A 72,089-nucleotide genomic window follows, 5' to 3' on the forward strand; every position below is an offset into this window, starting at 1 on the left:
TGGGGAGGCTCTGGTTACCATAATACCTAAACCAGGGAAAGACCCTAAAGCATTCGCCTCATACCGGCCTATGACACTTTTAAACCTAGACGCAAAGTTATACTCTAAAATACTGGCCAGCCACCTAGAGAATTTTTTGCCATCTCTAATAGACGCAGACCAATCGGAATTTATCAAGGGTGCACAAACCCATGACAACCTGCGGTGGCCCTACTCTCGCTAGAAGGCCTTTGACTGCGTTGACTGGTCTATGTTGAGTCGTACGTTGAGACTTTTCGGGTTCAACAAAACATTTATAGCTACGGAGCGGGCCAACTACCACTCTCCAAGGTCCAAAGTCCTCGTCAACTGGGTGGCCTCAGACTCACGGGGAACAAGGCAGAGCTGTTCACTATTGGACTTGGCCCTCTCTGCAGGGTCATCCCTGAACTGTTTGCCTTCCTCCAATATTCTCTCTGACCTGTTTTTGTTGGTTTAATGACTCTGGGCACTTTACACTGCAGACCAGTGCTGAAGTGCATATGCTCTCCCTACTGTAAATTGCTATATGTGATTGGTTTCCATGTTTGGCTTATTTGGTTTACTATCAGTCCCCAGTAAAGTGCACCAGGAGTGCCAGGGCTTGTAAATACAAATGCTGCTGGTGGGCCTGCAGCACTGGCTGCGCCACCCACAGAAGCAGCCTTTTAAAATGTGTCTAAGGTCTGCCATTGCAGAACCTGTGGGCAGTCTGGTACTGTCATGCTGGCTGGGCAAGTGCACACACTTGCCAGCCTCTAAACCGTCCCTTTACTTCATGTGAGTCACCCCTATGGAATGCCCTAGGGCAGGGTGCATTGTAAGCATAAGGTAGGACAAGCCCTTATGTGTGTGGCATGTCCTAATAGTGAATTACAGCCATTTTCGTTTTTCACTATTGTAAGGCTACCTGTTCTCATAGGCCTGAATAGGCTGCTGGAATTATTATACTCTATAATCCCAGTAGGCTCAGGGAACATGGTGGAAGGTCAAGTTTAGTATGCCTGAACTCAGAATAATAAAATTCTTCTTTTAGTAAAGTGTATTTTAATATCCTGTGTTTGCAAATGCTACTTTTAGAAAGTTAGCCTTTGCTTGCCTAACCATTTCAGCCCGCCTCTGCCAGGATGTGTATCTGCTGTCTGGGTTGTGTGAGTGACAGGACTGGGGATGACAGGTGGTGAATGGAGAGATTACATCAAGGTGGGTGGTGGGAGTGCCCCTTGACTCTGAATAGGGCTGTGCTCTGCCACCACAATGCTGGCTCCACCTCCTGGGGAGCGACTGATGACTCTGCCCGACACCTAGCCCAGGAAGAAGGAAGACTGTCAAAAAAGTGCTCCTGGCTGTACTTGTCATCTCAATGCTGGCTCCACCTCCTGCGGAGCGTCTGCTGTCCCTGCCCTACACACTGAAAGGAGAAGGCAGAGTCTGCACAACAAAGTGCTCCAGTGCTGAAAAGGACTATGCAAAGGCCCCCCTGGCCTGAAAAGACAAAAGAAACTGACTATAAATGTAGGAGCCCTGCTCCTAACAAATCAGATCCAGTTTTACCACAACGAACCTCTGCCCAACTAGAAGTACCAAGGAAGAAGCTGAAGGACTGACCTGCAGTGGGGCCTTGCTGAGAAAGGAGAGGAGAAGACCAAAGAGGACTTTGCTGACTTGTGCTCTAAACTATCTCCAAGGGCTTGATTGAGCTTTCCCCCTGAGCTGAACCCCAGGACCAGTGGGTTCATTGTGCTTTTGCTCGTCTTGGCCCAGCTGTGTGCTCCTTCCCGCCGGAGCTGCAATGTGTGCCCACTCGCCCCTCCTAGGGCCGTGGCACTCGGGAGCTTTGGCCGCCCTGCCGCCCTCTGAAAGCCCTGCTCGTGTAGAGCCGCTCTGTCCCCCTTGGGCCGGGCCGCCTGCTCCTCTGCCACCCACCTGTAACTGGAGCGCATCGTGTGCTCACCCTCCCCTCCCGCCGGAATCCAGGACTCAAAGCGCAGCGTCTGCCTCAGACGGCTGCCGGTACTTGCAACGTACCCAGCCACCCCGCTGCTGGCCTCCGAAGCCCTGTAACAGGCCGCGCCGCACTCTGGAACGAGCCCAGTATGGACCGTACTGGAGGTCCTGTGCCGCGCCTACCTGGTGGAAAGCATCCATCCCCTATGACCCGGAAGTACGCTTCGCCGTCGGCACATACTGAGAGGTGTACGTCTTGCCCCCTCTACCCCGCCGTGTGGACTGAAGCACATCTCCAACAACAAAGTAACTCAAGGTACTGTGACCAACACGGACTCGGGGTCCGCAACGTTCTGTTTTCCCCGCTAGTACCATAGCCTCACTATTTACTTAAACCTGGTACGTCTCAACCATCCTGCACTGTGCACCTCATACGCGGGGTGCGTAGCCGTTGGAGGCCTCCGTGTCCGCTGTTTGAAGAACACCTCGCACTGAGGGGTACGACGCGCACTCCCGTCTAGGCCTCTAGCGGTGTACGATTCACATATTACACGCAGCACTTGAGACAGACATGTCCGCACGGGGTGTGAGAGTCAGAAGGACGGCTCCCAGACCCCCGTTAGTGAGGTACTAGAGCGCTACGTAGCGCCCCACAGTAGATAGACTGCCAAAACAGAACAGAACCATGAGGTGACCGTTTAACAAAGCAACCTAAAGTATTTTGAAACTGAGAAGAACACTTGCCATTATTTTTGTACTTCGTGGCCCCAATCTCGAAACGTTATAAAAGGTCTTGTGATAATTTGCCTGCATATATATAATTTTTACATAAAGTCTACATATTTTTATAGAAATACCGCCTGGTGTCCATTTGTGGGGGGGATCATTGGATTTGCTGTGTGTAATCATAAATGCTTAACTGACAGCGCTCCTGATATTGGCCTTGACTGCTCACGCCACGCAACCTAGAGGGTGAGCATGGGTTATTTTTGAGGGGTAATTCCCGAGCCCTGACTTAGAGGAGAGGGTCCCTGCTTGTCACAAGTACATACCTGTGCCAACCAGAGACCCCCAATTCTAACATTGGTCGCAGCGGAAGGGATTTTCGAATTTGCATTTGTGATTTTTATACAGTAAATTATTGATCACCACATAGTGAAAGCAGACCTATAACGCAGCCACAGATTTATTGATTTTTATTTTTGCTGGAAATCTCCATGTGCTTTTGAAAAGTCATGCCTGTGTCAGAAAGAATGGAAAAGGCAGCATTCAATTCAGGTATTGACTGTGATTGGGAGAAACTAGAAAACTACACCAACAAACAGCTCAGAAGCTTCTACAATCATTTTAAAATTTCCATGACCGGACTCTCCAGTAGGGAGCTGTTCCAAAAGGCGCTGAGGGCCTGGGTCGAGGCAAGGAATGCCCCTGGAAATGAGAGTGAATTTGAGGATGCAGAGCAGCAGCTGGAGGGACCACTGGGTCCAGAAGGGAGGGGTGCAACCTCCCCATTGGGTAGCAGTGTTTCTGCCACATGTCTGTCACCAGAGGAGTTGGCAGACAGGAAGGAGACCAGGATACATGAAATGGAGATGGCAAAAATAAATGGGCAAATGGAGCTAGAAGCTAGGAAGTTGGCCCTGGAAGAAAAGACTTAAGAATGAGGAAACTTGATTTGGAGCTCGAGGAGCTTGAAGCCAGGAAGGCTTCAGCCCAGCAACAAGAAAAATGTATAGCTCAGAGATTGAGCATTGCTGAGTTGGAGGTAGAGTCCAGCTCAGATGGTGGCAGCAACATTCAGGTATCTAGTGCTGATAAAGTAGTACACACACTCAGAGATGTGGCACCTGACTTGGAGAGGGTTAACATACACCAGGAGGTTCAAGGGCATGAGGTAGCTCCAGTAGTGCGCAGCGTCCCTGAAGGGAACAGGGTGACTGGCGCAGGGGTTCACTGTCCTAGTGGTGGGAGGGATTCCCCCATAGTTGAAGTCCTGGAATGTGAGTATGGACACCACCCAGAAGAGTGTGGGTTATGGGACAGAGACAGACAGATACTGTCTTGCCAATCTCAGGAGAGTGGTGTGGAGTATGAGAGTGAGGCACTGGATGGTGAGGTGAAGGACAGTTTGGTTGACCCTTGTAGGGGGCTGTGTGATCCAATTCTGGGAGAGCATATTTTAAGTCCCTGTTTTCCAGAGCTATGCCAACACCTGTTTGAGAGTGAGTTCTCTGACCCCAGGGAGCTCACATTGGAGGCTGGCCCTTTGGTGGATTCCAGAGGGCCTGAAGCAGCATCGGGGAGTGATTCTAACAAGAGTGGCTCAGGTAACTTCCAGTCCTGTGTGATGGAAGAGGTTCAGTGTAACCCAGCTAGGTCTCAGTGTAGTGGGAGGGGTAGAGGGGCTCGCGTCCTGCCTCAGAGGAGGAGGAGTGAGAGTGGGTTCTGTCCCAAGGTACCCGAAACCCAGTCTCAGGGCCTGGATGGTTTCTTAAGGGAACATCAGGTCGGGGGCCTAGGCTGTACTTGTAGGCCATTTGAGGAGGATCTCCCAGTGGCTAGAGAATATGGAGACTCTGTAAGCAGAGCTCCAGTAGTTCTGGTATCTGGCAGTACCGCCCCAGTGGGGAGGGTGCAGTAGGCCAGATGGAGGGGTGAGAGGGGGAAGGAGTCCCCAGTGGAAGAACCAGTGGGTCAGAGGCCAGCCAGAAGGGCTGCATCCCAAGGAAATGACCATGGTGACACCACTTCTGTCCTGGGGATCCTCGCTCACTGTCAGATGGACCGGGGATGGGAGATCTGCGCCAGGCAGACTGTCACACAACACAGGAGTTATGTGTTATCCTCAGGGGGGGCATGCATGCTCCCAAGGAAGTCCTAGTGCGCCAGGCAAGTGTTCAACTGCAGGGTTGGGTCCCTGAGTTGGGAAGCCAGGTACAGGGATTGCCTGACCAGGAGGGAGGGACATCTGTAATCAGTGTCCCTACCAGTCTGTCTTTTTGGTATACCGCTCCAGTTGGAGGTGTGCAGTGCTCTGAAAGAGGGTGTGGAGGGAGGGAGTCCTCGCCTCTGACCCTGGTGCAGCTTGAGGGTTTAGACCCTAGGTTAAAGGGCCAGGTACAGGGTGTCCCCCCTGACCTGGTACCTCAGTTGCAGGATAGCACCCCTGAACTGGTGAGCAAATTGTGCAGGTGTGGCGGTTCAGAAGGAGGGACTCGGACAACAGAGCTAGGTAGGTGTGGTTTTATTTTTATAAAGGTTTTTTTCTTTCTTTGAGTCTGTCTTTCACGGGCCAAAGTAGCAGGGTCCAAGGTATCCGCTAGGGCTCGGAATCTGCGAGGGCTGGTCCGCCTTCTTTCTTCCTCGGTGTTTTCCAGACTTCTATCTCGGGCCGGGTCCCAGCGCCACATGCGGGAGACAAAGAAAGGCTTTTAGAGCTCTGCTTTGCGAGTGACTATACCCCTTGGGATCCCTCAGGAAGTGCGGACACCGGTGTCCCCTTTGGTGCTCTAACACTAAACTGTGCACGGTTGGTGAAGGAAAGAAGGTGAGGGGCGCAGGACAGGGGGGGGTTTAGGAGCGAGGGGGTAGGAAAAAGGTGGACGCTTTCTACAGTATTCACACAGCGTTGCCACGCCGGCCCAGCCAACCCGATACCCGGTCACGCACCTGTGTGAGCCACACTCCTCCGTGGGTGTGGATGGGTGGTGCTTGGGAACGTTGGCCTCCAGGCACAGCTACTCCCGGTCTCTGCTCCTCGCTCGGTTCTTCTCTCTCCTCAGCGGCCTCCCTACGAACTCCTCGCTCCCTCCAGGTGTCAAGACACGTCTTCCTGTTTTCTTCCGGCCTTTTGTTTCCACCTACTGACGAGACGTCATTCGGGGCCGTGTAGTCCTCCTCCAATCGGCTCGCTTGGCAGGATAGCGCGTCATACGTGAGAGCGCAGTCGACGTCTGCCTCGGCGTTCTTAAAGGCGCAGTCCTCCGTGGGCGTTTGTGACTGACTCCACCACGCTTCGGACTCCGTTTCCCAGGTGTCCTGAAGCGACTAAATAGAAGGGTTACTATCGGCAAAGGTCCACCAGTCTTTCTTACCCTCGGTCCCCGCCACCCCGCTACACTCCTCCCCCCTTAGATTCTCCCGTTCGGGGAGAGGCCTGAGTCTAGAAAGAAAATCAGCATTGCCATGGTCTCTGCCTTTTCTATGTTGTATGGTGAATGAGTAGGGCTGCAAGAAAAGGAACCACCTCAGGACCCTCTGGTTGTGGGACTTCTGCTTGTACATCCACTGAAGTGGGGCATGATCGGTATAAAGTGTGAAATGTTTCCCCTCGAGGTAGTATTTAAGTTTCTCAACAGCCTAGCGAATCGCTAAACATTCCCGTTCAATGGTGGGGTATTTCATTTCTCTGGGATGGAGTTTCCTGCTGACATAGAGCAGTGGGTGCTCAAGTCCATCTTTCCCTATTTGAGATAGGACCGCCCCAATCCCCTTATCGGAGGCATCTGTAGCCACAAAAAACGGTTTGTCAAAATCTGGGGCTATTAGGATGGGGCTGGTGGTAAGGGCTGTTTTTAGTTTTTGGAGCACGACTTTGGCTTCCTCAGGGGGAGACTGTGCTTTGAGTTCACCCCCTTCTGAAGGAGATTGGTCAAGGGGGTTGCTACTTCAGCGAAATTAGCAAGGAACCTACGATTATAACCGATCAGGCCCAGAAATGCCCGGAGTTCTTTCTTGGTGGCGGGAAATGGTGTCTCTCGTATGGCTCTCACTTTCTCCTCTTGTGGTGCTATAGCCGCCTCGCCCAACATATACCCTAGGTATTTGACCTTCGTGTAGGCTGCTCTGGACTTTTTGGAGTTTATGTGCAGGCCGGCCTCTCTCAGGGCTAGTAGAATGGTTTTCAGATGCTTCAAATGGTTCTGCCAGGTGTCGGTGAAAATCACTATGTCATCCAGATACACCGAACAGAACCCTCGAAAAGGGAGAAGGACTTTGTGCATTAACCTCTGGAATGTAGCAGGGGCCCCGTGCAAACCAAACGGTAACACGTTGAACTCAAAGAGCCCTTCGTCAGTAGAAAAAGCAGTTTTGTGTCTGTCCTCCTCTCGTAAAGGCACCTGCCAATAGCCCTTGGTCAGGTCTAACGTTGTTATGAATCGTGATTCCCCGATGCGCTCAATCAACTCATCTACCCTTGGTATGGGGTAGGCATTGAAGGTGGAAATCGCGTTGAGAGCTCTAAAGTCCATACAGAACCTTGTGGATCCATCTGGATTAGGCACCATTACGATCGGGGAGGACCAGCTGCTCCGTGACGGCCTGATCACCCCCAGATTCAACATGTCCTGTACCTCTTTCCTTACTGACTCCCTTCGTGCTGCGGGTATCCGGTAAGGCCTTAGCTTTACCATCTCCCTGGCTCTGTGTCTATTCTATGTTCTATCAAGGACGTGCACCCTGGTTGATCCGAGAACATATCAGCGAAAAGTTGTAAAGTGTCCTTCAACTCCTGTTTCATGCTAGCAGTGATCTCCTCATTGATAGGTAGGTTCTCTAGGGTTGTGGTCTTCGCATGTATGGGCAGACTAAACTGGGCGTTTCGATGTTTGGAACCTATCCACTTCTTTAGCATGTTTATGTGGAAACATTGTTTTCTGGCACGGGATATCTGAAGTCTATATGTTGTGGAACCCAGTACCTCGGTCACCTGATAGGGACCCTTCCATTCTCGCTGGAACTTGTGAGCGGTAGTTGGTAGTAATACCAATGCCCAGTCACCTACATCTAGGGTTCTCCATTTCTTTCCTCGTTCGTAGCCTTTTTTCTGTCGTATCTGGTTTCGTACAAGGTTGGAATAGGCAAGGTCTCTTAACTTGCCTAACATGCTACGCAGTGCCTGTGTATATTCCAGAAGCGACCTTGTTTCTCCCTCTTCTTCTCTTTCCCATGCATCTCGAGTGATTTCAAGCAGAGATCTGGGTTGTCTACCATATAGCAGCTCGAATGCAGAGTATCCGGTGCAACTCTGCACTTGGGCTCGCAAGACGTACAAAGCTAAGGGAAGTAAACGGTCCCAATCTTGGTTTTCGAGGGACAACATTTTCCTCAATGTGGTTTTGAGGGAACGGTTGTAACGTTCCACCAAACCGTCGGTCTGCGGGTGGTACGCAGAGGTCCTAATCTGCTGGATGTTCAATGACTTGGTGACCTCTTTCATCAATTTGGACACAAAGGGAGTCCCTTGGTCGGTTATGACCTCTTTAGGGAATCCTACTCTGGAGAACAATTCCAGGAACTTCTCAGCTACATTCTTGGTGGTGGGTGATTTTAATGCGAAGGCTTCGGGGAAGCGCGTCGCATAATCCACTATGACCAGTGCATAGGTATTTCCTTTGGAAGAACGTGGGAGGGGGCCTATGAGGTCCATGCCGACCCTTTCAAATGGTTGGCCTATTATCGGCATTGGCTGTAGGGGAACCGCTGGGGGTCTCTGTATGTCTTTCCTCTGACACACCTCACAGGACCTACAAAAAGAGGCTGCTTCCTTATACAGACCAGGCCAGAAAAACCACTTCAATATATGTTGTAACGTTTTTTCTGCCCCGGTATGGCCAGCCGTTAAGTGTGTGTGGGCATAGTAGAGGACCTGTTCTCGGAACTCTTTTGGCACCACCAGTTGTTTAGGGTCCCCTTCCTTACCCTCCCTGTACAGTAGATCCTTCTCTATGATGAACCTGGGATATGGCGTAAGAGGATTACCCTGACCTGCGTGTGCTGCCTCCCAAGCATTAAACAGGGTGGCATTGTTAGCCTGGGCGAACCTGAAGTTGCGATCAAGAGCCCATGGTTCAGAGGTCAGGAGAGTATCAGAGGCTGGTTTCTGGGCCTGTTTTGAAAACATAGCTACAAAGTCTGGGTTGTCAACCCCGAGAATCAGGTCTTCAGGTAGCGTCTCTATAGCCCCTACCCTCACTTTGCAGGGATCCCTACCCACTGGTTGTATCACCATCTCGGCCACAGCATAGGGTTTCACGTCCCCATGGACACATCGTATGAACACCTGGGAACCTGTCAGATATTGTTGGGGTAACACGAGGGACTTCTGAATGACTGATTGACGGCACCCGGAATCCAATAACGCCCTAACCCACCTCTGGTTAACCATGACTCTTATGTAAAATGAGGGTCCCATTTCCGCTGTATACATGACGGCTCTGGGAGCATAGCCCACTTCCATTGGTTCTTCAGTGGGTTTTCTTTTCGGGCACATCCGTGCTATGTGGCCCCACTCTCCACAGTCGAAACACTGTGGTCCCCTCATGACTGGGGGCTCTATTCGAGGTGGTTTTTGTTTAAGGGGTTCCTGACCGGGTTTCCCTCTTTTCTCTCCTTTGTTTGGTATCGAGGTTTTCATTTTCTCAGCTTGCCAGGGATGTGTCTTTGGTTGTGCCCTATTGTATGTAGAGGCCATTTCAATCGCCTGAGCCGGTGTTAGACCTGCATGTTGTTTTAACCACCTCTGAGTACCGTATGGTAGCGCCTCCATAAACTGTTCTAGATATATACAATCCATTATCTCTTCCTTGGTCTTTCCCTCAGGCTGTATCCACTTATCCGCAGCATGTTTCAGGCGGAAATACAAAGTCTTAGGGTTTTCACCTGGCATACCCTTTTCCTTCCGGAAGCGGACTCGGTAGGCCTCTGAGTCCAATCCTAGATGATCAAGGATTATGTTCTTTATTTGTGCATATGGTGTGGTTCCATTGAAGTTGGCTACTTGATACGCCGCCTGTGCTTCTCCTGACAACAGAGGCGCTAAGAAGAAAGGCCATTTGTCTTCCGGCCATCCACAAGCCCTTGCTGCCCTCTCGAAGTTTGTCATGAAGGCATCTGGGTCCTCTCCGGGACTATACTTCTGTAGTGATACTCCAGATGGATGTGGAAGCGGTGGTCTCCTCTCTATCAGGGGGACGCTACCAGGGTCCTTCAGAGCTCTTTGGAGTCCCTCCATCTGGGCAGTCATTGCTGCCTTGAACGATTCTCTGTCGGCTTGTGCCGACATCATCTGGCGTTCGACTGCCCATTCCAGCTTTTCTTGTCCTTTTATTATGTGATTTATCAGTTGATCCATCTCTGCAGACGGGATGGACGGCTCTGATCCCACTTCTGACACCAGTTGTGGAGGGACTCGGTAGGTGTGGTTTTATTTTTATAAAGGTTTTTTTCTTTCTTTGAGCCTGTCTTTCACGGGCCAAAGTAGCAGGGTCCAAGGTATCCGCTAGGGCTCGGAATCTGCGAGGGCTGGTCCGCCTTCGTTCTTCCTCGGTGTCTTCCAGACTTCTATCTCGGGCCGGGTCCCAGCACCACATGCGGGAGACAAAGAAAGGCTTTTAGAGCTCTGCTTTGCGAGTGACTATACCCCTTGGGATCCCTCGGGAAGTGCGGACACCGGTGTCGCCTTTGGTGCTCTAACACTAAACTGTGCACGGTTGGTGAAGGAAAGAAGGTGAGGTGCGCAGGACGGGGGGGAGGGTTTAGGAGCGAGGGGGTAGGAAAACGATGGACGCTTTCTACAGTATTCACACAGCGTTGCCACGCCATCCCTGCCAACCCGACACCCGGTCACGCACCTGTGTGAGCCACACTCCTCCGTGGGTGTGGCTGGGCGGTGCTTGGGAACGTTGGCCTCCAGGCACAGCTACTCCCGGTCTCCGCTCCTCGCTTGGTTCTTCTCTCTCCTCGGCGGCCTCCCTACGAACTCCTCGCTCCCTCCAGGTGTCAAGACACGTCTTCCTGTTTTCTTCCGGCCTTTTGTTTCCACCTACTGACGAGACGTCATTCGGGGCCGTGTAATCCTCCTCCAATCGGCTCGCTTGGCAGGATAGCGCGTCATACGTGAGAGCGCAGTCGACGTCTGCCTCGGCGTTCTTAAAGGCGCAGTCCTCCGTGGGCGTTTGTGACTGACTCCACCACGCTTCGGACTCCGTTTCCCAAGTGTCCTGAAGCGACGAAATAGAAGGGTTACTATCGGCAAAGGTCCACCAGTCTTTCTTAGCCTCGGTCCCTGCCACCCTGCTACAGCAGGTCACCTGCCACAGGTGCCCTGACAATTCTGGAAGGGGGTACCACTCCAGGTGGGAGGGTACAGAGCCCCAAGGAAGAGGACCGGGTGTGGGAGAGCCCATCCTAGTCTCTGGTCCAGCCGCCACGTACAGGCCTGGGGCTGGTGGGTCGGTGCCAGGATGTCATACCTGACCTGACAGGAGGGAGAGGGGACAAAGGGTGCCAAGCACCTGGGGCTACTGCCCCCTGTTCTCTGAGGCGACGGAGATTTGAGAGTCCTGAGAGGCATGAGGCCTGGGTCTCATCCCTGACTACTGGCAGTGGCCACTGTAACTTGCTGTCTGTCTATTGGGACACACCTGTGAGCAAGTTAAGGTTAGATGCTGCACAGGTGGTGTCCACAGGTGAAGAGAAGGGTTCCCCATGGATTGGCTTGGTGGACCCTGAGAGTATGAACAGAGGATTTGAGATAGGTTCAGATTGGCGTAGAACTGGAATATGTCCCTGCTGTTGCGGGCCAGGTCCATGTTCTATCACCCTAAGCAGGGAAGCCCATCACGTCAGTGATTGGTCTACCCTGTGTTTTGGCTGGAAGGGGGTTGTGTTGGACTTGGCCCTCTCTGCAGGGCCATCCCTGAACTTTTTGCCTCCCTCCAATATTCTCTCTGACCTCTTTTTGTTGGTTTAATGACTCTGGGCACTTTACACTGCTGACCAGTGCTGAAGTGCATATGCTCTCCCTACTGTAAATTGCTATATGTGATTGGTTTCCATGTTTGGCTTATTTGGTTTACTATCAGTCCCTAGTAAAGTGCACCGGGAGTGCCAGGGCTTGTAAATACAAATGCTGCTGGTGGGCCTGCAGCGCTGGTTGCGCCACCCACAGAAGCAGCCTTTTAAAATGTGTCTAAGGTCTGCCATTGCAGACCTTAGACTGCAATGGCAGACCTGTGTGAGTCACCCCTATGGTATGCCCTAGGGCAGGGTGCATTGTAAGCATAAGGTAGGACAAGCCCTGATGTGTGTGGCATGTCCTAATAGTGAATTACAGCCATTTTCGTTTTTCACTATTGTAAGGCTACCTGTTCTCATAGGCCAGAATGGGCTGCTGGAATTATTACACTCTATAATCCCAGCAGGCTCAGGGAACATGGTGGAAGGTCAAGTTTACTATGCCTGAACTCAGACTAATAAAATACTTCTTTTAGTAAAGTGTATTTTAATATCCTGTTTTTGCAAATGCTACTTTTAGAAAGTTAGCGTTTGCTTGCCTAACCATATCAGCCCGCCTCTGCCAGGGTGTGTATCTGCTGTCTGGGTTGTGTGAGTGACAGGGCTGGGGATGACAGGTGGTGAATGGAGGGATTACACCAAGGTGGGTGGTGGGAGTGCCCCTTGACTCTGAATAGGGCTGTGCTCTGCCACCACAATGCTGGCTCCACCTCCTGGGGAGCGACTGATGACTCTGCCCGACACCTAGCCCAGGAAGAGGAAAGACTGTCAACAAAGTGCTCCTGGCTGTACTTGTCATCTCAATGCTGGCTCCACCTCCTGCGGAGCGTCTGCTGTCCCTGCCCTACACACTGAAAGGAGAAGGCAGAGTCTGCACAAGAAAGTGCTCCAGTCCTTAAAAGGACTATGCAAAGGCCCCCCTGGCCTGAAAAGACAAAATAAACTGACTATAAATGTAGGAGCCCTGCTCCTAACAAATCAGATCCAGTTTTACCACAACGCACCTCTGCTCAACTAGAAGGACCAAGGAAGAAGCTGAAGGACTGACCTGCAGTAGGGCCTTGCTGAGGAAGGAGAGGAGGAGACCAAAGAGGACTTTGCTGACTTGTGCTCTAAACTATCTCCAAGGGCTTGATTGAGCTTGCCCCCTGAGCTGAACCCCAGGACCAGTGGGTTCATTGTGCTTTCGCTCGTCTTGGCCCAGCTGTGTGCTCCTTCCCGCCGGAGCAGCGATTTGCGCCCACTCGCCCCTTCTAGGGCCGTGGCACTCGGGAGCTTTGGCCGCCCTGCCGCCCTCTGAGAGCCCCGCTCGTGTAGAGCCTCTCTCTCCCCCTTGGGCCGGGCCGCCTGCTCCTCTGCCACCCCGCCTGTAACCGGAGCGCATCGTGTGCTCACCCGCCCTTCCCACCGGAATCCAGGACTCGAAGCGCAGCGTCTGCCTCGGACGGCTGCCCGTACTTGCAACGTACCTAGCCGCCCCGCTGCTGCCCTCCGAACCCCTGTAGCAGGCCGCGCCGCACTCTGGAACGACCCCCATTACGGACCGTACTGGAGGGCCTGTGCCGCGCCTACCAGGTGGAAAGCATCCATCTCCCAAGACCCGGAAGTACACTTCGCCGTCGGCACGTACTGAGAGGTGTACGTCATGCCCCCTCTACACCCGCCGTGTGGACCGAAGCGCATCTGCAACAACAAAGTAACTCAAGGTACTGTGATCAACACGGACTCGGGGTCCGCAACGTTCTGTTTTCCCCGCTAGTACCATAGTGTCACTATTTACTTAAACCCGGTACATCTCAACCATCCTGCACTGTGCGCCTCATACGTGAGGCGCGTAGCCGTTGGAAGCCTCCGTGTCCGCTGTTTGAAGTACGCCTCACACTGAGGGGTACACCGCGCACTGCCGTCTAAGCCTCTAGCGGTGCACGCTTCACATTACACGCAGCACTTGGGACGGACGAGTTCCGCACGGGGTGTGAGAGTCGGAAGGACGGCTCCCGGACCCCCGTTAGTGAGGTACTAGAGCACTACGAAGCGCCCCACAGTAAATAGACTGCCAAAACAGAACAAAACCTTGAGGTGACCATTTAACAAAGCAACCTAAAGTATTTTGAAACTGAGAAGAACACTTGCCATTATGTTTATACCTCGTGGCCCCAATCTCGAAACGTTATAAAAGGTCTTATGATAATTTGCCTGCATATATATAATTTTTACATAAAGTCTACGTATTTTTATAGAAATACCGCCTGGTGTCCATTTGTGGCGGGGAACATTAGATTTGCTGTGTGTAATCATAAATGCCTAACTGACAGCGCTCCTGAGATTGGCCTTGACTGCTCGCGCCACGCAACCTAGAGAATGAGCGGGGGTTATTCTTGAGGGGTAATTCCCGTGCCCTGACTTAGAGGAGAGGGTCCCTGCTTGTCACAAGTACATACCTGTGCCAACCAGAGACCCCCAATTCTAACATTCACTATCCCCCCTGCTCTTCACCCTAAGCATAGAGCCTTTGGCGGAACGGATCAGGGTAAACCCAGACATACCAGGGGTAACTTTTGGTACAAATGAGCGCAAGATCTCCCTCTTTGCGGGTATTAGCTAGACTGCGCATGGAGGGGTGTCTGACCTTCCTAGACTTTATGGGGTCCTATAGAGCTGCCCAACTCTGGATGATAACAGAATGGTACCTCAAAAACCCTGGGAAGCACTGGCTCCATATGGACCGACAGATAACAGGTAGGATTATATGGGACCTCCCGTGGAAAAACAAAAAACATAGGCCTCCAAATGCCTACCACAGCACCCCCACCGCTACCACACTTCAGGTGTGGGACAAACTCACAAAAACTCTGCCCTTGATACCCTTCCTATCCCTCTACAACCACTTTCACTATAACCCAGAGTGCCCTCCGGCACTTCAGGAGGGTCCATTTAAGGGGAGTCGGGCAGGTAGATGCCTTATAATATCTGATCTTTTAAAAAAAGGAGAACTTATGACTTTTAAGAAATGTGCAAGAACATTTAAGCTGCAACCTACTGAGGACTACCACTACTTACAGCTCAAAAATTGGGTGAAGCAACCTCAGGTGTGACCGGCTGCGACCAGTCACACAATCAGGGGCATCCACTAAGGGGACCATATCCTTCCTGTACTCCCTCTTTCAGGCGTTGAGCCCACAATCAACCCTGATACACCGAAAATTCTGGGACTCCATCCTCAACACTCTCTTGGAGGAGAAGCAATGGTGCTCCCTATACAAGGACATTGTCAAACACAACCGCTCTATGTTTTTGATAGAGGCCCACTATAAAATGATGTATGATTGATACCTACACCCCCAGAAACTACACAAAATATTTCCTAACACTAAAAACAGCTGCTGGAGGGGTTGCAGGTTTTTGGGAGACTTTCGCCACATTTGGTGGGACTGCCCCTCTTCTCAGCCCCTCTTCTCAGCCATTCTGGATACTATTTCAAATTAAACTGATTCTAGGCTACCCTATTCCAGATACAATCGACCATACCCTCTGGGGTAGCGAATCTCAACCTGAAACATCAAACGTTTGGGGACCGCTCCATCATGTGGTTGTGCCTGGGTGCAGCCAAGACGGCAGTAGCTGCAGCTTGGAAGAAGGCAGAGCCTCCCTCCGTCATAAAATGGCATACCAGACTGTGGTGAGCGGCAGCAATGGAATGAATGATAGACATAGTAGATGGGTTAAGAAAGGGGTTTGAGTATATTTGCTCCCCATTTGTGGAAGATCTGCCCTGCCCGTTGAACCATTCCATCACTTGGCCAGAGCTGTAACATAACCACCATGATACCCATGTTTTGATTACATTGTTTTTATTTCTTTTTAGTTCAATGTTTGGGTAAGGTGCACAAGCGCCAATCAGCATCTGTCCCACACCAGGGCAAATTTGATATATGGTGCATTTTAATGTCTGGATCGACTAGACAGGGACACAAATGTAAGACATAAAGTTATGCTGAGACCTTGGAAACAAGCCTGTGTGTACTTCTTAGATACCTGTAACTCTCGGCCTGTAAACTCTGCTTGATGCAACCACAAACTTTTTTTGTAATGGTTTAAAATCAATAAAAAGATTTTGAAAGATTGTTCTCAACAACAAAATTGTGATGAGAGACTCAGGTGTTAACATAAGTGCCAAAATAGAAAATATCATTAATAATAACTTGAACCCACTGATATCACGCACTAAGAAAGAGCTGGTCCGGCTGAATAATTTACGTCTGACTATTGGTGGTCGATGTAATGTGATTAAGATGATTTTTTTGCCCTTTTTTCATATTTTTTCTGGACTATATGTCTCGAGTTTTCTACCCACATTTTTAGAACTATAGATTCCATGTTTTCAAGTTTTATTTGGGGATATAAGAAACCCCGACGGGCCCTTAAATGAATTGTAGTACCAAAGGAAAGAGGAGGATTATCTCTGCCTAATTTTAAACTTTACTATTGGACCACCGTTTTGAAATATTGTGCTAAACTAATCTCTCACGATTCTATCAGTCAAGCGATCCCGACGCCTCAAGAAATAATACTAGGAGAAGAATGTGCTGGTTGCTTTTGAGGGCACGTCAACGATAGCTATTTTAAGAAAGTTACGTTCAAAACTATCGCAAGGGTGTACAAAGTGTGGAGTCATGTGCGTAGGCTCTTGGGGTTTGTGCGATACTCATATTATACTCCAGTGAGCTTTAATAATGATCTACCCAAAATGTTCCAGGATAGCTGTATAAATAGATGGGTCTTGGCCAGAGTGGTACAGCTGGGCTGTTTTTATGCACCAGGTGGCCTTTAAGATGTTTGAAGATCTATATGTTGAATATAATATTATAACAACAAACTACTTAGGGGGGGTCAAGGGGCTAGTTTACCGACTCAGACTAGATACATGCCCCAGTAAGCACATGATTCAACAACAAAGAATATCTAGGAGTCTAGACACACCTGGAGTCAAAACACACAACTAACATTGACATGAAAGCATAAGAAAGGGGTGGAGACTACATACATTGATCGCGTCACATACAGGTTAGGACACCTATTATGGGTAAAAGTTTTCCCATCAGTTGTCTAACTGTGCCACCGCAATCACATCATTTGGGTTCTCCTTACCCAGGAATAGGTACCAACACAGTCACACAGAGCGTAAAAAGGGACTGTGAGAATAAGGAGGCCCTACAGTACTGATCTGTTAGGCGGACACAGTAGAAAAAAAGTAGAAGACAAAGCAGTGCAAATAGAGTGACAAGTGAAGAATATAAAATTAGGTCAGGCTGAGTAGAAGAAATACGTTTGGCTGCATTAACTAGTGACACGCCCTTAGAGGCTGAAGCTCGGCTACTAGAGACAGCGCAGAGCTCACTAAGGAAACACCGTTTGGAGATCGTGTGAGCACTTTAAAGCAGAATGCTGTGTGTGTGATAAGCGTGTGGTATTAGTGACCAATACTACTAGATATATGCAATGTGGCACATTTAGCTCTGTGACTACATGACACTGCTGATTATTACTGCTGTGAGATCGCTTGAGGATTTCAACGCGGTATATTTTGTTTATGATAAGCGTGTGGCACCATTGATTAATACTACTGGACAGAGGTAATATGGCACATTTATCTCTATGCCCACATGGCATCGCTGACTAGTACTATCCTTCGGAGTTAACGTGATACACTGGTCTTGGTCTATACTGAGACGTAACAATGATATAGTCTGAATTCCGGTCACCATCATACAATTAGAGACTGCCAAGGGTTACCCCTGCTCTTTTTGATTTTTAATTGGTTTTCGATTATTTGATACCTACTTGGGTGTATTATTGAAAGCTTTTGTGTATATGTGTTTTTCTAAACAGAGCGGTGCTCCTCATTACCCTGAGCTGCAGCCAGGTGAGGTGAGGCGCGAGCCCCACATTAATTGGGTGAGTGTGTATATGTCATACGAATTATTCTGACAAATCACTACAATAACACTATATCGGAGTGTATTGTTAAGTAAGACTGACAATGTCATGTGTGTTTTTTCACTTTTCTTTCTGTTGTCATGATTTTTATAGATTGTGGTGGAGCATTTGAACCTGAAAATCAGGTGATATTTTTCCTTTTATATCTCACTATTAATACAGCAGTAGCAACAACTAGGTCCTGACGAATGCATGAGTACCTTCTCATATGCAGAAACATGTTGACCACTCGTTGAGCGGATATTCTGTTAAATCTGTCTCTTACACTGTTTGTTTTTAGAGTTAGGGAGCTGAGAGAAATCATTAAAACGTATTTCTTCTACTCAGCCTGACCTAATTTTATATTCTTCACTTGTCACTCTATTTGCACTGCTTTGTCTTCTACTTTTTTTCTACTGTGTCCGCCTAACAGATCAGTACTGTAGGGCCTCCTTATTCTCACAGTCCCTTTTTACGCTCTGTGTGACTGTGTTGGTACCTACTCCTGGGTAAGGAGAACCCAAATGATGTGATTGCGGTGGCACAGTTAGACAACTGATGGGAAAACTTTTACCCATAATAGGTGTCCTAACCTGTATGTGACGCGATCAATGTATGTAGTCTCCACCCCTTTCTTATGCTTTCATGTCAATGTTAGTTGTGTGTTTTGACTCCATGTGTGTCTAGACTCCTAGATATTCTTTGTTGTTGAATATAATATTAGCCACAGGGATTTTTTTAAGTTCTTGCAGGTTAGAGATTTTTTAGCAAAGAAATGTGGTGGGCGGTGCAATTTCCAGAATAATCAACTGATTGATAATCTTTGTAAAAAAAAACACACCCAAGATTGGGGAAATATATGAAACCCTGAACTCAGCTTTTCCAGATGATATGGACAAACAGTCTTCTGTTTGGCAGGTCAAGCTGGGAGTTCAGTCTAGAATCCCCGCCGTGCCTATGATTTAGCCCAAACATCGCTAATGTCCATAAAGCTACAAGCACAATGCTATAAAACATTCTTTTCCCTATATTATACACCAAAGAAAATCGCCAAATGGGGGACAGGGAAGGGAACTACGTGCCCACGTTGTGCATTGTTCGGGGCAGATATTATACATATGTTTGCCACTTGTAACACGCTTAATATTCTGATCAAAGATATATCTGAATTTTTATCAGAAGTATGCCAAATAAGAGTGGATGCTTCAACCGAGGAAATTATGTTGGGTGTAGCAAACTGTGGGCGGCAGACAAACATACAGGGGTTGATTTTTGTGGCTATGGCAATCTTGCGACTCTATATTGCCTCAGCCTGGCTCGATCCTAATCCACCTGCCTTCCTACAATGGAGGGCTAGGCTACTTGCGACCTGCAGCCTTGAGGTTGCAATCTATAAAAATAAAGGCTCTAACAAAAGAAGAAGGGGTATGCTGATCTGGGCACCACTCTTGCAGTGGATTCAGAGACATACATAGGTTGCCATTTATTTATTATGATTTTGTTGTTGCCTCCGCATGTGTTTAACAAACTATAATAGATTAACTTCAGATTTATGAATGTACTAAGTCTTTCTTGTTTATGGTATGATCTTGGTCTTGGGGGTGGGGGGGAGGGGTTGGGTATATTATGAAAAATTGTGAATAAAAAGATTTTTTTTTAAAAGATTTTGAAATTACAATAACATATAATCAAACAAATTAATAAAACTACATTTATAGTTCTCTCTGATAAGGTGGGAGGTGTAATATATCAGATTATTCATTTGCAATTGTGTTATGTTTCATAAAAGGAGGGGTCAATTGCAGTGCATTTGTAGGTAATAATGGGTGTTGTTTGATGAATCTGGATAACATTTTCCAGTATAAAGGATCATTCATTTTGGGATCAGCATGGCAAGTTTCAAGTAGATCCTTCAAGCAGCTGTCAAGAAAAAATGAGAGTTCTAAAGTTGCATTTTCCACGTTTACTCCCATAAAAATCTTTGCTTTCTGATACAGAATTAAACCAATCCAGCATGAAAGTAGAACTTTACTCCAGGAAGTGTTTTTCCAAATATTGATGTAAACCTGTTTAATATGTTTTGAGAGATTAGTATTTAACAGGTTTTCAATGAACTCGAAATGGTTAAAAATAGTGATATCTTGACATTTGGAACAACACTAATGTATCTGTGGTCCTCAGTGCTGCTTCAGTTAGGTGTCTCCTCATATTCTCATGTTGACATAGTTGCATCCAATATTGACACAATGGTGCAGAATCAAATGTTCTAAACACTCGCTTGAGTCAAGAACTAACTTCCTTTGATATGAAATTTGACTCACTTTGTCTCTGACGCATTACTTTTTTTCAGCAACTACTTTCTGGTATGGGTGTACATTTAACTATTATTTTTGTTGGAGGACACCACAATGATTACCTCTCTGAGGTCTCTTTATATGGAGAAGTAGCCTGTCTGTCAAACTGACTGTGTTTTCACTCTACGTAGAGTCACACATTTGTCATCCGGCAGAGCCCCTGCTGGCACCACTAGTGGAAGCCTTAGACCCATGGCCCACAGACAAAGGGCCATTAGATTAGGTGCCAGAGAGATGGAGACAATGCATTTCATAGTACATCCAATCAAAAATTAAATTAGATGACCATGCAAAATAGATGCATATTCCTACAGGAAACATAACAAAACTATTTATTTGAACTCTTTGCACTATAAAGACGTTATTAGAAGGTGATGGATCAATGTCTTTCGAAGTGATTGGTCAGGAAACTGCAAAAAACATGACCAATTTGAATATCTGTAATATTTTACAATTTATGATGTTTACCTTCAGTTTCCTTCATACAGAAACATACCAGTGACAAAGATAAACTAAAATATTTGCTCCTTTGCACCTTATGCATTTGACATTTTGAGCAGCGTTGCAAAATGAGCCAATGTAGGAGGGCAATTTCAAAAGAAAGGATGGACAACTAAAGTCAATATCACTAACCAAGGATGCTTAAGAAAAATGCCAACATTTGGAAAATATTGCTAAATTCTGAAAACACCATTTACATATAGTCGTCCGAGGTATGCAGAATTTCAAAAATACCATACACTTATTTACTATGATCACATTTGTCTCTGTATTTTTTTCAAGTCACTGCATGACATAGCTTCTACTGAGCCTACCTCTGAAATGGACACACTGTGTAGACCTTCGTGTTCAGCACCAGTTGTAACTCTAAATCCATTGTCATTGAAACATAATTTGTGTGTGAGAAAAGGATTTGTTCACATTGTCTTGTTGGCTCTGTGTGATAAAAGCTGAAGAATGTTTTTATAGTTTGTGAAATTCTGTACAATTTTGAAAATTTCAGCTTTTTTCTTGGTCTCTCATTAACTAGTCTGGCCAGTATTAATCAGCTATGTTGAAAGAATATTGGAGAGTGGCATAACTAGAAAATACTTATAATGTTCTTCGCTGACTTCCAGGGGCTTGCTTACTAAGGAGGATCATTGGAGAGTAGGGCATTTTAAGAGACTGCATTAAAAAAAGAAAAGCTTTACATTCCCAAAAATCTCACTGTCTTCAATAATGTTATTCCATTGGGAATGGTCTGCCGTATACCATAGGAGTCCTGGGTTACTTTCGAAAGAAACACTGCTTTTCAGTGCAACCAACATGTTGTCCCCTTGTCCAATTTGTGATGTTCAACCTTTACTTGCACAAGTTACTTATAGTGCCAGTCACAGCATATTTATTGCTAAATGTAGGCTTACATGTGTCCAACCCCTAAAATAGGGGAGGAACCAAATGTATCAGTGTAAAGTTACTACAAGTAACTTTCCTATTCAGGTGGAGGTCTCCACTAGGCTTGGGCGTGAATTCCGCTCATTTTCCTGAGTTTTCGGAGTTTCCCTCACTCCGCACTCCACGGAGCATGCAGAGTTCCGAAAAATGTCAAGATGGCGAGCGAGGAAAATCCACCTCCCGCCGAAATTTCTCAACGTGGGTGGTCAGATTTCTCAATGGGGGCATTGGCGGATGGTCGGGACAGCTCATTTTGAGAAACCTTCCGTTCGCATTGAGAAACCTGCCGTTCGGGTAGAAAATCTGCTTGAGTGGCAAGAAAAGAAGCAGCACCCCATTGTGCTGTGCATGATGCCAATCATGCTGATTTTACAGCACGGGACAAACACCCGGCACTGAAAATCAATGCGAACTTCATGACCAATGCACTCCACAGCGTGCAGAACATTGTGTAGCACGTGGAGTTTTTTGGTCACTTTGCGGTGTTCTGCATAGAGAACATCACAAACCCTGCCCAGACTTAGGGGCACATTACGATGGAGGATTTTCCGCATCCTCCGGGCCGGCGGAAGCCACCGCCGGCCCGGAGGATGCGGAAAAACCTCTGCGGACCCACCAAAGACCCACCACCACATTAGGATGGCTGGTGGGTCCTGGTTTCTGTCCGCCGCTTTTCCGCCGCGGTTGGCTTACAACCGCGGCGGAAAAGGCCTAATATGGTGGCGGTGTCTCTCAGACACCGCCAGACATATTAGGATGGCTGTGCAAACATGCTTTTCCGTGGCGGATTCTCCGCCGAGGAAAAGCATGTGGCTCTTCACCTCAGGGGCCCGTAGCGGGCCCCCTGGGTGAAGGGGGAGTGGGGGGTGCACATGGGGGGTACCTATGGTACACCCCTGCCTTTGCGTGCACAAAGCAGCAGGCACCGCACGGTGCCTGCCGCTTTGTGCATGCAAATACACTGCTTTCATTTTTTACATTGCGGCGTGTGCTGCTTCAAGCAGCACCCGCCGCAATGTAAAAAATACAGGATTTGACCGCCAGGGTGGCGGTCACATCCTAATTGCCGTGGAGAGACCGCCGCTGCCCATGCGGACGGTCCCTCTTACGCAGGGGTGGCGGACGGACGCAAGTCCGTCCGCCATCATAATAGGGCCCTTAGTCTCCACTACCTTGGCTCAGACCTCCCAGAGGTGAAGTATTAGACATTTTTTAAAGGTTTATTATACCTTACAAAACAATAAATACAAATATTTGTAGGTTAATTATTACTGTAGAATAATTGTATATATTTCTTTGTAGAACAAAACAAAAAATGGTACAGCAATGTGAACTTAATTTTGGCTAAACAAGTAATTAATAGTCCTAAATTAAAGTAAAAAATAAATATTTTTTAAAAATGTATTGCAAACATATAACACTTACAGTAAAATGCTTATATTTAAACGTATTTGTTATGTTTTAAACAGTGACAAATGTTACATGTGTGGATATTTTAAAGTAATGTAATAATTTAAAAAATAGATACCTTTATGTCTAAATTTAACAAGGTTGCTTAAAATTTGGTGACTCCACTAGCTTTGCCCACTGCCCACCCATCAGCTGTACCACCAGCCTGGTAGGTGAACAGCATGCATACCACCTGGGTAAAAGAGCAATAGCTTGACTTTCCTTTTTATTGTGGTTCATGGAACTAGAAAAGGACTTACCGTCTATGTTCACATAACAGAACGGGAGGATTCATCTGCAGTTTCCTGATGTGCTAATAGGCAACGGAACAGTTCATGGAAAGTCCACCTTACTCATAGAATTTACATGTGAGCAACTCTCATCTCATTTGACAAAATAACCCAATTCCTGATTGTGTGCAAAGGGAATGGGATTTTTCTGTTGCAAATTACAGTTTTGTTAACCCATATTGCAGTAAGTTATGCATTTAGGTTTATGAATCAAGCTTCATATATTTCTATTGAAATACACTGAGGACAATTACAGATTGAAAAGTATGCATTGGTATTTTTAGATTTGACTTTCATTTCCTATAAGAACTGTAGGCCAGGCATATGTCCAATGATAATTTGTTTAATGAATATAATTAACCACATGCAACCAGGTCAGAGATTTACAGGTCTGTGATAAAATGTGGGCGGCAATAGGGAAACCTTAGTACTTTTCAATGTGTCAAAGGTGTTGAATTAGATTTTTTTCGAACTATGCCATAAAACACAATTAATGCATTATGAATATTTATTAGCAATATGTTTTCCTTAAGGAATGTCTTCAGCGAATGCTATTATGCTACCATTGCAGATATAGACCAGTGGTTGTTACTTCTCTAGATTCCATTTTATCACAAATAAATGAAGAAATGAAAGGTTGAAAACAGTGATAATAGTTGTATTTAGTATCAGTAATTGAAGCAATTATAACATGCAGTGTGCTAAGCAAAAGAGAAGTATAACCCCAAGTATATTTCACTTTACTACATAATCAAACAAATTAATAAAACTACATTTATAGTTCTCTCTGATAAGGTAGGAGGTGTAATATATCAGATTATTAATTTGCAATTCTGTTATGTTTCATAAAAGGAGAGGTCGTTAGCAGTGTATTTGTAGGTAATAATGTGTGATGAATCTGGATAACATTTTCCAGTATAAAGGAACATTCAATTTGGGATTAGCATGCAAGTTTCAAGTAGATCCTTCAAGCAGCTGTCAAGAAAAAATGGGAGTTCTAAAGTTGCATTTTCCACTTTTACTCCCACAAAAATCTTTGCTTTCTGATACAGAATTAAACCAATCCGGCATGAAAGTAGAACTTTACTCTAGGAATTGTTTTTCCAAATGTTGATGTAAACCTGTTCACTATGTTTTGAGAGATTAGTATTTAACAGGTTTTCAATGAACTCGAAATGGTTAAAAATAGTGATATCTTTACATTTGCAACAAAAATAATGTATCTGTGGTCCTCAGTGCTGCTTCAGTTAGGTGTCGCCTCATATTCTCACGTTGACATAGTTGCATCCAATATTGACACAATGGTGCAGAATCAAATGTTCTAAACACTCGCTTGAGGCAAGAACTAACTTCCTTTGATATGAAATTGGACTCACTTTGTCTCTGATGCACCCTCACTCCGCACTCCACGGAGCATGCAGAGTTCCGAATAAAAATGTCAAGATGGCGAGCGAGGAAAATCCACCTCCCGACGAAAATTCTCAACGTGGGTGGTCAGATTTCTCAATGGGGGCATTGGCGGATGGTCGGGACAGCTCATTTTGAGAAACCTTCCGTTTGCATTGAGAAACCTGCCGTTCGGGTAGAAAATCTGCTTGAGTGGCAAGAAAAGAAGCAGCACCTCAATTTGCTGTGCATGATGCCAATCATGCAGATTTTACAGCACGGGACAAACACCCGGCACTTAAAATCAATGCGAACTTCATGACCAATGCACTCCGCAGCGTGCAGAACATTGTGTAGCACATGGAGTTTTTTGGTCACTTCGCGGTGTTCTGCATAGCGAAATTCACTAACCCTGCCCAGACTTAGTCTCCACTATCTTGGCTCTGACCTCCCAGAGGTGAAGTATTTGTAACTTTTTAAAGGTTTATTAAACCTTACAAAACAATAAATACAAATATTTGTAGGTTAATTATTACTGTAGAATAATTGTATATATTTCTTTGTAGAACAAAACAAAAAATGGTACAGCACTGTGAACTTAATTTTGGCTAAACAAGTAATTAATAATCCTAAATTAAAGTAAAAAATAAATATTTCTTAAAAATGTATTGCAAACATATAACACTTACAGTAAAATGCTTATATTTATACTTATTTGTTATGTTTTAAACAGTGACAAACGTTACATGTGTGGATATTTTAAAGTAATGTAATTATTTAAAAAATAGATACCTTTATGTCTAAATTTAAAAAGGTTGCTTAAAATTTGGTGACTCCACTAGCTTGCCCACTGCCCACCCATCAACTGTACCACCAGCCTGGTAGGTGAAAAGCATGCATACCACCTGAGTAATGTAGACGGCCAGTATGGGGCCTGGCACGTGGTTGGGGGATCACAATGAAACACACGGACACAGTTAGTGAGGGAGAGCTGGAAAGACCCCGAGCGTTCTTCCGCCTTCTTTATTTATACCCCGGCACGGGCCCGCCCCGGGGTATGGGTGGATGCGTGAAAGATAGCTACAAATTATGAGACAGTCCGGGTGGCTCTCTACATCCCTCCTTTAATTTAGTCTGTTCCTTCAGCCCAGCCTATGTCTCAAGGCGCTGTCAGTGCAAAGTCTCTGAACCTTTGGCTGGGTCCTGGGTTGGTTTGCAGGTTGTATCTTTGACTGCGTGTGTATGGGGATGCCGCTACCCCGGCCGGGGTTGAATCCAGACTTTCATCTCTTGCATCCACGCTGGGTCTGGTAGGGGTGCTCCTGTTGTCTCGGCTGGCCGCCAGCGGAGAGTTGGCCCGTTCTTGCATGGCCACTGACGATCCAGCTTGTGATGTTTCCAGATCCGGACCCACACAGTCTTCCGCATCGTGGTCTTCAACCGTTCTTTGAGCTTCCCCGGGTCCTCTCACCTTCTTGAAGCACGAGACGTTGCGGGTAACCACTTGACCATCTCGTCTGGCAGTGACCATGGTGCCCCGAATTTCCTCCACTTTCCATACTTCAGGTTCATGCGGGGTTCTGAACTTCCATCCCGGGTGTCGATCTCGGACCACGACAGAGTCACCCACATGTAGACTCGGTTCTTGGGCATGTCGCGCCTCACTTGCTCTTCGATTCGTCTCTCGCCTCCGCGCCTGAATTGCTTCCTCATTTCGGCCTACTGGCATCCAGGTGCAGTCAGTCGGGATGCTGTCCCGAGGCGCCTTTCGGAACAAGATGTGTGCCGAGACGCACTTCGTGGTGCTATGTGACGTCTGCCTGTAAGCTCCCAGGAATTGATCCAGGGCGATTTCAGGATCTTCTCAACTGTCTACCGCAATCCTGAGAGCACAATTAATGGTTCTCATCAGTCTTTCCACTTCCCCGTTCGCCTGGGGCCACAGGGGGGCGATTTTCCGGTGTGTGATTTGGAGGTTCTGGAGATAGTTTTGAAATTTTCGGCCCTGGAAGGGTGGCCCATTGTCTGACTTGATTTCCTCCGGAAATCCCATGGTAGCAAACATGTGATTCAGGGCTTTCTTGACATGAGGAAATGCCATGGACGGTATCACCTCCACAATCAGGAATTTGGAGAATGAGTCTAAGCGTGTGTCGGCCATCTGGGAAGCTTCCAAAGTCAATGCTGAGGTGAGTCCACGGGGTCTGGGGAGCATCTTCCGTTCTCACCGGCGTTGGTGCGGGGTCGCTGCCGGTATTGGTGCAGGCATGACACGAGCGCACCATCTCATCTACACTACTGTCCATGGCTGGAAACCAGACCTTGCTCCTCAGGCGCGCCTTTGTTTTGGCCATCCCTTGATGTCCCACATGTGCGAGCTCCAGGATCTTGGTTTGGATGGCCTCGGGTATTACGATTAGTTGCCCACGGAGGATGATCCCTTCGTCCTCCACACTCAGTTCGTTCCTGATCTGCCACAGTTGTTGGCGTGTGTGGCTAACTTCAGCTCTCAAGCTTTCAGCCCCATCCAGGAAGTGGGCCCATCGATTTCCTTCTAGAGCATATCGGACCCTGGACAGCGTTTCATCCTGTGCAGTGGCCTCTCCGATCTCGGTCAGTGTCATCTTTTCCTGACATGCGGCGTGCGAAATCATGTGTATGAATGCCTCTGCTCCAGTTCCATCTTCTAGCGGGCGGATTGGGCTAGTGACGTCTGGGTGTCGTGAGAGATAGTCAGCGGGGATATGAGCCCCTGGCCGATAAATGATTTTGATGTTGTATCCTTGTAGCTGGACTGCCCAGCGCTCTATCCGAGGGGGTGCGAGCCTGGCAGACCCCGCAAAGAGAGGCAGTAGAGGTTCACGTTCCGTCACTACACTGAATTCTTGACCGCACAGATATAAGTGGAAATGCCGGCAGGCCCACTTTATAGCGAGGGCTTCGCGCTCGATCTGCGCATATCTGGTTTCAGTGTCCGACAAGGCTTTGCTGGCATATGCCACTGGTTTCCACATGTCCTGTCCGTGCTCTTGCAGGAGCACCGCTCCTAATCCTACCAGACTGGCGTCGACTATCAGCTCCGTTTTCCGGCGAGGTTGAAAGTAGCCCATCACGGCTGTGTCTAGGAGACTTGTCTTTATGTCTTGAAACGCCTTGTTGGCCGCCACTGTCCACTCCCATTTGTGATCCTGTCTCGTTGAGCATTCTTAAGGGCTCCGCCAGAGCAGCTAGATTCGGGATGAAGCGGCCACAGTAAGTGGCCATCCCTAGGAAACTCCGCACTTCGGTGGGGTTCCGCGGTGTGCTGGCGGCCTTGATTGCTTCGGCTTTCTTGGGATCGACCTTTAGGCTCTCTCTCGTGAAGGTGTATCCAAAGAAATCTATGGACTCGTGGAAAAAGGAGCATTTCGATTGATGTAGTGTCAGGCCGCTGTCTACGGGTCTCTTGAGGGTCGCCCTCAGGTGTGCATGATGTTCCTCGAGAGTCGCAGAATAGACCAGGATGTCATCGCTTAGGTTAATCACTCCACTTAGCCCCGACAGCACTTCCCGGATGGCGTTTTGAAAAACCTCCGTGGCTGAGGACACTCCAAAGCTCAACCTCTTGTACCTCCGTAATCCGACATGAGTGGAGAAGGTGGTGATATATCGGCTTGCGGGATCTAGTTCGAGCTGATGATATCCCGAGTTGAGGTCTAACTTCGAGAACCACTTAGCCCCGTTCAAGTCAGCCACTATGTCGTCCATGGTTGGGGTGATGTGTCGCTCCCTTTTGACGGCTATGTTGGGTAGCCTCCTGTCTACACACAATCTGATGGCACCTGGTTGTTTTGGCTTAGGTGCAACCACCAACGGGGACACCCATGGTGTCGGGCCCAACACCTTCTCTATCACTCCCAGGTCTTCCAGCTTCTGGAGTTCTGCTTCCACTTGCGGTCTCAAATTGAAGGGAACTCGCCTATGCCTCAGAGCAACAGGCCGTACTGATGCGTCAATGTGAAGCTTGACTCTTTTTCCTTTCAGTTTCCCCAGGCCGTGAAATAGTTCAGGGAATTCCTTCAGCAGGGTGTCAGCATGGGCCTGGTGTACTTGGTTTGCGAAGAATACCAGTCCTAAGTCTTCTGCAGTGTGGCAACTCAGTAGAGTGCCCTTCTTCCCTTCAGTGATGTGGAATTGGGTTTTTGTGGAGTATTCCCCATTCACAACTGTTGTGTCTATGACCCCTCTCAACGGGAGCGGGTCCGTCCCCCCATAGGTGTATATCCACGCATTGGAGGTCGCAAGAGGAGGTTTTGGTGTCATCCTCTCGTATTGATCCGAGTCCATGACATTCACTGATGCTCCAGTGTCTATGAGAGCTCTGACTTCGGTGCCTTCTATGGAGACGGAGCACATGGGTGGCGGCCTTTTCCGTGTCGACACCCTGCTGACGTACGAGATGACGTATACTTCGTCATCACTGTCATCTTCATATCTCGGTCCCCTCTCTTGTGCTTGTTTGTCTGGGGGATACAGCTCCTGGTCTATCGATAGTTGTCGGACTCGTCGTGTCATGCTCTTGGGTTTCGGGCCTGCTGGCCGATATTTCCCGCCGCGACATACTACTGCAAAGTGATTCAGGCGACCGCACTTCAGGCATGACTTTCCTTTTGCCGCACAGGTGGCAGTCGCGGGGTGATCTTCACCGCAGTAGTCGCATTGATTTCCTCGAGTGTTTGCAGTACGCTGGCGATTCCCTGGAGGTCTCTTTTGGATTGCCTCTACCTTCTCCTCCTTGATGGTCGGCTGTGTTCGAGCCTGGGCCGACGCTGCCACCGGCGTTCTCAGACCCACATCCATTTCTTCTGCTCTTGCGTCAGAGAGTTCGTGAGAGCGCGCTAAGATCAGGATTTCATCTAACGAGATTCCGGGTTGTCGGAGTATGAGCTTTCTGAGCAGTTTGGACCGACACCCTACTCTTATTTGCTCTCTGATCTCTTCTCTCGGGTTGGTGAATGGGCAGGAGCATGCCAGCCGGCGCAGCCTTGCGTGAAACATTTCCACTGATTCCGAGTATGTCTGCCAAGCCCTCTTAAATTTGAACTTTTCGAAGTCGTGGTTTAGTTGTGGGTCAAAATGTGCGTCGAGCGCTGCGACCGCTGCATCATAGTCGTCTTCCTCCCCCGTGTTGGGGAGTGTCTCGAAGAGATCATATATTTCAGGTCCTCCATATAGGATGAGGAGCGACCGCTTGACAGTTCCGTCATTTTCCCGGGTGCCTTTGAAGTAGAGATTGAGCCTCCCCACCCAGGCCTTCCACCGTGATGCGGCTGTAGATGGATCTGCCGCATCCCTGAATGGGGGAATCAGGCTGCACCAACATGTAGGTGGCTGGGTGGCGGCAGCGCGGCCGCAGCAACCTGATTCAGAGCAGGTGCTTGAACTTGGGCAGGAGGCAGTGGCGCGGGTGGCGCGGGTTGGTTCTGGCCGCCCCCCGCTTGACCAGCCCCCGGTGCTACGACAGACAGGGCTGTGTTTCCCCTCTTCTGCGCACTTCTCGGGGCTTCTAGATCCACCAGGGAGTGCCGAGCTGGCTTCTTCTCACGTGATTCTGTGCGCACTGTCTCCCTTGGCCGCCGTATATGCAGTCCCCTCTCCGCTTGTGGCGACTGTGTACAGTGATTCTCACCAGGCTTCGGTATATGGTGGGAGCGACCATGCGCAGACTGAGTTCAACGATATATGAGGTAGGGACTCATTGGGCCGCAGTGCAGCACTATCCTGATGCTAGCTGGTATGCTGAATCGGTTGTGCCAAGGCTTGATGCGCTCACCGCCCCTTTGCCGGCAAAAGCGATGTAGCAGGTGTCACTGCCGGGGCTCACACGCTCGCTAGATACAGCGAGGTGAAACGAGTTGTCCCACTGCGGCTGGAAACGGCCGGCGCGCAGCACGTCAGGGTGCCCCTCCCTCTGAGGCATCGGCCGGATCGTGCCGCGGTGGGGCACATGCACGAGTCTTCGTGCCGATGGAAGCGCACCGCTCGGGCAGGAGTGCAGCCTGGAGCGCACGCGGGGCACATGCGCAAGACTCACCCTACCGCCTCAGCAAGGCCCGGCGAGTCCCGCCAGCCGAAAGCGCTTCCAGCGGGAAGACGCGTGGACGGGCCTCATATCTGGGCACGGACGGGCCGACGGGCCTCCAAGCAGGTACAGGCGCTGCGAACGAGCACCAAGCAGCGAGCCACACTACGGCAGACAGGGCCGTGAGCAGGCAGGCGTGGACTCACAACCGCCTCATCGCCAATGTAGACGGCCAGTATTGGGCCTGGCACGTGGTTGGGGGATCACAATGAAACACACGGACACAGTTAGTGAGGGAGAGCCGGAAAGACCCGAGCGGTCTTCAGCCTTCTTTATTTATACCCCGGCGTGGGCCCGCCCCGGGGTATGCGTGGATGCGTGAAAGATAGCTACAAATTATGAGAGAATCCGGGTGGCTCTCTACAGGTAAGAGAGCAATAGCTTGACTTTCCTTTTCATTGTGGTTCATGGAACTAGAAAAGGACTGACCTTTCTATGTTCACTGGACATAAAGGGAGGATTCATTTGCAGTTTCCTGAGGTGCTAATAGGCAACTGAACAGTTCATGGAAAGTCCACCTTACTCATAGAATTTACATGTGAGCCACTCTCATCTCATTTGACAAAATAACCCAATTCCTGATTGTGTGCAAAGGGAATGAGATTTTTCTGTTGCAAATTACAGTTTTGTTCACCCATATTGCAGTAAGTTATGCATTTAGGTTTATGAATCAAGCTTCATATATTTCTATTGAAATACAGTGAGGACAATTACATATTGAAAAGTATGCAACTGTATTTTTAGATTTGATTTTCATTTCCTATTAGAACTGTAGGCCAGGCATATGTCCAATGATAATTTGTTTAATGAATATAATGAACCACATGCAACCAGGTCAGAGATTTACAGTCCTGTGATAAAATGTGGGCGGCCATAGGGAAACTTTAGTACTTTTCAATGTGTCAAAGGTGTTGAATTCGATTTTTTTCGAACTATGCTATAAAACACAATTAATGCATTCTTTATTAGCAATATGTTTTCCGTAAGGAATGTCTTCAGCGAATGCTATTATGCTACCATTGCAGATATACACCAGTGGTTGTTACTTCTCTAGATTCGATTTTATCACAAATAAATGAAGAAACTAAAGGTTGAAAACAGTGATAAAAGTTGTATTTAGTATCAGTAATTGAAACAATTATAACATGCAGTGTGCTAAGCAAAAGAGAAGTATAACCCCAAGTATAAATCACTTTACTACATAATCAAACAAATTAATAAAACTACATTTATAGTTCTCTCTGATAAGGTGGGAGGTGTAATATATCAGATTATTAATTTGCAATTGTGTTATGTTTCATGAAAGGAGAGTTCGTTAGCAGTGTATTTGTAGGTAATAATGGGTGTTGTTTGATGAATCTGGATAACATTTTCCAGTATAAAGGATCATTCAATTTGGGATCAGTATGGCAAGTTTCAAGTAGATCCTTCAAGCAGCTGTCAAGAAAAAATGGGAGTTCTAAAGTTGCATTTTCCACTTTTACTCCCATAAGAATCGTTGCTTTCTGATACAGAATTACACCAATCCGGCATGAAAGTAGAACTTTACTCTAGGAAGTGTTTTTCCAAATGTTGATGTAAACCTGTTCACTATGTTTTGAGAGATTAGTATTTAACAGGTTTTCAATGAACTCGAAATGGTTAAAAATAGTGATATCTTGACATTTGCAACAACAATAATGTATCTGTGCTCCTCAGTGCTGCTTCAGTTAGGTGTCTCCTGATATTCTCACTTTGACATAAATGCGTCCAATATTGACACAATGGTGCAGAATCAAATGTTCTAAATACTCGCTTGAGACAAGGACTAACTTCCTTTGATATGAAATTTGACTCACTTGGTCTCTGATGCATTAATTTTTTTCAGCAACTACTTTCTGATATGGGTGTACATTCCTCTTTATATGGAGGAGTAGCCTGTCTGTCAAACTGACTGTGTGTTCATTCTACGTAGAGTCACACATTTGTCATCTGGCAGAGCCCCTGCTGGCACCACAAGAGGAAGCCTTAGACCGATGGCCCACAGACAAAGGGCATTTAGATTAGGTTCCAGAGAGATGGAGACAATGCCTTTCATAGTACATCCGATCAAAAGAAAATAGATGACCATGCAAAATAGATGCATGTTCCTACAGGAAACTTAACAAAACTATGTATTTGTACTCTTTGCACTATAAAGACGTTATTAGTAGTTTATGGACCAATGCCTTTCAAAGTGATTTGTCAGGAAACTGCAAAAAACATGACCAATTTGAATATCTGTAATATTTTACAATTTATGATGTTTACCTTCAGTTTCCTTCATACAGAAACGTACCAGTGACAAAGATAAACTAACATATTTGCTTCTTTGCACCTTATGCATTTGACATTTTGAGCAGTGTTGCAAAATGAGCCAATGTAGGAGGTCAATTTCAAAAGAAAGGACGGAGCACTAATGTCAATATCACTAACCAAGGATGCTTATGAAAAAACTGCCAACATTTGGAAAATATTGCTAAATTCTGAAAACACCATTTACATGTAGTCGTCCGTTGAGGTATGCAGAATTTCAAAATACCATACACTTATTTACTATGATCACATTTGTCTCTGTATTTTTTTCAAGTCACTGCATGACATAGCTTCTACTGAGCCTGATTCTGAAATGGACACACTGTGTAGACCTTTGTTTTCATCACCAGTTGTAACTCTAAATCCATTGTCAGTGAAACATAATTTGTGTGTGGGAAAATTATGTGTCCACATTGTCTTGTTGGCTCTGTGTGATAAAAGCTGAAGAATGTTTTTATAGTTTGTGAAATTCTGTACAATTTTGAACATTTCAGATTTTAACTCATTAACTAGTCTGGCCAGTATTAATCAGCTATGTTGAAAGAATATTGGAGAGTGGCATAACTAGAAAATACTTATAATGTTCTTCACTTACTTCCAGGGGTTTGCTTACTAAGGAGGATTTTTGGAGAGTAGGGCATTTTAAGAGACTGCATTAAAAAAAGAAAAGCTTTACATTCCCAAAAATGTCACTGTCTTCAATAATGTTACTCCATTGGGAATGGTCTGCCGTATACCATAGGAGTCCTGGGTTACTTTAGAAAGAAACACTGCTTTTCAGTGCAACCAACATGTTGTCCCCTCGTCCAATTTGTGATGTTCAACCTTTACTTGCACAAGTTACTTATAGTGCCAGTGCCCAGTCACAGCATATTTATTTATTTATTTATTTTATTTATTTATTTTATTTACATAGCGCAACAGCTACCCAACAAAGGGTTTCCCGGCGCATTGCTTAATGTAGGCTTACATGTGTCCACCCCCTAAAATAGGGGAGGAACCAAATGTATCAGTGTAAAGTTACTGCAAGTAACTTTCCTATACAGGTGGAGGTCTCCACTAGGCTTGGGCGTGAATTCCGCTCATTTTGCTGAGTTTTCGGAGTTTCCCTCACTCCGCACTCCACGGAGCATGCAGAGTTCCGAAAAATGTCAAGATGGCGAGCGAGGAAAATCCACATCCCGCCGAAATTTCTCAACGTGGGTGGTCAGATTTCTCAATGGGGGCATTGGCGGATGGTCGGGACAGCTCATTTTGAGAAACCTTCCGTTCGCATTGAGAAACCTGCCGTTCGGGTAGAAAATGTGCTTGAGTGACAAGAAAAGAAGCAGCACCCCATTGTGCTGTGCATGATGCCAATCATGCTGAGTTTACAGCACGGGACAAACACCCGGCACTGAAAATCAATGCAAACTTCATGACCAATGCACTCTGCAGCGTGCAGAACATTGTGTAGCACGTGGAGTTTTTTGGTCACTTCGCGGTGTTCTGCATAGCAAACTTCACGAACCCTGCCCAGACTTAGTCTCCACTACCTTGGCTCAGACCTCCCAGAGGTGAAGTATTAGACATTTTTTAAAGGTTTATTAAACCTTACAAAACAATAAATACAAATATTTGTAGGTTAATTATTACTGTAAAATAATTGTATATAGTTCTTTGTAGAACAGAACAAAAAATGGTACAGCACTGTGAACTTAATTTTGGCTTAACAATTAATAATCCTAAATTAAAGTAATAAATTAATATTTTAAAAAAATGTATTGCAAACATATAACACTTACAGTAAAATGGGGCATTACAGTAAAATGCTTATATTTATACTTATTTGTTATGTTTTAAACAGTGACAAACGTTACATGTGTGGATATTTTAAAGTAATGTAATTATTTAAAAATAGATACCTTTATGTCTAAATTTAAAAAGGTTGCTTAAAATTTGGTGACTCCACTAGCTTTTCCCACCCATCAGCTGTACAACCAGGTCAGAGATTTACAGTCCTGTGATAAAATGTGGGCGGCCATAGGGAAACCTTAGTACTTTTCAATGTGTCAAAGGTGTTGAATTAGATTTTTTTCAAATTATGCCATAAAACACAATTAATGCATTATGAATATTTATTAGCAATATGTTTTCCTTAAGGAATGTCTTCAGCGAATGCTATTATGCTACCATTGCAGATATACACCAGTGGTTGTTACTTCTCTAGATTCGATTTTATCACAAATAAATGAAGAAACTAAAGGTTGAAAACAGTGATAAAAGTTGTATTTAGTATCAGTAATTGAAGCAATTATAACATGCAGTGTGCTAAGCAAAAGAGAAGTATAAACCCAAGTATAATTCACTTTACTACATAATCAAACAAATTAATAAAACTACATTTATAGTTCTCTCTGATAAGGTAGGAGGTGTAATATATCAGATTATTCATTTGCAATTGTGTTATGTTTCATAAAAGGAGAGGTCGTTAGCAGTGTATTTTCAGGTAATAATGGGTGTTGTTTGATGAATCTGGATAACATTTTCCAGTATAAAGGATCATTAAATTTGGGATCAGCATGCCAAGTTTCAAGTAGATCCTTCAAGCAGCTGTCAAGAAAAAACTGAGAGTTCTGGGGGTGTGGCTTGTGCGCCGCTGTGACATGGTGGTCTGTGCTTGAGCTCCGAGGCCACGAAGGCTGTCGGAGATTTCTTTGGCTCCCCTTCACAACGGAGATTCTTTGAAGTTGCCGCATTTGCCGTCGTAGCATGCCGTGCGTGTTTTGTGCGATCCTTGGCACACACGCTGCTCGGACAGCGCTGGTATTTGCCGCAGTGTCCTTCTTGTCAGGAACTTCGAGCGGGCGCCATTTTCTGCCCTAGTGGCGACGCTCGAGTTCTCCTCCACATATGCTTCCAATACTTCACCGGAGCCTTGCTGTTTCTCAGAGATGAACTATTTAGCGCTGAAATTCCTCTGCTGACCCCTTTCAGTGCACCTTGTTTCAGAATATGATGTTTTTCGGCGACTCTTCATGTGGGGGTTGTTCCTTGCCCTTTTCAGAACTGTCTACTATACAAATTTAACTCCTTCTCTGCCAGAACAATTGGTGAGCGATTTGGGCTTTCATATTACTTTCGCAACCCAGCTTGAGGTCTCTGCTTTCCTCTAAAACTCTTTTTACATCTTTTTCGACACATGACCGCCATTTTGTGTCTTGTGAGGTGCTCATTATTGGAATGATTGCTCGTGACTTTTTACATACCCTGCTCTTTATGGCTGATAATGACATTTGAATCTACTCTGCACTGTTATCTATGCTCCTTGGGGTAGGGCTCGGGATTGACTTTTTCACAGGAAGTTTGGCTATCTTGTGTCCATCTACATCTATGTTGCTGTGCTCCTCAGTTGCTTTCAGGGTTGCTCATATGCAATCATATTAGCCATCGATACAATACTATACTCATTGTTCTTGTGAAAGAGGTGTCTTTTATCTTCATAAGGATATACGTGCTTTTATTTTCTTTCCTTACATGCTTTAATGGCTGACAACATGGGCTTGTCTTCTAAGGCCAAGGATGCAAAAGGTCCTCTTAAAAGGCTGAAGCAAACCTCTCCTACTCCAGACTCAATCCAGAAAGATATTAATACAACGCTGGATACTATTTTGTCTCGCTTGAACATGGTCCATGATATTGCGCAATTGACCAAAACTAATTCAGGTGGAAGTTGCAGCTATCAGGAATGATTTCAAATCCTTATCCCTCCGTGTGTCAACAGCTGAATCGCGGATTAGTGGGGTAGAGGATACTGCGCAACTCCAATCCAAATCACTACAGCAGATGGATGTTGTTGTTACGGACAGACCTTACGGAGCAGGAAGATCGCAATCGCAGGAACAATCTGCGTATTTTTGGCCTGCCTGAGGACTCAGAGAAGTCAGCCGCCTTTATGACTGATTTCTTACTTCAGTGGATTCCTTCTGTTCTGCAGCTCTCTTTTCAGAAAGACTTTGAAATTGAACGGGCTCATCGAGTTCCTGCTTTTAGGCCCAAATCTTCACCTTATCCTAGGGCGGTGATTTTTAAACCACTGCGTCATCAACACTCTGAACAAATCCTGGCCCAGATGAGGAAGATTAAATCGATCACCTGGGAAGGCCACAGAATTTCTACTTCTCAAGACTTTGCCAGAGACACTGTCATAAGGCGGAAAGGTTTTCTCAATTTACGAAGACGTCTAATTGACATGAGTATTCCGTTCTCCTTTGCTGGCCCCTCAAAATTCCGGTACACAGACATAATATCGACTCCAAAATATCGTTTGGACATAATATCGACTCCAAAATATCGTTTGGAGAAAATATCGACAGGACAGAATATCGACAGTCAAAATATCGTTTTTAAGGTAAGTGAAGTAATATCGTTTTTAAGGTAAGTGAAGTAATATCGTTTTTATTTTTAGGGTTCAGGGTCAGTTTTGGGTTTTTGGGTAAAGGGGTATTTTTAGGGTTCAGGGTCAGTTTTGGGTTTTTGGGTAAAGGGGTATTTTTAGGGTTCAGGGTCAGTTTTGGGTTTTTGGGTAAAGGGGTATTTTTAGGGTTCAGGGTCAGTTTTGGGTTTTTGGGTCAAGGGGTATTTTTAGGGTTCAGTGTCAGTTTTCAGTTTTTGGGCAAAGGGGTATTTTTAGGGTTCAGGGTCAGTTTTCAGTTTTTGGGTAAAGGGGTATTTTTAGGGTTCAGGGTCAGTTTTCAGTTTTTGGGTAAAGGGGTATTTTTAGGGTTCAGGGTCAGTTTTCAATTTTTGGGTATTATTTTATTATATTATATTAATATATATTTATATGTTTAATAAATATGAAATAAAAAAATATTTATTTAACTTTCATTAATTATTTAATTATTATAAGTTAATTTAAGTAATTTTAAGTATATTTTAGTAATTAATTATTAATATTAATTTAATTTAACACTGTTTTTAGTAAATACGATATTTTTTTACAACTATATTTTTGTAAACGATATTTTTAACTCGATATTTTTGTACTTACCTGTTTGTAGATAGAAACTCGATATTTTGACTGTCGATATTTTCTCAACAATATTTTTGATGGTCGATATTCTGTCCGTCGATATTCTTTCAGTGATCCCAAAATTCCATATAACTTTCAGGGGTCGCTCCCAAATTTTCTATGAGCCTTCGGATCTTTCGACCTTCCTGGATAACCAAATGGAATCTCAGATGGATTCTTCATCTTCTCCTGGACCCTCGGGCTCTTTGGCCTTCTCTGCATTGTTGTCTGTTCTCTTATACTCTTAGTGGTATATCTTTTTTGATGTAGAATCTGTACCCCTTTTTGTCCTCTAGCCACTTCTGTGGTCCATGTAATACCTTCGGTTCTCGGTATCTCTTCGGATACATGTTTTTGTTCTGTTTTTGTTTTGTTATTTCTTTTTAGTGCCGTCCTCTTCTTCACCTTCCCTAGTTCTCCTCAGGTTCTTGTGAGTCTACATGCATTTCATTGGTTTTGTAACCTGTTTGTCTCATTGCTTTATTGCTTTACCTTTATTTAAAATCCTTTTTCTGGTATTTCCATTCGTGTTTTTGTAATGGGCTGTGTGTCTGTCTAATACCTTGTTTTGTTTTCTTCTTAGTCTCTGTACCTGGGTCTTTGTCAATATGTACTCCATTTTTTGATGATTGTTCTATTTTTCTTTTTCTGTGTTAAACGGTGATGTGTTGGTTTTACATTACTACTCAATTAAGTAACATGCCTAAGGTTCTTACTATGTGTTCAATTTACAGTTAAGGTTTTTCCTCGATTTCCTTGGCTCGGTTCCATTCCTGTTGTTTTCCAGTTTCACTTTATATATGTCTTTTATATGCATTTATGATGTGGCTTCTACCAGTGTTGCAATTTTCTATGTTCATGAAATCTGTTTTGCTTTTTTCTCTTTTCTAATATTATAAAATGATATGAGGTGCTTTTACATTAAGTCCATGTTTTTCTTGGCTGTATCCTATGTGCGCCGTCAGCTTTGTAGCTTTGCCATTGTTATGTTTCTTACTTTTCTGTTTCTATTCAGGCTATGCGTGGGTTGTTTCTTTGTTATTTGCTGGGTTTAGTTTCCTTCCTGTCTCTGCTTTTGGACTCTTGGCAATCTGTTTTCTACTCTTGTTCTTATGTTTTCTTTTGTAATGTGTTGTGGAATCTTATTACTAAATGAATTACCAAATTTAAGACTGTTTGCTATGCTTGCATTTATATTTATTGTATATTTACTTAGGTTATCATTTCTGTTGCTCTACAGTTTGATTAGATAATATGTCTTTTTTAGGCACTCCTATTATATCTTTTACCATTGATTGATATTGTTTACGGTCATCAAATTTGCTATACTCCTTTCGCTTGGTTTTATTTTTACAAGTCTATATAATGTGTTTCTATATTGTATTCACAATTGTACGATATCAACTCTCTTTCTCTTTAGCTATTTCCCGTTTTTTCCGTTAGCGTATGGGAGGACGTTTTTTCTAGTTACATCTCCTTTGTTGGCCTTTTTTGCTCGCCTCTCCATGTTCCCCCCTTGTATGAATTTGGTCTCCAATAGACCTCCCCTGGTGGGTCTTCTTTCTTTTTCTTTCCTGTTTCTTTTCTTCGCCCCTCTGCCTTCTTTTTCTCTTCTTATTCTTTTCTTCTCTTCTTTCTTCCTTCGGATCTCCTGCTGCTGCTTATCTTTTACGGTGTCCTTTTCTCTCTTTGTGGTTCTGAGGTTGCTGCTTCTCTTTTGTAGTTCTTTTTTTTCGTTCTTCGACGGCTGCCCTGGTTTTTCTATTGCTTTCTTTATTTTTATTGTTATTCGGATTCCCTCTTACTGTTGTTTATGCCTGGGCTGAATGTAGTCTCCCTTAATGTTAAGGGTCTCAATCATCTGGTAAAGAGGGCTAAAATTCTGGACTACTGTAAATCTCTTTCTTCAAATGTGGTACTTTTACAGGAAACAAAGGTTTCTTATAAAGAGGCGCTGTTGTTCAGGAAAGAGTGGGTCTTTGACGTTGTCTGTTCTGATGCCCAGGGTAAAAGAAATGGTCTTATAACTCTCATTTCTAAAAATTCTGGTCGATTGGTGGTCTCTGCTGAACATGATTCAGAGGGTCGCTGGTTGTTATCGAGACTTTCTAATGGTGTTACTGATCTCTATGTGTTGAATATCTACGCTCCAAATAATGATGATCCGTCTTTTTGGCAGGCGGTTACTAAAAAACTGGCTCATACCCCTCATACCGCTAATCTCATAGTTGGTGGTGATCTTAATTTACCTATAGACCCTATATTGGACAGGAACTCTGCTTTTTCCTTTCGTTCTTCTAGGGCTCACAAACAACTGCTAAACATGTGCTCTTCTGCTAATCTTCAGGATATTTGGCGTCTTCATAACCCTACAGTGAGTGATTTTACTTTCTTCTCCTCTCCTCATTCTAGCTTTTCTCGTATTGATTATCTCTTGGTCCACTCGTCTCTTGTACAATCCTCTTCTTCTCCGCTCATTCACCCTATTCTTGTTTCCGATCATGCGGCTGTCTCTTTTTCTCTCTTAGATCTTGCTCCTAAGAAAAGCTGTGTACTTGGAGACTGAATACAGAAATTCTATATGATGATTCTCAGGTTCAGTCCATACAGGATGAAATTGACTATTTCTTTTCTGAAAATGTGGGCTCAGTTAACTCTCCAATAGGTTTGTGGGATGCATTTAAATCTACGCTGCGTGGGCATGTTATAGAGGTAATGGCAAGAAGAAATGCTGATATCAGGAAGGAACTATCTGATCTGGCTGATGATATTAAACAGCATGAATCTCTGTTTTGTCGCTCTCATGACAAACAATTATTATCTACCATCAAATCTTTGAAATATTCTTATAACTCTATTGTTACCAAAAGAGCTCATATTGGTGTACAGGCTCAGAAATCTGAACGCTTACTCTTAAAGAATCGTGCTGGTAAAATCTTGACTGCGACGTTAAAATTTCAGGACTCCAATTTTGAATCTTCTCAGATCTCTTCTATACCTGATCAATCTGGTATTAAAAAATTTCAGACTAAGGAGATTCTTGAGGTTTTTCGTGACTTTTATAAGAATTTATATACCCCCACTACACAAGCGTCTTTTCAGGATTGTCAGGAGTTTCTGAAAACTATTCCTCTTCAGTCCGTGTCCATGGAAGATGGAGAGAAATTAGGTGGCCCCATTAAGTCTGACGAAATTATACATGCAATTAAATCCACACGGTCGGGTAAAGCCCCTGGTCCGGATGGATTTCCCATCATGTTTTATAAAACTTTTCTTCCCTCTTTGGCTCCTCGTCTTCAATCTGTTTTTGACGCGTTTATTCAGCAGGGTGCAGTTTCAGGTACGTCGGCTGACGCCACTATCGTGGTGATTCCGAAAAAGGGAAAGATTCCTCAGATCCCAAACAATTTCGGCCTATTTCTCTTCTTAACATGGAGGCTAAAATTTTCACCAAGATTCTTGCTAAACGGTTGGAGGATCACATACCCGCTTTGATCCATCCTTTTCAGACTGGTTTTGTTAAGGGTAGGCTTGCTAGAGATAACGTCCGTACCTTTTGTCATATTTTGGGTACAGCCAAACGGTCTACTCTTCCAGCTGCTGCCTTGGCCCGTGACGCAGAGAAGGCTTTCGACAAGGTCTCCTGGCCTTTTCTACATGCTGTTCTTCGCGCACATAATCTTGGGGACTTTTTTATCAGTATGATTATGTCCTTATATGCACAACCTAGAGCGAATATCAGAGTCAATGGGGCTACTTTTAAATGATTCTTATGGAATGGATGTCTTTTTCCTCTGTATCATATCACACGTGGTGGGCTTGGGTCTCTTTTTTACGTAGTGCTCACACCTCCGTAGATATGGCTCACCTTACCCCATCTATCTCTAACAATGTCTGGAAAGCTCCGGACGCATATATGGACTTAGCTTCAAAAGGGTTGGTTGAACAATATCCCTTTGTGTTGTCTACCTAACTTCTGTTTTGTCCTTGTTTGTCCTTTTAGCTCAACAGTAGATTCTTCCTTTCCTTCTTCCTTTTCCCTTTTTCTCGTGTCCCTCTCTCCTTCTTTCCTCCTTCTTCTCTTTTCTATCTTCTTCTTTTCTTATTGTCTTCTCTCTTTTTTTCTTTCTCTTTTTCTTGTTTCACTTTTTCTCTCTTTCTATGCTTTCTAATTGGTGATACTTCTTGATGATCTTTTTGATTCATTTTAACTCATTGACATATTCATTATAATATTTTCCATATTTTTAATTTATTCCTTGAAAATTCTGTTCTATTATTGGATCAATTATGTCTCCCTTTGCTTGTATCACCTTCTATTGTATCTAATTATTTCTTCCTATTCTAAAAATTTAATAAAGCTATTGAACAAAAAGAAAAAATGGGAGTTCTAAAGTAGCATTTTCCACTTTTACTCCCATAAAAATCTTTGCTTTCTGATACAGAATTACACCAATCCGGCATGAAAGTAGAACTTTACTCTATGAAGTGTTTTTCCAAATGTTGATGTAAACCTGTTCACTATGTTTTGAGAGATTAGTATTTAACAGGTTTTCAATGAACTCGAAATGGTTAATGTTGGACCTGACACCCTTGGCGTGGTTTTCCCCCATCTTTTTGCCTCTGTCTACTGTATTTTTGATGCTGTGCTGGATTTCGTTTGTGCTGGTTTAGATGCTTTGGACACTCTGCCACTGCTGATCAGTGCCAGAGTGTAAGTGCTCCCTATGTAAATTGTCATATTGATTGGGTATACCTGATTGGCATATTTGTTTCACCATGAAGTCCCTAGTAAAGTGCACTGTGTGTGCCAGGGATGGTGATGACAGATGCTACTAGTGGGCCTGCAGCGCAGATTGCGCCACCCACATGAGTAGCCCTAAAATGGTGTCTCAGGCCTGCCAGCGCAGGGCCTGTGTGCAGTCAGTGGACTGCCATGTCCGCCTGGCCAGTGTCCCCACTGGCTGGGCCTAACCCTTCCCTGTCTGTGCACATCATTCACCCCTTTGGAAGGCTCAAGGTACCCCCCTGGGCAGGGTGCAGTGTATGGGTAAGGTAGAGCATGTACTAGTGCAGGTCACATGCTCTGGTAGTGAGCAGCAGCCATTTTGTGTGCTCACTGCTGCAAGGTTATCTTGCTCCATAGAATAAAATTAGGGAGGCTGGTCCCATTGGATACCAGCCTATCTTCTCATAGGAACAAGATGGGACATACGTGATTGATATCCCTGAACTCAGAATTTAATAACACATCTTTTAGGAAGGGTTGTTTTTAAATTCTGTGTTTGAGAATAGTACTTTTAGAAAGTGGCTGTTCTCTTGTCTAACCTTTCTGTGTGCCTGGGCCTGTTTGTGGATTGACTGTCTGGCCTGAGTGTGACAGGGGCTGCAGAGCCCCCAGGAGGTTGTCTGAGTCAGCCCGTGGATGAAAGGCAGCATCTGCTGCCAGGGAAGTGGGAGGAGATCACACCTGATAGTGATAGGGCTGTGCCTGCCTGACCACAATGCTGGCTCCACCCTCCTGCTGGGCGACTGTCACCTCTGTCCCTGATACTGAGAGGAAGAAGGAAGCCAGGAAACCCCCAGTGCCTCAGCAACACCCAGAACTGGTTTAGACCGGGCTCAGGGCCCACTTGCACAAAGACTTCAAAGGACTTCAAAGACTTTTTGGGGTATAAGAGAAGGACCCCTGACAACAGAAAATGTTATTCTACAATCAAGAGGAACCTCTGCCAGAAGAAGAACTGCTGAAGGAACTGAAGGAAGATTGCCTTGCTGTGTGCTCTAAGGGCTGACCTACCCTGCTATCCAACTGAAGGAGAGGAGAAGAAGGGCTTTGCTGTGTGCTGTGCCCCCATCTGCTTGAACTTAAAAGACTTTGCTGTGTGCTGTGTCTTCACTGAATCTCCAAGGGCCTGAGAAGAGCTGGCCTCCTGTTCCTGGAACCCAGGGTTAAAAGGTTCCTAAAGAAACCCAAGATGCTGTGCAGATCGTGCTGTTTTGGACCTGGAACGTGTGGTGCTCAACTGCTGAGCGTGAGTAGGGATCGGTGTGCTCATCGGCACATTCCCAGTGGGGGTCGGAGGTCTGTGGTGCCTCCCCTCGTGTATCCTGCTCTAGAGCGGTTGTGAGGGAGAGAGGGCGGTCTTTCCGTGACCTGCGCCCTCAAAAGTCATCTGCCGCCTGTTCACCGCCGCTGCCCGGGGCCAGAAATACCCTGAGAAGTTGCCGTTCGTAAATGGAGGCTGCCGCGGCGAAGATCGGAGCCGCCGCGCTCCCATTGGCTGGAGGAGCCGAGCCCCCTCACCAACGCCGCGACGGGATAGGCCCGTGCACCGCGGCGTCATTACTGTTGCCGTGCCGTGGTTGGCTGAAGAGAGGAGCGTCATCGCCGGCCTGTCCTGGGAGCAGCACTACCATTGGCTGACCCCCGGGTGTGGAAGGAGGCTCGCGCCGAACGCCGCAACAGGATTGGTCCCCGTCATCGGGACCTCTGGAAGTGCTGTGTGATCACCGCCGGGACCGGGGAAGAGTGACCCGACCTCGCCGTGGGAGTTCCCGAACTGCCCCCAGCCCCCGGCCTGCCTGTCTCTGCTCGGAGCGCCGAGCTAGCTCCCCGCCGCTCCCCGAGGGACTGAGAGCGGGCGGAGGGCTGCTGAGACCGGCCGGGGCTGAGAGCGAGTGTGCTCTGATCGGCGCGGTGCGCCTGAGGCCATTAGGAAGTGCCGATCCGAAGAAAAGAGTTTCCAGCACATCTGGTGAGGCGCGCTTGCAGCGCTTGGGGCCCATTGCTTTGCGGGCTGATTATTGCTGATAAAATCAGTGGCATAGTTTGCTTTGCTTGGTTAAAAATAGTGATATCTTGACATTTGCAACAACAATAATGTATCTGTGGTCCCCAGTGCTGCTTCAGTTAGGTGTCTCCTCAAATTCTCACGTTGACATAGCTGCATCCAATATTGACACAATGGTGCAGAATCAAATGTTCTAATCACTCGCTTGAGGCAAGGACTAACTTCCTTTGATATGAAGTTTGACTCACTTCGTCTCTGATGCATTACTTTTTTTCAGCAACTACTTTCTGGTATGGGTGTACATTTAACTAATATTTTGGATGGAGGACACCCCAATGATTACCTCTCTGAGGTCTCTTTATATGGAGAAGTAGCCTGTCTGTCAAACTGACTGTGTGTTCACACTACGTAGAGTCACACATTTGACATCTGGCAGAGCCCCTGCTGGCACCACTAGTGGAAGCCTTCGACCGATGGCCCACAGACAATGCAAAATAGATGCATGTTCCTACAGGAAACATAATAAAACTATTTATTTGAACTCTTTGCACTATAGAGACGTTATTAGAAGGTGATGGACCAATGTCTTTCGAAGTGATTGGTCAGGAAACTGCAAAAAACATGACCAATTTGAATATCTGTAATATTTTCCAATTTATGATGTTTGCCTTCAGTTTCCTTCATACAGAAACATACCAGTGACAAAGATAAGCTAACATATTTGCTCCTTTGCACCTTATGCATTTGACATTTTGAGCAGTGTCGCAAAATGAGCCAATGTAGGAGGTCAATTTCAAAAGAAAGGACGGAGAATTAAAGTCAATATCACTAACCAAGGATGCTTAAGAAAAAATGCCAACATTTGGAAAATATTGCTAAATTCTGAAAACACCATTTACATATAGTCGTCCGAGGTATGCAGAATTTCAAAAATACCATACACTTATTTACTATGATCACATTTGTCTCTGTATTTTTGTCAAGTCACTGCATGACATAGCTTCTACTGAGCCTGCTTCTGAAAAGGACACACTGTGTAGACCTTCGTGTTCAGCACCAGTTGTAACTCTAAATCCATTGTCATTGAAACATAATTTGTGTGTGAGAAAATGATGTGTTCACATTGTCTTGTTGGCTCTGTGTGATAAAAGCTGAAGAATGTTTTTATAGTTTGTGAAATTGTGAACAATTTTGAAAATTTCAGCTTTTTTCTTGGTCTATCATTAACTAGTCTGGCCAGTATTAATCAGCTATGTTGAAAGAATATTGGAGAGTGGCATAACTAGAAAATACTTATAATGTTCTTCGCTGACTTCCAGGGGTTTGCTTACTAAGGAGGATCATTGGAGAGTAGGGCATTTTAAGTGACTGCATTAAAAAAAGAAAAGCTTTACATTGCCAAAAATCCCACTGTCTTCAATAATGTTATTCCATTGGGAATGGTCTGCCGTATACCATAGGAGTCCTTGGTTACTTTTGAAAGAAACACTGCTTTTCAGTGCAACCAACATGTTGTCCCCTCGTCCAATTTGTGATGTTCAACCTTTACTTGCACAAGTTACTTATAGTGCCAGTGCCCAGTCACAGCATATTTATTGCTAAATGTAGGCTTACATGTGTCCCCCCCCTAAAATAGGGGAGGAACCAATGTATCAGTGTAAAGTTATTACAAGTAACTTTCCTATACAGGTGGAGGTCTCCACTAGGCTTGGGCGTGAATTCCGCTCATTTTGCTGAGTTTTCAGAGTTTCCCTCACTCCACGGAGCATGCAGAGTTCTGAAAAATGTCAAGTTGGCGAGCGAGGAAAATCCACCTCCCGCCGAAATTTCTCAACGTGGGTGGTCAGATTTCTCAATGTGGGCATTGGCGGATGGTCGGGACATTTCATTTTGAGAAACCTTCTGTTCGCATTGAGAAACCTGCTGCTCGGGTAGAAAATATGCTTGAGTGGCAAGAAAAGAAGCAGCACCCCATTGTGCTGTGCATGATGCCAGTCATACTGATTTTACAGCACGGGACAAACACCCGGCACTGAAAATCATTGCAAACTTCATGACCAATGCACTCCGCAGCATGCAGAACATTGTGTAGCACTTGGAGTTTTTGGGTCACTTCGCGGTGTTCTGCATAGCAAACTTCACGAACCCTGCCCAGACTTAGTCTCCACTACCTTGGCTCAGACCTCCCAGAGGTGAAGTATTAGACATTTTTTAAAGGTGTATTAAACCTTACAAAACAATAAATACAAATATTTGTAGGTTAATTATTAGTGTAGAATAATTGTATATATTTCTTTGTAGAACAAAACAAAAAATGGTACAGCACTGTGAACTTAATTTTGACTAAACAAGTAATTAATAATCCTAAATTAAAGTAAAAAATAAATATTTTTAAAAAATGTATTGAAAAGATATAACACTTACAGTAAAATGCTTATATTTATACTTATTTGTTATGTTTTAAACAGTGACAACCGTTACATGTGTGAATATTTTAAAGTAATGTAATTATTTAAAAAATAGATACTTTTATGTCTAAATTTAAAAAGGTTGCTTAAAATTTGGTGACTCCACTAGCTTTGCCCACTGCCCACCCATCAGCTGTACCACCAGCCTGGTAGGTGAACAGCATGCATACCACCAGGGTAAGAGAGCAATAGCTTGACTTTCCTTTTCATTGTGGTTCATGGAACTAGAAAAGGACTGACCTTCTATGTTCACTGGACACAAAGGGAGGATTCATCTGCAGTTTCCTGATGTGCTAATAGGCAACGGAACAGTTCATGGAAAGTCCACCTTACTCATAGAATTTACTTGTGAGCAACTCTCATCTCATTTGACACAATAACCCAATTCCTGATTGTGTGCAAAGGGAATGAGATTTTTCTGTTGCAAATTACAGTTTTGTTAACCCATATTGCAGTAAGTTATGCATTTAGGTTTATGAATCAAGCTTCATATATTTCTATTGAAATACACTGAGGACAATTACAGATTGAAAAGTATGCAACTGTATTTTTAGATTTGATTTTCATTTCCTATTAGAACTGCAGGCTAGGCATATGTCCAATGATAATTTGTTTAAAGAATATAATTAACCACTTGCAACCAGGTCAGAGATTTACAGTCCTGTGATAAAATGTGGGCGGCCATAGGGAAACCTTAGTACTTTTCAATGTGTCAAAGGTGTTGAATTAGATTTTTTTCGAACTATGCCATAAAACACAATTAATGCATTATGAATATTTATTAGCAATATGTTTTCCTTAAGGAATGTCTTCAGCGAATGCTATTATGCTACCATTGCAGATATACACCAGTGGTTGTTACTTCTCTAGATTCGATTTTATCACAAATAAATTAAGAAACTAAAGGCTGAAAACAGTGATAAAAGTTGTATTTAGTATCAGTAATTGAAGCAATTATACCATGCAGTGTGCTAAGCAAAAGAGAAGTATAACCCCAAGTATAATTCACTTTACTATATAATAATAGTTATAGTGAGAATGATAAGTGTTTGTAGTACTTACCTGAAAGCATATGTTGTGAATTTATTATGTAGTGGACCACATCCTTCCTCATCCAAAAAAACCCAGAGAATCCACCTACCACCCTTTACCTCGGAACCCAAGAACATCATCTGCAGCATTCCCCAAGATTCATTCCGCAGCCCCACTCTGCTCATCACCTACATGACCTCCTCAGCCAACATCGTCAGAACCCACAGACTGAACATCACTTCCTACACAGATGCCATCCAACTCATCCTCTCCTTATCCAAAGACACATTTACTGCAAGGGCCCACTTTTGCCTGTGCATGACCAACATTGCCCACTGAATGCAGAACACCTGCTTCGAACTCAACACAGATTGAATAGAAGTACTGATCTTTGGGAACAGCACCTCCCTGTGGAACGACTCCTGGTGGCCTGCTGAACTTGAACTTTCACCGCCACAGACCAGCCCAGAACCTCTGCATCATCCTGGACAGTAAACTCACCATAAAAAATCAGATCAATGCAGTCTCCTCCACCTGCTTCCTCACTCTTTGCAGCCAGACTCATCTTTGACCTCCCCAAATGAATCTGCATCACCTCATTCCTCAAGAAACTCACCGGCACCCCATCTACAAGAGATGCAAATTCCAGATGCTGAACCCGCCTACAAAGCCCTGTACAATCAAGGACCATCACACATCAACCACTGCCTGAGTTCCTACCATCCTTCCAAACACCTATGCTCCGCCCCCTCCACCTTGCTCACACCCCCTGCATCTGCCTCAGCAACAGTGGAGGACCCTCCTTCTCCTACTTGCTGTGAAGTCCGGTAATAGCCACCCCTCCACCTCTGGACATAACCATCTCTTCAGAAAAGGACTCAATACTTGGCTGTTCAACTGTCTCCACTGAGGAGCGCAGCTCTCAGCACCTGGATACCCTCACGGGTGATTAGGCTCGTTCTACGAATCGAGTTTGATTAATTGATTGACAAGTGATACATACACTTATTCATAATTTTTTTGATTTTAATACATCAAAAAACTTTCCAGAAACTGATGAATCCAAACAACAATTGCTTTTTGTTAAATAAGAGAGAACAACAAGACAACACTTTTCAAACCCCTACAAAAATTAGGATGAATAATATTCAAAGAAAAATAATTTTAATTCCATTTGAAAAATGTGAAAGTTTAACTTCACTCTGGGAGAAGGAGAGTGAGTAGTAAAGCCCATGGTTTCAATCATGAAAGCTTGTTTGACAAGAGGGATAGTGAGTCAATATATAACATTGCTGCAGGTAGTATGTAACCCTCTGGAGATCTGATGCTTTGCAGCTGCTTCATATGGATGCTGCATGATGAAAGTTTTGTACCAAGAGCCTGCCTGCCAGCTTAACTCAATAGTGTGCTTTTAAAGGCAACTAATACAGTGATCTATGTATTGGTGTAATGCAGTCAGATGTCCTAGTATCCAGCTCTGAACTTAACTGTTGTTTTATCCTGACTCTATAGTTGTATCTCCTTAGTCTCCTGACAACCTTCTCTCTCCACCGCCACATCCCAGTTCTTGGCCAATTCCACTACATATGCAACAGTCTTCTGATACCAAAATCTTTCTTTCCACTTCCAACATTGATATGCTTGAGATCTATCTGTTTTTTTTGTAAAATATTTGAGAATTGAGGTTAACATTTCAAGAGCGTGTTCTTGGATAATAAGCTGCTTTGCTAGCAATGTTACCAATCTTTCCCAGAACCCTCAACTGATTGATTTATTCTGTTCTCCTTGAGATTTGATAATTTTGTCATCATTTTGGGAGAGGATGATGTCATACTTTTTATTAAACCAGCTAAAATATAATTAGCTCATGTAGATCTTCCAAAGTCAGGCTTGTAATTTTCCACAATGAAGCCTTGGGAATACATGGTTTACATAATTGAGGTGACTCCAATTCGGCTTAGTTGAGTGTTGTCTAAAAAAATATCCTTCAGCCACATTTGCACATAAATATGATTGTGATCTTTGTGTTTTTTAGTAAATTATTGAGCACTGAGGTTAACATTTCAAGAGAGTGTACTTGTAAAATAAGCTGTTTTGCTAGTAAAGTTATCCATGTTTCCCAGAACCCTCAATTGATCGATGTATTTTTTCATCTTGTTTTCAGATAATGACAAATGTGAACATTCTACGTGTGGGAGACTGGGACTTGAGGACACTGACTGTTTTCAGATTATGGGGTCTTTACTTAAATCTATCAGGTCCTCATGATTTGAACCCAGCCTGTCCCAGCAGGGGGATCAATACTATTTTGTGTGTAATATTGAAATAATCAGAAATTCACATTTTAGAGGATACCCGTACACATAAAGTGGATATATCCGGTTAGGTTTTGGGGGAATGAACAGGTAGAAATCAGATCTTTAGTAGGAGGATTAAAACAATTACTCTGTGCCTTAATGTTCTTCTGTTTGAGGACTATATATCTGTGTTGTTACATGTGAAAAATGTCTTCTTTTCTTATCCTCTTTTCTAATATTCATAAAAAGACCTTTCAATTTTGTTTAGGTAGGAGGTGACCCAGGTTCTTTGACACACCAATACTCCCCCAAGGTTGACAAATATCCCAGACCACACAGGAGGGCCTAAATATTTAGTCTCTACTCATCCCAAAGCCACAAGCCACATCATAGCCACCTACACCACACTCCTGCAGCAACCTCCTACTCCTAAAGAGCCTCAGACACCGATTAAGGGTCTGAAGTAGAAGAATTTCCATTCTTCTGATGCTAAAACTTGCTGAAATGAGCTCTAGTTCAGAAAACCATGTCTTCGGAAACTTCTCTGCGTTGTACTAGTCACTGCAACAAAGGTGGTGAAATGAAAAGCATTGATCAGTCTATGTGAGGAGAAGGCAAGGTAGGGGACAGAAATCCACCTTTGCCAGGGTATCTATGTGTCCAGGCATCGGGAGATACTCTCTTCCACATCGTCCTCCTCAGCCCTTTACCATAAGTCAGTTTCAGAGGCACTGAACTGTACTTGTAATACAGCAGATTGGATATCCCTCTCATTTGCAACAGAGTAACCCATCCACTAAACTACAAATCAGGTCCACTCTACTGATTGACTCTACGTATTCACATGATTTTCTATTAGATACTAAACAAACACTGTTAGTGCATGTCTCTAAAGCTATTTGAATACTTTTGGTTGTCTATTTATTTGTGTGAAAGAGAAAACAGGCTTTACAACGTGGGCAGAGCCACATGTCCCGTATCTGCAAAAGCACAACCACGCTTGCCTTAACCACACATATGCCTTACCACGCAAAAGAAGGTGCACTGTCTAGATGTCAGGAACAGGAAAAGGAACCGTTGGGACTGAAAACTCGACAGAGGCAGGTAACAGGGGCTGGGGCTAGGTCTGGGGGATGGGAGGGTAGTTTATGAGGTGGGGTAGTTTTTAGAGCTCAGGGAGGGTCGGGTTGTTTATAGGGCAGGGCCAGGGTTTAGGGGCTCAGGGCAGGGGGGGTCGGGGTAGTTTTAGGTTTTAGGGATGGGGTAGAGTTTAGGCATTGGGGATCGGGTTGCATATAGGGCAGGGGCCAGGGTTTAGGGTGAAGGGTGAAGGGGATGGGGTGTAAACTTTACCAATCATGCCGTTACCACAAAATTGCATTTAAAGCCATCCGTGGTCAAAATATTTGTTGTTCAGATCCATTCTTTTTCAAACTGCTTTGTAGAGGGACTCATGGTTTCCCCATATGTGACTTTGTCATACAACCGAAACGGACTTTCAATGTGGGTAAAGCCATGCATGCCATTTCCCCGCAAGTGCAACCACTTGTCCCCTAAACACACATATGCCTGAACCACGCACATGTGTGGTTAAGGCAGTGTGCAGTCTAGATGTCTGGAACTGGAACAGGACGAGTCTGGACAAAAAGCTCGATGTGAACTTCACCCGGGTTCAGTACACCCAGGTGAAGGATAATTTTTAGATAGCGGTCTATTAGGCCAAATTGGAGCCACCTCAAAGTTGTCACCGTGTATTCCAGAAGACTTGATTGTGTATGTAAAAGGAACAACTCTGACTTTGGCTCCCCTACGTCAGTTAATTATATTTTAGCTGGTTTTATAAAAGGTATAACATCATTCTTTCAAAAAACTATGACAAAAATGATAATTTCTCATTCTCAATGCAGTGTATTACAAATATCACTTAAATGATCCAAAAGGCCAAGAATCTCTAAAAATGTTCTTGTAAATAGACACTCCCTGATATAGATGATGAACTGACTCACAAAATTCAACAACTAACCACTCAGCTAAAAATCTTAGGGCCAGATGTAAAAAACATTAGCAATGTGTGACAGAAAAATGCTCTTTGCAATGTACTCAGCCTATTTCTTGACTTGGCAATAGGTTACAAACAATGAAAGTGTACATCTTCTCACTGTGAAGGGTAAGCCATTTGCAAAAATGAATGGATTCTCCTGCTACACCATTTATGAATGTAGATACACATTTTTGGGGGAGTCGGCAGTGGTTACCTCTAAGGAAAACTGATGGCATTTAATATATTTAATACATATATATTATATATATATATACTGAAAAACAGAAAGCTTACAGTGACGTTATAGTTAGGTGCATTTTCTTCATGCAAAACCATAACAATTCTGCTGTTATAGTTACCTGAGTGTCAGGCTTGTTTGCACAGGTTAGATTTTTAATTAAGTCCCAAAGAAACATAGTTTAGTAGCGGATATTATTTTATTTTCTCATTGCTTGGTAAACTAGTATAGTTATAGTTTAATCCGTGACAATCTCCCTCTGTTTTTATTCCTTTAGGTTTAATTTTCAGGATACTTCTGCCGGTGCCCTTGGAAAAGAAAGGAGAGGAGGAAGGTAAGTCAACAATTAAAGAGCTTCCCTCTTGCCATTCATTGATGCTTTTCTAATCTCTTTTATAGTGGTTGTTGTGAGCATTAGGTGATTAGTATTGAAAAATCCTCAAGTTAGAATTCTCTCTAACCTTGACAAAGGTGTTTTCATATAGAGTCCAGTAGAGAGGTATGTGGTCAAGAAAAAAACAAAACAAGAAAGGCCAACGAAAATATCAAACACTCAATATTCGTGTATACCTAAGCATATACACACACTGTCGTTTAACAACTGGTGCATCAGTCTTCCACAAGAACCATTTGTGTATTTTAGAGTGCTAGGCGGCCCTTCTATATCTCCATGAAAGGTTTTCGGCCCCAGCCCCAACTCCGAATCGGATCATGCACCTGCGATAGCCTCTCTCTTCCTTAGGCATGGTCGGGATCAATAGTGAACCAGCAGGTGGTTTCCTCTGAGTCTGGATCAGCTTTTCTGCCACCTCGTGAGGGTTGGTTGGATTACCTTTTGTCATTATGAATTCCCTCTGCTTTTTACCTGGATGGCATCTCTTCTTCTGCACTAACTGGCCATATGGTCCTTTCTCCTCCAGGTCTCGTGCTGTGACATCTTAATTGAGGTCCTCCATATGTGTGTCTTCCTGATGTTCTTCTCCTCTTCGCTGAGACTCTTCTGGCCATGACAATGCTGCTAGTCCTGCTCTGTTGAAACTGAAGAAGGAATCTTAAAGCCGCAGGACCCTAGGTCAGCCTGTGGAAAGCAAGATGTTCATATGGTGATATAACTAATTGGACCATGGCAAATCATCCTCTATTTTACACTGAGCTAACTATAACTTATGCCCCAGCAATGCACTGCTTATGACATCGCATATTACATCACTCATGACATGGTCAGTGATATCACGGATGACATCTCATATGACATCACTGATTACATCATCTAGTCAGTATAAGTATTTTCTAAGAGTTTATGATTGTTTAACATATATACTAAGCTACTACAAAAGGTAACTTAGTATACTAGGTGTACTTCTAATGAATGATACTTATTCTATCATGAATTCTGTGAGTTGCTGTGTGATTGTGTGTATACATGTGTGAGTGGGTGTCTGAGTGGAAGTATTGGTGTGTGAGTGGGTGTGTGAGTGGTTGTAGGGGTGTATAAGTGGGTGTGTGAGTAGCCGTGTGGGTGAGTGAGTGGCTGTATTGGTGAGTGAGTGGGTGTGTCTGTCGCTGTATTGGTGAGAGACTGATTGTGTGAGTGATTGTATGGGAGAGTCAGAAGGTGTCTGAATGACTGTATGAGTGATTTACAGGGTGTGTTAAGTGACTATATAGGTGAGTGAGTGGCTATTTGAGAGGGTGCTTGGGAAAGTGAGTGTGTGGATGGCTGTATGGGTGAATGAGCAGATGTGTGAGTACTTGTATAGATGTGTGAATGGGTATATAAGGAGTTGTGTGGGTATGTGAGGGAGTGTGTGAGTGCGCATATGGGTGAGTGAGTGGCTGTGTTGAGAAGCAGTATGTGTGAATGAGTGGGTGTGTGAGCAGCAGTATAGGTAAATAAGTGGGTGTGAGTAGCTGTATGAGTGAGTGCATGGCTATGTGACTGGCTGTATGGGTGAGTGATTGGCTGTATGAGTAGCTGTATGGGTGAGTGAGTGGTTGTGTGAGTGGCTGTATGAGTGATTGAATGGGTGTGACTTAATGGATGAGTGAGTGGTTGTGTGAGTATTTGTACGGGTATGTGAATGGGTATATGAGTGGTTGTGTGGGTGTGTGAGTGGGTGTATGATATGTTGTATAAGAGTGTGAGTAGGTATATGAGTGGGTCTGTAGATTATGTCATCAGTGATGTCATCTAGGATGTCACTGACAATGTCATGAGTGATGAAACATGTGAAGTCATACGCAGTTCATTGCGGGGCAAAAGTTATAGTTAGCTTAGGTAACCATAACTGCTGATTTTCCATGTCTTAGTACGATGATATCTGAGCCTAACTATAATGTCCCTGTAACCTTTGTTTTTCAGTGAATTCCCAAAGTTGTTTTAATTACATTTCCTAACTGTAACCATTAACCTTTAAAAGTTAGTGAGTGCATGAGTGTCTCAGTAGGTCTGTGAGTGGGTGTGTGAGTATCTGAGTGGGTCTGGCCTGGGTGTCTGACTGGGTTTGTGAGTGTCTGAATAGGTGTCTGAGTGGGAGCTTGAGTGTCTGAGTGTTTCTGGGAGTAGGTGTCAAAGTGTCTGAATGCATTTGTGAGTGCCTTCATAAGTGTGTGAGTCAGTCCGTGAGTGCGTGACTGTTTGAGTGGGTCTGTAAATGGGTACAAGAGTCTCTGAGTGAATCAGTGAATGGGCGTGTGAGTGAGTACATGAGTCCCTGAGAGGATCTGTGAGTGCATGTATGTGTCTCTGAGTGGCTCTGTGAGTGAGTGCATGAGTCTCAAAATGGGTTTGTGAATGAGTGCATGACTCTTCGGGTAGGCCTGTGAGGTGGTGTGTCAGCCTATCAGTGGTGTGTGAGTCTCTGAGTGGGACTGTGAGTGGGTTAGTGAGTGCCTAACTCGATCTCTGGCAAGTGCCTTAGTGTATTTTTGAGAGGGGCATGAGTCTCTGAGTGGGTCTGTGAGTGAGTGCATGAGTCTCTCAGTGGGTCTGTAAATGAGTGCATGAATCTTTGAGTGGGTCTGTGAGTGGGTGTATGAGTGTCACAGTGGGTCTGTGAGTAGGTTTGTGTGTGTGTATGTCTGAGTGCTCGCTGTTTTTCCTCCTTCTGTTTTGCATTTTCTGCTTGTTTTTATGTCCTCTGATTTGCATTTCCTTCTAATATTTCTGCCCTCTGTTGTGCTCTCTTCTGCTCTGTTTTGTCTTTCTTGCTCATCTTTTTTGCTTGTTTTTCTGTCCTCTGGTTTGCCCTCTTCTGCTCCGTGTTGCCTTTCCTGCTCAATTTTCGCCATCTGTTTTGCCTTTCCGTCTCTATTTTCTGCCTCCTGTTTTGGTTTTTCTGCTCCATTTATTGCCCTCCCTTTTCTGCTCATTTTCTGCCTTCATCTGCACAGGGTAGAGGGCCTGAGCTGTCCCTTTCTGGGCTGATTTACCCCTGGGGACCCCATAACTGGTGACCTGGCCTTAATTGAATAGCGGAAGGGGCCTGGCCTTAATTTATACATATTCAAAAATGGAGGGGGCTGCACAGTTCCATTCCCCGGGCCAATTTCAGCTCTGGAGACCCCATCCCTTGGGTCCCAGCTATGTGTCTGTGGATGCAGGAGGAGCCCCTACGGTCCCAGCTGACTCCCTGCCTCCTACAAGAGCCGGCATTGCTGTTGGACACAGAGAGCTGTATGTCAGTTGCCATGGAAAGAGATGAAAGTTCAGCTTCCTGCGGATGGGAGCACATTGACAGCTCCCACCTGCTGGAACCGGACTGTTTGCTTATGATTGGCAAATACTAACAGCTCCCGCAAAACAAAAGCAAACAGCTATGCCCTGGGGGTTGGCACCCTGGGACACAAAGGGAGCTGGCAATGGGGGGTGGCAGTCCCCAGGGCCATTAAAGACTCCAGGAGGATGGCCATGTACCTCACTTCCTTTACTTCTCAGGGCCGGCCCCCAGGCAGGTTGTGGTCCACGATGCCATATGTGGCTTGGGTGGGGGCTGCCCGGCCCTACTCCGATTGTTTTAAAATTGTTTGGCCCTGCGGAAGAGGTGGTTTGAGTGCCCCGGGGGATCTGCGGGTCCTCTCCACTAGACGGTATTCCGCCACAGGGAGGTGTTGGTCCCCAGGGGCTTGTAGAACTTCAGGAGGAGGGTCCTATGCCCCCCTCCTTTTTTATAAATATAGCCCATGGACATGGCGGTCACCAGGACTCCAAGAGCGTCAAGAGGGGAGCCTTCTGCACCCGCTGCCTTTTTTAAAACAATGCCCCCATGACATGGTCCACCTGGGGGATTTTTTGAAAATAAGTGCATTTTTGTACCATTTTTACCAGAGTTGAAGATCTGCCATGATTTTCACCTAATTTGCCCAGGCCCCAGCACCAGAGATAAGGGGTCAGGGTATTCCTACCAGGCCACTTGATGCACTGCTGGTTGACGGATGAAGTCACCTTGGATGCTGAGGGTCCTTGGAGGCCAGCAATCCCCCTGTTATCTCCAGTAAGTCCCACAAGCTCCTTTTCTCCATCATTCCGCAAATGCACTTCCTGGAGCACTGCTGTTTGGGGGATCAAGTCCTCTTGGATGCTGAGGGTTCCTGGAGGCCCAGAAGCCCTCCTGTTACCTCCAGTAAGTCCAACACTACAGGATTCCTGAGAACTGGTTGGAGGCCTGTCCACTTTCACCACCACTCTGTAAACGTTACTACTAGTTAAAAACACATCGAAATTTGTTTAAAAAACAAAAGGTAACAGGGATGCTATGGATATGATATAGAATTAAAAACCTTAGAAATTCACAGAAAAAAAGATAAAGGAACGGTGTAGTTAGGCTCAGTTTTCACTAGGATAACTATAACTCGCAGCCCCACAATGCAATGCTTATCATCTCACATATTACATCACTCATGACATGGTCAGTGACATCACTGATTACATTACTGAAGACATCTCAAATGGCATCACTGATGATATCATCCACAGAATCTCTGATGTACCCACACACCTCCCCAAAGAACATTTCATACACCTACTACCACTCCCACACAACCATTCACAACCCATACCAGTACTTACGCACCCACTCACTGATTCATAGATCTACACACACATCCAATCACTGACCCATAGAGCCACTCATATACCCACTCACTCACTAATACAGCCATTGAGATATCCACTTGTACACCCATACAGCCACTCACACACTGAGTTAGTCGCCCATTGAGCTACTCACACACCTAGCCACTAACCCATACAGTTAAGTACACAGCTACTTACTCACCCATACAGATGCACACATACCCACTCACTTACTCATACAGATATTAACACGTACTCACTCACCTTTACAGTCATTGACACAAGCACATACTCACCCATACAGCTACTCTCACATTCACTCACTCACTCATACAGTCAATCATATACTCCATCATTCACATATACTACCCTTTCACATGCCCAATTACTCACCCATATACCACTGACACATCCACCCCTCAACCACACATCCTCAGTCACCCATACAGCCCCTCACACATGCACTTACTAACCCATACAGCCACTGCTCACCCACTCACTCATTCGTATAGGCAGTACACACACCCTCACCCAGTACACAGCTACTTAGAAAACCATACAGATACTCAGACAACCAATCACTCACCCATACAGTCATATACCCACTCACACAACAATATAGCCACATAGATACCAACTGACAGACTGATACAGACAGTCACATAACCATACATTCATTGAGACTCCTAATCACTCACTTATACAGTCAGTCATGCACCCCCTGAATCATCCATACAGACACTCATACACTCAATGGTTCACCAATACACCTTTGCATACATATTTAACACTCATAAACTTTTTAGAAACACTCACAGTCATTTGAGATGTGCTCAGTGATGTCATGAGTGATGTCACTGCCATGACATGAGTGATGTAATAAGTAAGGTTATAAGCAGTGCACACTAGGGCATGAACTATAGTGACCTCAGTAAACTATACCTGCTGAATTTCACTGGTTTTGTACGAGTACAATCTATTCCTAACTGTAACGATTGGTTTTATAAATACATATATACACACCAGACCTGTAATAAATTGTCGTCAATCCCAATTTGCCATCTACCTCATGAATGTTGAAGAGTTGAGTTGGTTTACTGAATTCATCACTAGTTGCAGAAATACTGGTATCAATTTGACAATTTGCCATCAATATTTTGTGATCAATGTTTCGTACATATGGCCTTGATCTCTTAGACAAATCATTTGTATCATCTGACAGCATGATTACTGATCAAGGGTTTCCCAGGTAGCAGAAGCATAAGGTTGATTGAAATATTCCAATTTACTAATATGGCTATATTAAGTGAAAATAAAACAGAGAATGACTAGCTACATCCAGTTCTTATAACTTCACTGATATTCAAAAACGAATTTCCTGGTAATGGCGGTAGTCATCCCATGAATCAAAGAATTGTTCATCAAGTACCCTATGCAATTCCTGCTTTAAGAGTACTTCAGTCAACTGACATTGTGCTTGAATTTCAGTTACCTCAGTTACAGCATGTGGTATGAATTGGTCATTTGTAGATGACATTTGCGAAAGTGGTATTGATGTTCTCTATAAAATAACTCGTTCCCAAGGAGCCAATGCTATTTACATTGCTTCTTATACTCTTCTGAAAACAATAATATCTGACACCATTAATAAATTGTTGGAGAGTAACCACTTCAAATTGGATGAAACAGATCTACTCCATCTCCTGGAATATGGCAGATTGGCAACAAGTGACTGCTGTTTTCCGTCAACCTAGTTCATCACAGAGGGCGAAGTTAAATTCTTGACACAGAGATTAAGTTTATTTCCAGAAATGCAGAAGTAAAATCTGTCTGTGATGAGGTGTCCAGTTCTTCAAGCATGGCTCACAGTATTGTGTCCTCTTCCATAGATAAGGATGACCTGTGCTGTCTGTCTGCTTGACATTGTTGCTTGCGGGCCTCCTTCCATGCAGAGCCTGTTGACTGCAAGTGACACCCCCCCCCCCACCTCTTTTCACAGGGTTCAGTCCCTCCTGGGTGTGAGGCCTGTACTTGCCAAGGGGGGACGGCATGCCCAATACCTTGCAGGGTTCTTGCTGGGTGGGTGCCATGGCTCGCTTGTGCTTGCAGGTGAAGAGTAGTCGTAAGGGGAAGCCCCTACAGTAGGGGAGATTTTCTGTTTGCAGATGCTGGGTTATTGCACAAAATTCCTCCCATCTGACGAGCGAATGGGCTGAGATGTGTTGGCAGAGCGGGATGGCATCTCCAAGGAACGTTATAGATTCCTTCTGGTGAGCTGCTTGTAGGATTTCTTTCTTATACATGGAAGTAGTGGATTCTAGCGAGGGCGTCCTTAGGGAGATTACTTTGTTGCTGATAGGCTTAGTACAATTGGTGGGTGCAATCTAGAAGAATCAGGGCATCGTCAGGCTGTTGGTGGATGTGAGTAAAGTGGGTCTGTTCATGGGACTCTAAATCTACTGGGAGAATGGTCGGAGCTATTCCCCGGATTCCAACATTATTCCTCCTCGAGCGGTTTTCAAGGTCATCAAGGTTGTTGTGCATCATGGCATAGTCTCGTTTCAGCTTTTCAAAGTGAGCTGTTAGATCCACATTGTCCTGGGCGTGTCCAGCCACCGACAATTTAAAACTCTCCAGACAGGAATCGGTTTGGCAAAGTGAATGGACAAGGTTGTTTAAGGCCCTGTTGAAAACTTTCTGAAAGGGTGCAATGCTTTTGCTAAAAGTCAGCTAGCAATGTCTGGATATCCTCTTTGCTCGCCAGGGCCTGAGGTTTCTGTTTCCCTCCTGGCTTTGGTGGGCATCAGCCTTTTGCACTAAGTCTTTGATTGTTGAGGGGTGGGGGGTTTTGCTCTGCTAGGTACCATTGTTGTCAAGGAAAAATTTCTATTTATCCCAGGAGGGTATTGGATAGTGGAACTAACTTAGCAGCTCTGTCCTTTAACATCCTGATTTGGGTCAGGCCTCGACCCTGTCCTGGATGTCCACTGCACGGTAGCGCCATCCTGACTTGCCATGCGAAGCTGCTCCTTGCTTTCATGGGCTGCTGCTGTCTGTCACCTTGACGCTTTATGTCCCAGACTTCCATGCTGCTGGTATTAGTGCCACAGGGAGTGATGCATCTGCTGTCTGTCCCCAGGGATCCCTCGACTTCAACTGGGACCACCCTCTTGGGTGTCAGTGTTTTAAAAGTCCCTGTGCAACCCCCCACAAGTGTTCATGAGGCCAACAATACTCTGCCTCCCCCACCAAAAGCAGTTTGAGAGGTTGTCTGCTAAGGCCCCTGCATATCACCGCTGAGCTCTGGTTATCACAGCTGGTGTTTCGGTGCCCTCCCATCCTGATGCCCCCATTGGCCAGAAACGCCTCCCTCCTGTGAAGCCGGCATTGTTGGGCCCTGGTCAGCCCTGGGGGGATGAGCGCTTGCTGCTCACCCGATTCTGCGAAGAGGCTCCCCTTCCGGCACATGGCATTCCTTTAGCGATCCATTGGCCTGCAACAGCAGCTTGTCCAGGGAGAAGTGCCCAGTATGTTAGCGGTGTCCCGAGGAGAAGGTGGCTGTCATGTTGCTTTTGTCCTGGGGGCCGCATCCCGATTTTGGTCAGATGGAGCGGACGGCAACGCCAAGGTCCCCTCTCCACTTCTATCGCCCGCAAGATCTCAGGGAGACAATATATTTCATTGCCCCACTGACTTTTATGCCATATTCAGGGGGTTAATAGGGGTTTCATGCCAGAGCTCTGGGGAGACATGTCTTGGCTGGTCTCCTCCCTGGCCACACCCCAAATTTACTCAGTTTTAAGCTGTTTTTCTTGTTTTTTTTACAGCAATGTTTGCTTAGAACAAAAAATAAAGGGTGTATTATTTGTATTGCCATTTAGGATTGAACATTTAGTCTCCATATATTTCACGCAATTGAGTCTTACATTCAAAACCATTGATCAAGACATTTGGATGAGACCTAATCAACATACGTAATGTGACTTCATTGTTACCATGTATGGAGAAATACAAAGGAGGCATATTCAACCGTTAAGTGATTCGAAATATTACTTGATTGTATTAAAATGCTCTTTTACCCCTTACATGCTACATTATCAGGCTGTCTGAGCATGTTTAGGAAACTTTGCAATTCTCGTATTACAAAGCTTCAATGCATGACAATCCTGAAACACTTTCGAAATATGATTGACTCATGTCGCACATTTGATTCTGCAAATAGAGAGTAAATGGTTTTGAAAAAATATAAATGAAAGGTCGGGCTAAATTCCCCACAGCCAATTATAAACAAAGTTCTGCCGCTCACGATAGAGGGATTTGTATCCACAGTTTTTGTCAATGAATCTTTGAGCCAATTTCGGGCAAATAATTTTACAGAGAATTCCGAACTGCCGTGAAATCGATCGAGGAAGGAGGCAATATTCATTATAAAAAGAATGACAGAATAGACATGTGTGAGTGATTGTCGGTGGAGAGTGTTAGATATTCACAGCATGGAATAGCCTAACAGCTACATGGGAAACGAATTGGACATTTCTCAATCTCTCACAGTACCTAGACTAGTATTGCAAGAGCTAGCTTGGAATCTAAACTACTATTTCCTAGTATTCTTTTACTGTACTTTTTACTTTTCCATCCCCCCCAAAAATATTCCTGGTTATTTTTTACACTGTCTAATTTCTGTGTTACTCTTCTTTTTAAATAATGGTTTCACAGTGTTGACGATGTTTCTATAAACATTGTTATTCTCTTTCTACAAGTGAAATGTTTTTTTGTATTGCAATATAGAACGTCCTTGCTTTTTCTAGGAGATCTGATTTAACTAAGGCTGGAAAAGTCTGCCACAGATTCCAGACTGTGACAAAAACTAATGGGACATTATCAAAGTCAATTTGCGGATCATTTTCAGAATCCCTATGAAGGACTATTGATGTGGGGGGGAAGGCGGGGCTGTAACCATTAATAGGTAATTGAAATAAACAGAATAGAGATACAGAGATGAACTGACTGAGACAGCAAACAAAAACGCAGAGAGTAGCAAACAGTGAGAGATAGATAAGTAAATATACAGGCATAAAATACATGGGTTAGTGGCAATTGTTAAATTTGTTGAGCCCAGTTAAATTGGAAGAGACAAGATTGGCAATTAGCAAAGGACAGTGCACCTGTACACACTGCGAGAGATAGGCAAACATGAGCTTACCCAACACCTACAGGATTATGACGTGAAATATTAATGGGCTAATAGATGACCATATTTGTGGAGTCATTATCGTGGTGAAATCTGGCCCTGTTTGCAGAGTTTCCCCCCTTTTTACCCCCATTTTGATTGGTGCTGGTTTCCTGACTCTGATTGTTCCCCCGGGCTCTGATTAACCAGACCCAGGGCCTGGGCTCTGATTAAATGTACATGGATAGGTATAATTATGATTGGCAATGCCAGAGCCCTGGAATCCCCTGGTATATAATAAGGCAAGGGGGAATCAAAACTACCTATAAGTCCCTAGTACCTAATAGTGCAGGGAGGTTTAAAGGCCCAGTAGATTTCCTTCACCGGAGTGTGCACTGCATGGTTGCCTGCAGTCATTTTAAAGCCCGGTCTGCCGTGCAGGCTGCTTTTAAATTGTAATTATTTGCAAATTCGACTTTGGAATTAAAGGTACTTCCACATAGTAATCTAGTTTATTTGTACATATGAGTCACCTTTAAGGTCTCTCGTAGGTGCTCCAGGGGTGGGGTGTCTTATAACTATAAGCAGAGACATTATAAAAGATATTTTACAAGCTCTGGTGAGAGGCAAACTGCCAATTCCATGTTCCCTATTGTAGTGACTGGTTGCATAGGCTAATATTGAGATATTTCCTTAGAGTATAAATATTGACAGGAGCCACCTACAAATATACTTCAAAATATCAAATTAATAGTTAAAGATAAATCCAACAAGTTGCCACTGTTTGTAATAACTATTACAGAAAATAAGTTATTAAACTTTCTTTTCTGTGAGCCTAAATCCAGCTTTCCAGCTACCCTTTCTTGAGTGGCAAGCCTTTCCCAGGCTGAGTCAAGCTGTCTTAGTGAGGTGTGAACTGGCCTGCTCGGAGACAAGGGGTTTCCTGTGGGTAGAGAACTGTGGCTGCAGAAGCAGATGGCAGGATGAGGGGGAAGCAGCCAAATATGGTCTTCAAAGGGAGAATGACACTTTAGGACAGCACAGGCTCACCCCCACATCCTGCAACCCCAGCCACATGGGAGCCCCTGTAATTATATTAGTGAAGGAAGTGGAAGGGGATTGTTAGTGAATCTTAGCCACACCAGTGGGTTGGCTTAGCCTGATCTAACCTTCAAGGAGAGAAATTCTCCGTGTTGGAATTTGTCCCGGTCCAGCATGACCTTTTTTAAACTCTTTGAGTGCTAATGGATTCTAAGCACTAGTTTTACTGTAAATCATGGTAAATTCATATCTCTGGTTCCCTGCATCAGATTTGTGACATTCATGTCTATTTAATAATACAAATATCTATTTTTATAAATTGGTATTAGATTTTTATTGTGTGTTGTGTCTTACTTATTTAATATATTGTTTTTTTAAATGCTTTACACACCTGTCTCCTAAGGTAAGCCTGCCTGCTTATTGTCAGCTACCAAGGGTTGAGCAAGGGAGTCATTTATTGAGACCCTACCTACACCTTTTATTGTGTTTGTGCCGTATTACTAGTGATAAGACACTACATATCACTACTAATATTACACTTTTCAACAATTATGCAATACTGATTTATTTATAGTTGCAAGACACCCACCTATCGGGTGCAAAATATAACTTTCTGGTCCACCACAGCTACAATAGAGTAAGCCCCACCAGAGGAACTAGAGGAGTAGCAATTCTACTACATAAGTTGTTCCCATTGGTTACTTAAAAAACATACACTGGCGACTTGAGACACTACATAGTACTGAAGGGAATGGTAGAAGGGAACCCCTTGACAATATGTAGTATATACACACACCCTGCATTGCTTAAAACAATACTTTAAACTCAGGGGCTGACAACTATTGGGGAAAAGTTTAACACAATTATGCACCAGAACATGAGAGTTGACTCGTTGTCCGCTACATCCAACGGCTCCCACTACGCACGCTGAATCTTTGGGATTAGGAGATGCTTGGCTCAGATGGCACCTAAATGCTACTCAATGTATACTTCTCATCCCAACATAGACGCACCTCCAGACTAGATTTCATATTCCTCCCCTTGATTCACTTAGGGATGGATAAAAGTGCACACATCCTGCCCCAATTCCTTTGTGGATCTCACATGCTATCATCCCATAGAAGGCCAGCTGATTAACATGTAGTGACTGATAGATGTGGGCCTCACTATTCTCAAGTGCCCACCACTGAATACTTTGACCTAAATGTCGACTTGGTAACTTCCCAATTTACGATCTGGGGTGACTACCGTAGGTCATTTTTTGCTGCAATTTGTCCCGGGTGCGCAGGAGAGAAAGGGATTGCATATGTAAATGTCCAGTATTTGTAAAGTATAAACAAGTACCCGAGGGCATCAAGGCACTGGGGCCGTAGGGAAGATTAAGTGAGCTGTTGCCCATAGTCATAGGGCGCTGGGCTGATCTGCCGCTGGCGATTGAACTGTGAGCCCCAGGGTTCCTGAGTGAGCCACCCTGGCCGCTGCGCCACACCTCGTCCCGCATGGCAGATGTAGACAAACTTGAGAAGTTATTCCTTCAGTTTTGAAAAGGTGCTCCATTTGAATATTCCGAGAAGGAAACCACACAGCACTCTCTCCTTCTAATAAACTGAGGGAAACATTGTTGGAAGCCTCTACCCACAGGTTAGTGGGAATGCACTGCAGAGCTGAATTTCACCAGTATTTCTCTTCTTTCTTTTGGCCACTCACAGCCATAGAAGATTACAATAAGATAATTCATCAAGCATTCAGTATAGTCCAAAAGAAAAATGTGCAAAGATCGCAATTTAAGTGACAGAGTAGAATAATTGAAGATTGTCACCATTAACAGAATGGAAAAAATTGTTCAAATACATAAAACAGGGCTAAATACAGCTAACTCCCAAGTACTACAGTCAATACGCAAATAATCATCATAAGTAAGATCATTCCTATGAAATTAAAGCAGCAGCATCATGATTGCCTAGTGTCCAAAGAAGCAAAGTTTATTTAGTTAACATTCCTTGATAATCATTTTATAGGAGAACATTTATCCACAGTTAACATATATCTTAAGCTCCATTCTACATGCAAATATTAATCCTCAGCATTAGCTTATTAAAGTAATCTTCAGTCCTCTCCTTAGCCTCCAGGCTCTATACAAATAGTTGGCCACAGCTATATGTGATTAAGATTCCGAGGGCATTTACAAAATGGCTCTCTCCCAGTGTTCTACACGCATGAACCAAACAAGATTTCCTAATGCCCATGTAGGCAGGGCAAAAAAATATAAAATGTGCTACTGTTTCAAGAGGAGATGTGCAGCACAGGTAATTTGGATGTACTCTCGAATGCAGACCAAGTATTGCTATGCTTGTTTACAAGTAAAATTTCACATCGAAACTTCAAGTATAGGGATCTCGCCTAAGGGGGCTCTATTTTGTCAAGAACTTCTTTGAATTGAGGAGCACATTAGGCGGCATATTTACAAACCCCTATCGCCACCACAACATGACGTTGTAATGCCGATAGTAGCTGTGCCTTATTTGCAAGGCAGCGTCAAGTCACTCAACATGGCTTAATGCTGCCTTGTAAATAAGGCCCCCTTTCACGCTACACTTAGCGTAAAAGGGTCAGGCAATGGGTGTTGTGGTGGGCATTCCACCACCGCACCCATTGGTTTTGATGCTGCCCCCTATTTACAAGAGCAGTGTAAATAGGAGGCAATGCCAAAATTAAGTCCAGGGAAAACCTGGTTTTAAACTGGCAAAACAAGGAAAAATGCTTTATTTCTCATTGTTTTTGTTGTTTCCATGTGTGTTGCCTGGGGCAGCACACATAGAAATAGCAAAATGCTATTGATTGTTTATGTACAGAAAGGTCCCTCTTCCTGCACATAAGCAATCATTTAAAAAATGTAATTTTGCAACTTCTATGTGTGCTGCATTAGCAGCACACATACAAGTTACAAAACAGCATTTAAAGTTTATGTGCAGGAAGGGGGACATAAACTTCAAGAAGTCTTTATTCGATTAGTTCATCATAAAAGACATAAAATACAATATATACATATAAAACAGTTAAAACAAGTATTAAATCATTTACAACTAATCAGCTTCTTGTACAAATATGCAAAACTTTACAGAGGGACTCATGAACAACCATAGGTCAGCAGGTTACAGGATACTAGGCAGTCACTATTTGGTTATTTTTGATAAACCTGCTTCCAAGCACCCACGCCCACCCGAGGAATTTAGCAACCCCAACAACAATAAGGGAATCCAGATTGGTTTTTAACAATCTAGTGGCTTCCACAGCCGATCTGGTACCTAAATGTCTACAAACCGGCCTTAGCCATTTGGCTCTGGGGGCAAAATATAGTGGGCACACATACAAAAAGTGATTCAGGCTTTCCCCAATACCTTGACACTTAGGACAAAACCCCGACCTTTCTGTTCCCCACTTTTTGGTGAACTCCCCAATGGGAAGTGAACCGCATCTGAATTGAAAAAATAGTTTGCGGTCCAGGGGTTTAGTTATGGTATCCCAGTACCCTTCTAGCTTGGGCGTGTCCTTATGTACAATGAACAGTCCAGTGAGACTGCCTGAGCTCGATTTCAAATACATGTTGTGAATCACCCAATCCCAATAGCATTTTTTTAGTTCCTTTTTAGAGGGGAAATTGGCTGACTCAGGCGAGGACCACAGATCGCCATGACCCAAAGCTAATAAAGTAGCCTTGAGGTCTCTAAACCATCCAATGTTTGTGGCACCAGAGCTATTTTTAATCTCCAAGCATGCTTCAGCATAATGATGGAGTTCTGGTGTTGTCCACAGACGGCGCCAGAATGTTATTGGACGGAGTCTCGCTTGGTCCTCCACCGAGTGGCACCCAAGGTCATAAAGAAGGGGAATTAGTGGGGTTGACTGTGGCAGACCTGTAGACATTCTTAAGAATTTATTTTGAGCATGTTTTAGCGGATCCAAATTGCTACCACCCCATAGTTCCGCACCATACAGGACTGCTGATAGAACTTTACCACCGTAAATCTTAATAAGCGGGGACATCGGCCTCGTAAATGACCCTTTATGTTCCTTGATCAGGGCCCCGCCCAGCTGTTGGTGTTTCAAGGTCATGAGCTCGATCTGATGGGTCCAGCTCAAAGTGTCACTGAAGGTAACTCCCAGGTAGGTAAAATGCTTTGTTTGCTCCAGGGAGATATCCCCCATGGAAACCCTGGCATTTATTTGTTTGTGCCCCCTTAAAACCATAAATTTGGTTTTGGACACGTTCACCTCCAACTCATGCTCGCTGCAGAAACTCTCGAACCTTGACAGTGCGTTCTGCAAACCCTGTCTGGTTCGTGAAATCAGGAGAGTATCGTCAGCGAACATGAGCAGGGGGATTCGCATACCAGCCAAACTTGGGGCATCCGTGGAAAAGTTGTCAAAGTATTTAGTAACCCCGTTGATATATAGGGAAAACAAGGTAGGTGCCAAAACACAGCCTTGCCTGACACCTTTAGCCACTGGAAAATTCTCCGTCACCTCACCCGGTTTTCCCCAGCGCACATATGCAAAGGTCTGGGCATGGAGGTTCACAATGAAACGTACCAAGATGGGGGGCATACCCATGTCCAATAGGGATTTCCATAAACCTGCCCTCGGGACCAGGTCAAACGCTGACCTAAGATCCACGAAGGCCGCGTACAGGTTGCCTTTACCCAGGGTAACTGTCTTCCAATGCAAAAGCATAAATCGGAAAGCCTGATCCAAGGTGCTCACATGGGGTCGAAACCCAGCTTGAAGAGGGGTGAGGATATCATACTCCTCTATCCATGCCTGAATCCTAATGAGCACAAGACGGGTTATGATCTTCTGTACCGCGTCTATTAGACTGATCGGCCGGTAGTTGGATGGAACCGACCGATCGCCCTTCTTAAAGATAGGCAATATTTCAGCACCAGCCCATGAATCAGGTACTCTGGCGTCCGCTGCCAATGCATTTACTAAACGCACCAGGTATGGAACCCAGAGGTCATGATCCTCCAGAAATATATCCGCTGGGATACAGTCTGGACCGGGCGCTTTTCCCCTAGGAATGGCTTTCAGAACTGCTTCGACTTCCTTAGCCGAAAACACAAGAGTGTCAAGAGATAATGGCCAGCTAATAGAAAAATGCGCTATGTTGCGACATCTAAATTGTTCCTCAAAGTGGGACACCCATTTTTGTGGTTCAACAGAAGCGGGGCTTGGGCGATCATCCTGTGAGCTACCCCACCTAAGGAGGTGCCAGAACTGCTGTAAGTTCCTGGAGCCACAGGCCTCGGCTAGAGATGTCCATCGCTCATCATCCCAAGCCGCTTTGGCATGACGTTTGGCTTCATTAAAAGCCTTCCTACTTGCTTTGATTAGGGCAGGATTCTTTGATTTTAAAGCCTTAAACAGAAGTGCATGGGACTTTCTGCAGGATTCATTAAACCAATTTAATGGTTTCTTGCCCTTCCCTCTCCCTTTATTTGCAACAATCTTCCCCTCAACCCAGGCACCCTTGCACTATGGTGCAAGGGTGCCTGCGTTGGCGGTAGGCAGCTTAATTTAGTGCCAGCAAAGGGGAGAACGCAGGGCTACACCATATTCTAGTAAATATGGTGCAGCCCTGCGTTTCTGAAGTGACGAACCGTGTCGTTAGTCTTCTTGGCTTAATGACATGTTTCGACACTTTCTTGTAAATATGCCCCTTTCTTTCACTGAACCTTACTATTAAACTACTTAAATACTACTTTAGGTTATGTTTGTTGTCAACAAAGGTCCAGAACCTGCTCTTCTGATGTTCCACCATCCCCTTGTTGAATAAAGAAGGATTATTTACAAGCTCACTCAGATCAAGATTGAGCCAAGTCTTGACAAATTTGAGCCAAGGTGTCCTAGCACCAACATTCAGATCTTTTAATTCCTTGAGCACACGTTGGTAATGTTTCAAGTCTTCAGATGACCACAGCCTCAACCAAAATAGAAGGGACCTACAAATGACAACGTCTACAATATTCTGGTGTGCCAAATCCAGCCTTAGAGGAATCAGAGGGGTACTCTGTGGGAGGCCAGTAAGAGAATGAATAAAGCTGTTCTCTATAGTTTCTACCTGAGATAGATTACCAAAATCCCACACTTCAGAACCATACAGGGTTGCACTGACTGCTTTTCCACAGTATATCAGCAATGCTGGTAATAAGTGGTGAAAGGTGTAAGATTTAAAGGCCCTCAATAGAGCCTCAGCTCTGTGCTGTCGCAGAACCTTGCTCTTCAAGATTTGTGCTGACTACAAAAGAGTGTTCATCAGTCAGACCACAAGATAATCAAACTGCTTTACTACCTAGAAGGGGACAACTTGTATGTGTATTCTCCCATTGAAGTACCTAGATGGATTAAAAGCCATAACATTGCTTTATTGGTATTTATTTCTAGCCCAAACGAGTCACAGAAACTGGCAAATTTCCTAACAAAGTTTGCAGGACCCTTGGAGTTTTTGATAGTAAGAGAGTATCATCAGCAAACAGGTGAGCTAGCATGTTTTCACCCTCCAATTTGGGGGAATTATTATCACAACTACACAGGTGCTAAATCACCTCATTAATATAGAGAGTGTATAAAGTTGATGCTAGCACATACCTCTTTCTAGTGAGATTGTGTTTGTCAGCTCCCCTTTGACCACCCCCATTAACCTGTCCAAAGTTGTTTCTGTACAGTCATACAAACAGGCTGCACTTAAGTCTATAAATGCTACATAAAGATGCTCGCACCTCAACTTTACAGTTTTCCAGACCAGAAGCGAAAAGTCGAAAACTGATCAATTGTACTAGTATTTTCCATAAATCCAGCCTGTAAGTGCAAGAGAGCCTTTGCCTCAAGCATCTACTCCTGGACTCTTCTAAAATCTGTCTACTAAAGATTTTTTGGACAGTGTCAATAAGGCTAAACGGTCAATAGTTAGCCAGAGTTTCCCTAGAGTTCTTCATGAAAATTGGAATAATTTCTGCTCCTCTCTAAGTGGCGGGGAAATCATAGCTCTGTGTTATTGCGTTTTCCGATAAATTGAGACACGGACACCAGACAGTGGTTTCCGAGCAATACAAATAGACTAGGATCTTGTCTAATCCAGCTGCATTACTCCCCTTTCATAGAATTAATTACCATCACCGTTTCATCTAGTGCGAAGATGATATGGTCCGTGCTGCCCTCGTCTTTACCCATTAAGGGCTTGTCAGTAGTATTAATGGAATCGACATACTGATATACTAATGCATGCAGATCCTTGAAGTGCTTACACCATATTTTAGGTTGGATACATAATTCATCTATCTAAATAGGGACAGCAATGCCCTGTGAAAAAAAGATGTCAGAATTTCCTAGTCCTGCTGGTTTTCAGTTAAATAAAGCCATTTCCTTTCTGAATAAGAACACTGGCTCCCATTGAAAAAAGGAGTGGTTGGGGAAAACCTTGCATCCTATGGCAGGCACCCAATGGTGCCGCCCACATTATGCATGGTTGGGAAGAAGGGTCCATTGGGTACCCCCACGGGCCCCAATTGGATGCCTCCAGGTGAAGGGGTGCTGCAACAGGACCCCAAAGATAGATTCCGACAGACATTTTGTGTCTGGTAGACTGAATAGGAACGGCTGTCTGAATCAGACATCGTAATCGCTCGTCCTGACACCGTGTCCCTATTCCGACTGCCCGAACGGTAATCGGTCGTTGGGAAAGGTGTACGATTTGTTCGGAAACAAGGGTTCTGAA

Source organism: Lissotriton helveticus, chromosome 11, assembly GCF_964261635.1.
Source record: "Lissotriton helveticus chromosome 11, aLisHel1.1, whole genome shotgun sequence".
Lineage (NCBI taxonomy): Eukaryota > Metazoa > Chordata > Amphibia > Caudata > Salamandridae > Lissotriton > Lissotriton helveticus.